The 70,895-nt window shown below is 41.0% G+C and overlaps 5 protein-coding genes across 6 annotated transcripts in view; 2 read left to right on the top strand and 3 right to left on the bottom strand.

The window, feature by feature from the left end:
• Positions 1-3,626, top strand: part of LOC143157350 (carbonic anhydrase 1-like) — a 7,676-nt gene extending 4,050 nt beyond the window's left edge. Inside the window, 3 exon segments of the mRNA XM_076332176.1 lie at positions 556-618; positions 1,598-1,753; positions 2,954-3,626. Of these exon segments, the coding sequence (XP_076188291.1) occupies positions 556-618; positions 1,598-1,753; positions 2,954-3,064 (330 nt within the window). The 3' untranslated portion in view covers positions 3,065-3,626.
• Positions 3,627-17,490: 13,864 nt separating this feature from the next.
• LOC143156266 (carbonic anhydrase 13-like) lies at positions 17,491-37,695 on the bottom strand. 2 transcript variants are annotated; one of them, XM_076329468.1, is made up of 7 exons: positions 37,604-37,695; positions 31,390-31,587; positions 27,813-27,931; positions 24,396-24,491; positions 23,202-23,264; positions 22,034-22,189; positions 17,491-19,702 (listed from the first exon to the last, which is right to left on the bottom strand). In XM_076329468.1, exons 1-7 carry the CDS (start codon positions 37,632-37,634, stop codon positions 19,589-19,591), a joined length of 777 nt encoding a protein of 258 aa, XP_076185583.1. In that variant the 5' UTR covers positions 37,635-37,695; the 3' UTR covers positions 17,491-19,588. The 2 variants fall into 2 exon arrangements, with proteins under 2 accessions (XP_076185583.1, XP_076185584.1); XM_076329469.1 differs by lacking the exon at positions 37,604-37,695 and adding an exon at positions 30,976-31,024 and having other exon boundaries at positions 31,390-31,501.
• Positions 37,696-38,591: 896 nt separating this feature from the next.
• RBIS (ribosomal biogenesis factor) lies at positions 38,592-43,637 on the top strand. The gene is made up of 3 exons (XM_076329472.1): positions 38,592-38,726; positions 41,816-41,932; positions 43,518-43,637. The coding sequence occupies exons 1-3, from the start codon at positions 38,607-38,609 to the stop codon at positions 43,584-43,586; spliced, it is 306 nt and encodes a 101-aa protein (XP_076185587.1). The 5' UTR covers positions 38,592-38,606; the 3' UTR covers positions 43,587-43,637.
• A 4-nt stretch (positions 43,638-43,641) lies between these two features.
• E2F5 (E2F transcription factor 5) lies at positions 43,642-58,977 on the bottom strand. The gene is made up of 9 exons (XM_076329471.1): positions 58,846-58,977; positions 52,638-52,747; positions 51,820-51,981; positions 50,529-50,572; positions 49,009-49,073; positions 47,109-47,373; positions 46,219-46,419; positions 45,741-45,785; positions 43,642-44,378 (listed from the first exon to the last, which is right to left on the bottom strand). Exons 1-9 carry the CDS (start codon positions 58,975-58,977, stop codon positions 44,269-44,271), a joined length of 1,134 nt encoding a protein of 377 aa, XP_076185586.1. The 3' UTR covers positions 43,642-44,268.
• A 3,415-nt stretch (positions 58,978-62,392) lies between these two features.
• The window catches only part of LRRCC1 (leucine rich repeat and coiled-coil centrosomal protein 1), a 21,219-nt gene continuing 12,716 nt past the window's right edge, over positions 62,393-70,895 (bottom strand). The window contains exons 12-19 of the mRNA XM_076329473.1: positions 70,215-70,416; positions 68,964-69,149; positions 67,535-67,709; positions 66,640-66,803; positions 65,520-65,728; positions 65,181-65,318; positions 63,311-63,446; positions 62,393-62,690 (exon numbers count right to left, since the gene is read on the bottom strand). Of these exons, the coding sequence (XP_076185588.1) occupies positions 62,568-62,690; positions 63,311-63,446; positions 65,181-65,318; positions 65,520-65,728; positions 66,640-66,803; positions 67,535-67,709; positions 68,964-69,149; positions 70,215-70,416 (1,333 nt within the window). The 3' untranslated portion in view covers positions 62,393-62,567. The remainder of the gene's footprint in view (positions 62,691-63,310; positions 63,447-65,180; positions 65,319-65,519; positions 65,729-66,639; positions 66,804-67,534; positions 67,710-68,963; positions 69,150-70,214; positions 70,417-70,895) is intronic.

The raw sequence follows: 70,895 nt of genomic DNA on the forward strand, positions 1-70,895 counted from the left end.
CTTTCACAGAAAGACCGTTTGAGTCACGTGTGCTATTAATGTCTATCAATCAGAAAAGAAAATTCTAAATCAGAACTCCAAGAAATCTTGAATCTATGCACGTGACATATTTAGCCTTTCAAAACCAACTGAGGCAGGAAAAAGAATTCCTTATTATTAAGGACTTTGTTATATTAAGGAAATATCATAAAATAATAATTTTATTATTATATACTGCTAAATTATAATTACTCATAGTTCACATTGCAAGAAAGATACCAGCAAAACCATCTTTCTGAATGCTTTCAAAGCTAATTTCAATGATAAGCACATATGATCAAAGCAATCACATACTTCTGAACCACAGAATATTTTTGCACTACTGTTTTCATTACTCTGCAAAGCAGAAGCAAGACTTCCTGTTATTTCCTCGGAAGTTCTAAATTTTCTCTCGTTCATAGTGGGTTTGCAAAGCTAAACTAATCAACATTTATAAAGCATCTTCTTATTCTTGATTCTGTTAGAATAAAACTATTGTTACATATTTAGGATTTTAAAGTATTTTTTTATTTACAGCTTGGCTTATGCAATGAAAACCTGAAGGGTGTCTTGAAGGCCTTGGATTCAATAAAGACTAAGGTAAACATCATCACAGCCTGATATAATATACAGAGTAGTTAAATTAAAATCTATGCAGTCTCTCATATGCCTTTTTGAGGACTTCAGAATAATGCAGGGGTTCAGCTGAAGGAGGCTGTTGAGACATAGGAGCTGAAAGCATGATCCTGGATGTGAGTTTATGGGATCCTGTAAGATATTTTGTATTGTTGAGGCTGCACCCTGTAGACAGCTATGGGCTCTTTGTGTAAGAGTAAGAGTACACAGTTCCTGATCCCTACCTAATCCTATGCTTCTGTCTGTCTATTTAAAATTACCCCTGGTGTCCACCACCAGCACTCACAATGACAAACTGAAGTTTTGCTCAGTTGAAAGAGGGGAAAAAAGGGAGAAGAAATAACACCAGAACTGCACTTTTCTTAAGCTGTTTTGTAAAGCAGTGACTATTCCCACTAAGCCTCTCATAAAGGCACAAGATAAGCAGAGATAGAATCTGAATATTTGAATTTTAGTGAAGCATGTTAAAAATACTATACAGCATCTCCCACAAGATTTTAAAAAGGAATGTGGACTTTGACCCTGAACATGCAAGCATTATCAACATGTATGAATACTCCCTTTAGCCTCAACAGACAGCTGAAAATTAATTATACACTGAAGTGTTTTGCTTGCTCAGGAGCAGAGTTCAGTATTTTGAAAAAAAAAACAAAACAAAACACAACCCTGTAGTCAGTGATGACTGAACTCTTTGGTATCTGGTACCATTTGGGGGGGAAGTTGTTTTTTGTTTGGTTTTTTGAGTAACACTGCTCATCGTCGGTGGTGACAGCCTAGATGTATCTCAGTGTCAAACTTACCACCAGGACAAGCAACTCACCTCTGATGCTATGAGGAAACACTAGTGTTTTGAAATGACCTTCTCTGATTTAGGAACACACTCCCTTGTAGCCTGAGATGTAAATCCTATCTTACTCATGGGTTTCATGAGCATCTTCCACAGGGTAAGCAAGCTCCCTTTTCTGATTTTGATCCTTCAAGCCTACTGCCTAAATCCATGGATTACTGGACCTACAATGGCTCTCTGACTCATCCTCTTCTCCGTAAGAGTGTCATCTGGATTATCCTTAAAGAGCCAATTACTATCAGCTCAGAGCAGGTACGGTATTACAAGGAACAAGACCCTTCTTGTCTTTTAGCTTTAGGGACATTATCACTTTACATTGTATTGCTGCATTTTATTAGGTTTATTTGTCTCATTTTTACTGTAAAATGAGTACTACCTTTACACCACATTATTGCTCTTAATAAACACTTATGATTCTGCCTCAGCCAGGTTAGGCTACTCACATCATACAAAGTCTTGTGGGCATTGAGATAAAATGACTTCAGATTGGTGGAGTTGCTTCCATTGCTCCAGGAAAGGCAGTTTGCTTACTTAAACTTCCTTGCAGTGCTGTGTCTCCCGAAGCAGAAGCCAGGCAGAAAGCTGAATTCTTCACATCTTCATTCCTACAAGACTCCCCAAAAGAAATTCATATTCTGACCAAATCTCAGCCAAAAACCTCCCTGAGCAGGAAGTTTTGCGACATGCCACATGATTAAATAGCCAGAGTATAGTTGTCCATTCAGTGCTATCACAGAGTGGTTGGGAGCTGTACCAATTGCTTTATTATTGCATTATTTCCTAATAATGCCTGTAGGACAAGCTAAATATCCCTCACTGGCCTTACCAAGGTAAGTATTCTTTCTGTTCTAAACTCTTATGAAACTGTCTTATGCAGTTAAATTATTGCCACCTGTCCTTCCAAAGGTGTTTGAATTAATATCTTTCCAGATAAGGCTAGTTAAGTACTTTGAATCTTTGAAAATAAAAAGCACACATGTAGAAATAAATGGAGTATTATGAAGATCCTTAATATTTGTTCAAGCTGTTATTAATTGAGATATTAAATGGATAGGGGACAGAAATTAAGTACAAATAGTTTGACATAAAAAGCAATGTCTAAAGCAAAGTTGAATTAGTTCTAAGGCATTGTTTTTTACTTTCACAATTGGTGATTATTTTTAATTTATCAAACCCCATTTTTTTTTACATAGGTGATAACACAGTGGTACCCATGTCTGAAAGTTTCTGTGACAGTTGGATATAGGGGTGAATAGGATATTCAAAGATGGTTGTCTGTGGCAGTACTTCTGGCGCAGCATAAATCCTGACTCACCACTGGATTAATTCAATATTATGAAGCTTGATTTTTTTAAAAATAGAAAGTTAGTTGGGAAGTATAACAATTTCTCACTGACGTGCAATATAAAAGTGAAAAGCTAAATATATCCCTTCCTTCCTCACCTCATTTAGCTGGCTCAATTCCGCACAATCCTGTCTTCTGCTGAAGGGGAAGCACCTTGTCCCACACTGAGCAATCACCAGCAACCCCAACTGCTGAAAGGCAGAGTGGTGAAAGGCTAATTCCAGACAACCAAAGCAAATCTGGAGAACAGTCTGCTCATCAAGAGCAACACATCCAAACAAAGACCACGGAAAAATCTACCACAGAAATGAGAATGTGCATGTGTTCTTAGTTGCAATATTCCTGTCCTGCCAGAAGCAGTTGTAATTCACTGTGGCATTCGGCTAGTGCTTTTACTGGAATTAATCTATATTCTTTTTGTGGTAGGCAACTAATCTGTTTTAATGCATGACTTTTAACAGTGAAATGTACTGTAAAATTTTTAATGAATCTTCACATTCCTTCTGATGTTCTAAGTAAACTGTGGTGATAAGAAGCAAAGTAATTGTTCAGAGTGAAATTAATCAGTACTCAGCTTCCCACAAAGACAGTTTATGCAACTGTATGAGATATCTGTTATTTTTTGCAATGAAATTGATACCGTTAATGTCAATTACTAATGGGTTATTGTTGATTTGGCTAATAAAAATGGTTTCTTTTTCTAGTTTAGCTGATATATGCCTGATTAAAATTAAATTAATAAAGAAAGCGCTTTAAAATGAAACAGTATTGTAACAGTGCTATGCTAACAGTGTTTTAAAAGAAATTATGTGACAATTGCTGTTTTATTTCACCTGCAGATCTACTAAAGGATTATTAGACATATGTCCATGGAAAAATAAAGCACCTTGGTCTGACTGTACATTTAAGTCAAACACTTACAGCACCAGTTTCACTATTTCTCAAGCAGAGCAGTACTCAGCTTTGCAAATGGCTCCAGCAGTGACAAATGAATTATTTAATAGCCAGCAGTGTCAAAGGTCTGAAGAAGATAAAGTCAGACTCTACAGGGAACAACATAAAGCATTAGAACAGAAATTAGGTTTCCAGTTGACCCCATTATGTAACTTAAATGTTATTTGACTGAAATGACAAAGTACCTTCATTAAATTACGTGACTATTATCTGTTGGGGTTTTGCAGCACATGTTGCTACAGATATAGTTTCTTCTTTACCATTTGCATGCTTTTGACTATACAGTAAAAGCAGTACTGTAAACATTTACAGTTCCTCACACTTCCTCTGTAAAGTACAGAAAATTTTCAAATCCATGTTCCCAACATATTCAAAAGCTGAATTGCTTTAAATGCAAAATACCACCTCTGCTGCAGTCAGCTGCATTCAGTGGGACATACTCCTAGGTCCACCTTTCCAGCTAACCAGTGTGTGTACCAAACAACTGGATCAATAAGGCCTTGGTCTGTGACTCGCCACCATAATCTAGTGGCAACAATTATCATACCAGAACATGTGAAATGAATAACTAATTACTTGCCCCAATCAAATTATCTTATACCTGGTTGGCGTGTGTACCCTTACTGCCTTGTGCCATTAGCCTGTTAAGCACAATGACAGAAGTCAAGACTCCAACTTAATTCAATGCAATGCATTTCTAAGAAACACAATAAAATCATACCAAGACCTATCTTTATTCTGTTCCAAAAAAGATGCCACATTTATGGCTAACTTTCCATATGAAATAGGTTTTGAGATATCACAAGCGATTTTCACCTGAAAAAAGGAGGTAATTTAGTCTTATTCTCCTAGCTTGGAAAGAAAAGAAAAATTAATTTAAAGTGCAGAAGAGTGAGCACAAACTGCAGACAAGCACACAGCAGCTAAAATGTAATACTTCAGCTTAGTCTTAGACCTCCACCTTTATGAACAAGAATCTCCCTTCTGTCAGAAAAGTTTCTTTTCCTAATAATATCAATCCCTGATGCAGAATCATGAACAAAATGGGAGCTCACCCATGAGCATGGGAATGATGAGCTCAGTATTCAAAAGCAGTCTCCACTTCTGTGCTAATTAAAAAGCACACAAATCAACATTCAGATATTCCTGCCATCCTCATCAGCAATACCTATTTCCTATTACCTTATTAAGCAAAGCTAGTAAAATGTCTCTTTCTGTCCACAAACTTACAAAAAGAATTACAAAGAGGCCAATAATTCCCTCAGGTAATTGATACCTTCTTAATGAGCGATCCTGAAACCACACCGCTGGTCTCTGCCTTAGTGCAACAACTGCATCATCCCTTTAACTGCCGTGAACAGGAAGATAATCATTTTCACTCCTCTCAGTTCTCCAGAAAAAAATCTGATGGTGCTTGTGGGAAAAGTGAGAACAGACACACAGCTGTTCAACTGAAAACAGTTCGACTGGTTTCAGAGGAGGCATCTTCCTTGTGATGGCAAAAAAATTAAACTTCACAAAGAGAACGCAACGGGCACACGTTTGAGAAATGGGAACAAATCTTGTTAGGCAGAACAACAGCTTCCTATACATTGCTGTTTCATTCAGAGTCTCTTTAAAAAGCTCTCTAACTAGTGTCCTGAGCTGTATCTTGTAATTTCTCAGATTTAGAGTGTGCCTGAGCTGCAGAGCTGTGGGTTCAATCAGTTGGAGACCTTTGCATGTGTGCACAAGGGTGACAGGAAGCGGGCAGCTGGATCTACTGGTTTGTCTCAAGTTCATCTCCAACATAAATGACTTCACCCTGCTTCTTTTTGTGTAACTTCTTTGGAAAATTACTTTAATAAAATACATGTTGAAAACATCAAGTAGGAACAACTGTGAAAATCAAATGGATCTGATTATGACAACCAAGAAATTGAATAAGCAATTCATAGTCTAGCAAATGGTAGGGCAAAGGAAATGTCCTTGACTTGATCAAGGAAAGCAAGCTCATTTCATAGTATCTCTAGACTTTGACTACCAGTGAAGGAGAGATCTCTTATCTTTATAGCAAAGAAAGAGAACAAAATACAAACAGGATTTTATTTTAGGACATAAAGCTATCACTATATTGACATCTAACGGTACTTGCTGGCAATATAAAAGAGATGGAAAGGAAAATTACCCAGTGCAGTAGTTTGAATGGGTGATTTCTCAATGCCAAAGACTTGAGGAAATTACACAGAAAAACATAAATATTTTAAATCTTATTTTAAGAATACCATTTCTGTCTCTTACCAGAATGAATCGTTTTCTCATTTGCTGCTCAATATTTTATCCATACATAAAAATAATGGTATCTGTGTGCTGTGCACCAATAGCCAAACCCCACAGTAAATCACCTTTAGTCCCAAATGACAGAGAAACACGCAAATGCAAGCTACCACAGACGCAACTCATCTAGAGAACTGCTAAGCTTCTCCTCATCTTGCAAAGTCTTTCAAAATACAGCAACTCTGCTAAAATAAAGTTCCCTTCTGTAGCTCCACAGCTGTGAAAAAGTAGTTAACGCTTAGCATTTAGCATCTGATCAGCAGAATGGGCTTCAGGTCAGGCTCCAGCAACCCCTTCCATCTTGACCTCTGCTGGGCACATTAACTAGGACTCCTTCATTGGGGTTATAGGACAAAATTGGGTTGGTTAATGTTCCACATTCATTTTTTCTTTAGAAAATCCTTCCTAATTCAACTTTTCCCTCATGTTGAAGGAAGAAGTGTACTGTTAGAACCACAAAGGTGTCAACTGATAAGTGTGCTTTGAGAATGCCCAGATAAAACCCTGTAGATGAGATAGCCTGAGGAGGCCTAGTTAATAGCTCCTGATACAGCTAAGGGATTTTACTGTAGGGTCTGTAGATCTTTTGGAAAAGGAAAGACCTTGTACAAGAAGTCTCACTTCCTTCACAGGACTTTCTGGGAATCCTCTGCATCTTTAATCCTATCTATAACAGGCGCAGCAATGCAGGGCTGCAGTGCTGAGCAAGCCCAGCGGCACAGGATGGGAAACACAGGGCTTGGAAGCAGCTAGCAACAACGCTGGGCAGTGGAAGAAACCACTTAAAACTGAAGTCAGTTGCAGTAGAACATTTAGAAAATGTCCAGATGTAATACTACATCTTGAACGTTTTAAAATTGTTTTTCAAGCAAAACTGCTTGTCAAAATCAACACATTCACTAGCTATTCTGAATTTCTTGAGTGCATTATTTATCAAAGAAAAGAAAAGAAAAAAATTGCTGAAAAAATCCCGCCAGGATTAATGGTGTACTGCTGCCTATGTTATGGCAATGCATTATAGCTTCCTTGCATGCTTTATTCAAATTTTTCTGCATTAGCACAGAGCTCAAATAAAATGCATTTATTTTCCGACTGCTTAAGCCATTAAGTCTTTGCTTATGCTAAGCAATGCTCTGAGGTAACCAAGATATCACACCATAAAAACTTTAAAATCAACAAACTAAATTGTGCCACAAGGTTCACCATAGTGTAGCTAGAGCCAAGTCAGCTTAAATAGTATATGTGTAGGAAAAATACACCTATGGGATTGTGTTCACGTCAGTACAGTATACTGTGACTAATTTCTTTAAGGGCTATCCCTTGCAGCACTAAGTCAGCCAAAGGTGTAAGGTTCCTCTCAGAAGGGTGCTAAAGGAGCCTGTGTGACAACGAGGCACCTGCTCCCCTGAGGGACCAAGTGCCCTTCATCCCCAAGGCGTCCCGCTGGCTTCCAGCAGACGAGCAAAGGGTGGTGCTGCCACAGGGCGCTGGCCTGCCGGGGTCCACGGAGCCCGAGTGGATGCAGGACCAAGCTGTGCCATTTTGGGAGCCGTGATAGCAGCAGCACTTTCTGTTCCTGCAGCCTGAAATGAGCACTTCCCTCATCGCCAAACTATCGCCACCTGATGATCCCCTTTTAGATATCCATTACATTCACTTCCTATTTTGTCTGTGGAGAGCTACTGCTCACATTTGGATAAAACTGTGAAATCAAGAGGCTGGAATATCTTATCCCTGATATTCACTGTATCGGGCAATGTGTAGCCTCTGCTTAATTTTCTCATAAATATACACACACACTCCAGGGTGGAAATTTAAGAGCGAGCTGGGGAAAGCCCCAAGCTTCCCTTTCTCTTCCCACCCCAGGGGGGAATCAGCTTAATTCCTTACATACCCTTTGAACAGCATTTACCCCTCCTCAGGACACCCGTGAGCTTAAATCCATCCCGCCCAAGCAAGAGAAACCTGAGGATGGTCGAGGGGCGACCGAGCATGTCGCATGCCCGGCAGCTCTTGGCGCATGTCGCTCAGCGGGACGATGGCTGCCGGAGCGACGCCTCAGTAACTGGATACAGCGGGGCAGGGGGGCAGTGTGAGTCCACCAAAACGCTGCCGCAGAGCATGGCCGGGGATGGGCCTGTGGGTCGGCTGTGCACGACCCACGCCAGGCCCCAGCTGCAGCCGCATCTTCACTGAATTCAGCCCCAGCTGAGCCCGCTGGCCGCCAGGCTCACCCCCGCTTAGATGAGCGCTGGCTTTGTCAGCGTTGGGTAAGACAGTTTCCTAAGCAGCATTTTTGACCTTTTGGTCACAAAAACATAAGACACGCACAGGAATCCTGGCGGCACGAGGATGTGCTTTTTTGAGACACCACAAATTTGATTTGTGGTGATGATTTGGCCTGCTCTTATTCTCACTGAAATCTTTAGCAAACTACCTGTTGACTGAAGTGGAACAGGACAAAGCAGTGAATGAGGCTGAAAGACTAAAAAAAAATAGTGTCTGGCGTGACAAAATCTAATGCAATAAAACCTCATCTCTACCTGGGACATTCAGTTACCAGAGCAATGTAATAACATCAATCAATATAAAAGACCAAGTCATGCACTACAATACTTTTATAAATGGTAACTTTGAACATACCCTCTCCTGCCCTGCTGTAAACTTGCTCCTTCAGATGGAGGGGTGTTAATCAGGAGAGAGCTGAGGACCGGGGCAATCTGGTCATCTGGGCCACCCCTTGAAACCAGTCTGCTTCCTCATGATAAAGAGACACTAGCCCTCGGCACACCAACAACATGCTGTCAGGAAACGTTTAGATTTACCCTTGAAAAATGTGTTAGGACAGATTTGGTAGTAGTGGCACAAAAAGTTGTCAGCAGCTGATGCAACAGGACCACCCCTGTCTTATCGGGACGTTCCCCATGAGGAAGAGCAAGGAGGGGGACATCCACAGCTGCTGCTGTGCAAGCGATTGGGCTTCCCTGCAGTCCTCTGGGGGAGGCCAGATCTGCACGTCCCCCTCCTTCCCTCACCAAACTGTGCGCTCTTCCATTGATTCGCACTGTTGTGAAGTGTGGTCTAATATCCTTTCACAGAACCTTATTTCTTAATTATCTCCATGGAACCATACAGGCCGTTTCTGCAATGGCAACATACTTTGGAGGCATGGTCCAGTAGAGCCATTGTGTCTTCTGTCTGTGAAAATGCTCAAATGCAAGAGGAGTGCCTGAAATGGTCACACTCCAACTATTCAGAGTGCTTTCAGCCCTTGAACAAGTCCTATAGGATTAACATTAGGCAGGATTTTACAAGGCTGCCAGATAAAGATGTTGCATTTTGCATTTCCATTACATTTCCCACATTACTTTCCCACAGCAAAGTTTGTAACATGGATTCTTTTATTATTGGGTCAAGGGAGAGAAAGGCTCCAGGGAAAGCCTCCAGACAGCTTTAGATAATTATTGCAAAGGAAAGCTCTGCCAAGACCTACAGAATTGTTTCCTATTTTACTCATTGTACCCTGCTTCTGGCCTCCTAGGTTTCCCTGGTATGAACATTGCTGACCTATCCTGTGATCCTTTAGCCTTCCTTCCAAGTATTTGTTGTATGCATATTTCTTTCTTCAAGTGACATTTTAACTCATTTTAGCATATCTGATTGATGAGAGGGAGGTGGAGAACAGATGTTTGGCTTAAGCAGTTGCAAGACCAGACACTTGTGTACAGGAGATCAAGCTCTAGACCTGTTTCTGAAATCTCATTTCTGTGATACTACAGCAAGTTGGGCCAGTTGTGAAAGGAGCATAGAGTGAATTCAAATAAATGATTCAACAGAACAATATTGTAAGTATAGAGGAGTATATATTAAAACCAAATTGTGTTCAAGGCTGTGACTTACACAGTGTTCATACTCGTGTTCTTCTGTGGATCTCCAAGCATAAAGGGATATAGTTATTCTAGTGGGAGGGTTAAACTAATACTAAGATTCAGCAACTACTCCTGAACGCTTGTTTCCAAAAGTTATGCTTTGAAATCTCTAAGTATCACAACAGAAGTGACCCAACTTGCCACAGGGCTGGAGCTGCCATTAACTAGGAGATCTCTCAGGTAGTCAGTACTTCAAGGAAATTAAAAGCTTCTTTTTAAATGGCTAATCAAGGGGTTAAGTACCAGTTTGAAAATACTGATGTGATGTGACTACTGCAAAACCACGAAGAAAAATGGTGAGAAGTTAGAAACAGAACAGGGTTTCTGCCCATGCTAGAGGTGGCTCGGCCCCCTAGAGCAGACCTACGATTAAAACACAGCTTTCCAAAAACACCTTCTACTGCTCTCCCTGAGACAGATACATGACCTGCCCCTGGCCTAAAGTCAACTCTTCCCACACACCCGTTTTTCCAGGTTGCAAACCAGAAAGCTCCTCTTTCCTCATAGAGAAAGAAGAGGCAGCCCAATTTCTAATTGCTCCCATCCTCCTTAATCTCACCCACATGCTCCTGGCTTTGACCGCAGGACCAGTTGGTTCTAGTTTGACCACATACCTAACAAAGATGGTGGTTGTTTCCATAGTTAAATCAGCATTCACTTATGTGCTGGCTTCTGTGACACAAAAATCTTAAATTTCTGCTGAAAGACAACAGACTTAGGAATGGAACAAGCATTGATACACCCATTTTGCAAATAAGGAGAAGCACAAGAAAGGCTTACAGTAGGATTCAGAAGATGCATTTTGGCACCTAAAATGAAACAGGATGAATGCCAGTGGCTAAATTCAGTAGAGAACTCTAGAAAGTGTATGCCAGCCTACCTCTCATTTATAAGACATCTAAATACCACTGTCATGCAGGAATGCCACATGCAGTGGTGCCCACGCAGAAGCCAGCTTATGGAGACTTAAGTGTCCAGACCGAGTGGGGACAAGGTGTCACACAGGCGCTCCAGTGGGATTCAGAAAGGAGAGAGGTGCTGGTGAAGCCCCAGGTCATACTGCTGCACATGGTACTCCTAGCACCCACCAGAAGTGTTAGCCATGCCTATAGTAGCAACTGGAGAGGGACAGTACTTGGCCATGGTCAAATGGAAGCTTCCCAGCGTGGTTTTGGCAAACGTCAGCTTGAGCTCTCTGCAAGAGGGCCCAGACAGGGTGAAGTGATTGTTTCAAATAGACCATATGGAGGAAGGTGCCCAGGTAAGTTCAGCTGTGCAGACTCAAGACATGTTCTTGAGTCTCATGGCCCTTGTTCCAGGATCAGAAAGTGGGCCTTGGCTTGCTTTATTTACCACGATAGGCACAGCTATTAAGTTCACTGCAAAGCACAGCAGATATGCTCTATTTCCCTCTGGAAAAGGAGGGGGTGTTGGTCGTTAATACACTCATTCAAGAACTAGGCGGCTTTTCCCTGCTCAGCCTGAGGGATCCCTGTTGCCTCTGCAAGTGCGCTAATGGGCAGGCTTCGCACCAGCCCTTCAGGAGGCATCTGCTACACTGGTTTTTAACATAAACTCTTCACTGCTGTTAACTCAATAGTACCTACATTGTAGGTGTGATATTATGCCTCTTTTAACTCAGAAAATAAAGTGATAGCAACAAGAACATGCAACTAAGTAATTTCTTTTTAATTATCTAGCCATTCATTTGGTTACTGGTTTTATACCTTGGCTGGGCAGCTTTTTCCCTGTCAAATGAGAAAGGTAACTCTTAGTGCCAGTAAGAAGCATTAGCTAATGTTTTTACAGTGCCTACTGTAAGCAAGAGCGCTAAGTACTAGAAGTGAAGCACATCTTAGCACTCAAAGACCTGCATGCTGAATAGTTGACCCAGTGCCCAGACTGGGACAACTACTGACTCTGAAGAGGCTGAATATAGCCTTAAGCTATAACAGAAAAGAAGTCCAGTACAGACATATGAGTAACAACATGTAAAGCACAACTAAACAGCAATACACACTTTTCAGAAAAAGAAATGGAGCTTTCTCTTTTTCGATACAAAGCAGTTCAGTCAGTCACATTTTCCTCTTGCATGAATTACTGGATGCAAGATGCAAGAGAAAATTCTTTAATCTTTTTTTTGCTCTCTTTTTTAATCTCAACCAATTTTAGCAGGAGCTAAGTGCAAGTGACTCTACAAACACGCCTGAACACACTGTCAGTCACTAGGGGAAAGTGAAGCACAATCATGAGACTTCTGTATTATTTAAGCAGTATCACACCTAGGTAGTGTGTATACCCGAGTGCTGTTCAGCTCCGATATCCTGGGTGTTCCCACTCCGCTATGAGATGGCCGCGCTGCAGGGCAAGACTACTAGATTACTTCCTGATTGCCATAACCCAGAGGTGGGGGCAGTGTAGGTTGTATATACCCTCTGTACACTGACACAGAGGGTGAAATCTAGATTGGTAAAAATGAGAGTTACCCACTAAATTAAAAAAAAAAAAAAGCACGCTGGAAAACATTTTAGTAATTCATTGTTGTGTCCACAATTACAACTCTCTCTGTAATCACACAGATCTATTTCCAGTTAATGAACATTTGCAGTGTGCTTGTGTGTACCAAGAAACCTGCCTTGGGTCCTAGCGGTGATATTTAGATATGTCATAACTGAGAGAGACAGGTAGGCAAACGCTTTCTGGAGCCTCACACTGAGAGTCGGGTGAAAGCAGTGCCATGGCCGAAGTGAGCACCACTGTTCATCTGAATCTGTCAGGAAACAAGCAGAAAGTGGTTTCAAATAACTGGTCAGATTTTCTATATGAATCTTTACTGTTCCCTTTGCAAAAAACCTGCTCGATGATCACCTATGCTCAGTTGTACTGCATGTGTGAATTTGTCCTTGCATGGAACTTGCTCCCAGAGATTCGGGCACCAGCAAAGTCTGATCTGCTGCCCATGCTCTGCCCAGCGGCTTTCCATGCGCTCAGGGAAGTCCAGCTAAGCCAGAACATGCTGGACCTACAGAGCCTGCTTGGTAGTGCTTATGTGGCCACGCACAGTCCATATGATCTTTTAAATCTGAATGTCTTTTGTTATGTATCTGAAAGTAATCATTTTTTTCATAATCCTTCTTTCACTTTTAAGAAAGGGAGTAAGTCACAATCAACAGCACATTCTTAGTACGTGAGTTGTATTACATATGCTTCTTCCACAGGCTGAGACTTCAGGACACTGTGCATGTTATTTGGGCTGCCGTGTCAGTGTGAAGGTGACACCCAGACCATTGCCTTATTTACAGTGACATCTACCGGCAAAAGCAATCTGCAAAGGGCCTCTTCTATCAGAAGGGGTTTTTTGGTGTTCATGCTCTTGCTCCCTATCTTTGGCATTTTTCTTCATTTTCTTCACTTCTCACCACTCAGTTGTTCACAGTCAGTTCAACGTTTTAGATTATGGAATATAGTTTAGTCTGTTACCATCTTTTCAAACCCAAAATCTCTGTCCTCAATCAGTCCGCCATCTATCTCCAAAGTATATGTCAAAACAGAACAAGATTTTGTATCATCAGTGCTGTTTGCCAGTGCATGTAAGAGTGCTGGGCATCCCCAATATGCAGGAGATGCAGCTTCTGCTGAGGTAGCACCATCTCAACATCATATATTTAGCATTGCCACATACCTACCTGTTGAATGTAGCTATCACTGACACCATCCACACACCAAAACTGAAGCCTTTCTGGGCACAGGACCTTGCCTGCAGACTTCAGGAGGCTGGTGGAGTCCTGTGTCAGCTCAACTCCATAGTACTCAACAGAATCTGCTGTGCTCTAGAGTCATCCTCCAGCTCTTCCTGTATATTCTACAGTGTATGTGTGTATATATACACATACTTAATATGTATCTGGTATATCATGCATCTAGTGAGAAACATATATACAGAGAGAATATATATAGATAGTATAGTTGCTAAACATTTTAGGAACAATTATGTAGGAACAGTAACTACATTAACACCATCAGACTGTGAGCACAGAAGAGAATATTTCAAGGATTTGCTCAGGATGCCTGCTGAAAATACTACGCACCATGTTACAGCTACTTAAATAATGTTAATTAATAAATAGTGGTTTGCTTTTATTTTGCCATATATAGTTATTGCTATGTATCAGCCAGTTCAAAACTAATTCAGTCAAACAGGTTTGCTGCAGTAGACATTCGTGAAGGGCTTTGTTCTGGGCTTTGCTTCTAGCTTTGTTCTTCTGATGAAGGTTCCGTGAACCAGTCATGAAAATGAGCTAAACTATTTTGAGAGATTCAAGGTTTCTTTTGGGCATTGGGCCAACAGGTTGGAAGTTCTTTGGCTAGTCTCTGCAGACATTTTTAACAGACTTCAAAATTAATGTTGTTGAATAGCACGGTACCATGACTCTTATATTCTTTAGTTTGATACAACAGTAAGATACTGCTCTTATTTATAACTGTATTTGCAATGAAATAGGTAACAAATACTATTTAAATAACCTTCAGCAATTTTTGGATTGCCGCTGCCATCTGCAGACCTGGAAACACATCAGTCTTTCAGCTGTTCTTACATAGGTTCCTATGCTTTCTACATAACCATGAGAATTTTAAAACAGTTCTGGAGTATAAGTTTGGATGCTGAGATCCTTAGTGATTTCCAGGTAAACTGTTTATTCATGAAATCGCAAACTACATAAGAAGCTGGTGTTTAAACAGGACAAAGGGAAAACAGAAATAAAGAACAGAATCTGAAAAACACCAAGGATGACTGGGTTCCTTTTTTCCCTCAAAAATGCCAAAGTGCTGTTTTTTTTTAAAAATTTATTTTTGAGCACATTTCTGTCTGGTGTTCATACAACTGTAGAAAAGAGAAGAATTGGAAGCAAAATGTTGACATTTAAATGACTGATGCTTTATTCAAAATATTTTCAAATGAGACAGAAAAAAAATTAAATCAGATCTTCATAAAAAATACATTTCATCTATCTGTTGCATGCAACCTGTACGATTTACATCTGAAAAATGAAACTGTCAGGAGCATCTAGAAATTATTCAAATTTATGTACCCAAGTATGTGGGTGAAATTTGATAAAATAGAAGTGACACAGGAATTGACTGTGCAGCACATCAGTTCTGTTAAGCGGAGACAGAGAATCTTTGTTTTCACAGGACAATCCAGTACTCTCCTGTCAGAGACATCCTCTGTCCCCAAACACTGCTGCACAACAGAAGCCAACACAGGTCACACATGTAAATGTTTCACCACAGTGAAAACTTGTAATTGGCATGAATGACGGAGAGGTTGAAAGAAATAGGAAACAAAACATTAATTTAAAAACATTTTTGTTTAAGCACTTCAGCATTATCTCCTGTCTCACAAAGACAGCAGACACCCAGAAAAGGCCATCTGTCCATAGAGTAAGCACTTCATGAATAAAGGGTATGGAAATAACAGTATCCAAGAAATTAAGTCATGGGCCAAATATCTATTAGCCTACATCTGTACAAACGAACAATAACAAGACTTAATATGAAAAACAAGCAACCTATCTATATGTGCAGAACATTGGTGGAAATATAATGCTACTGGATTTTTGTAGGAAGCTTTATAAGTCAAGGTTTTTATCCTAAGTCCTAAAGAGATGCCAGGGAAGAAGAATCAAAGAAAAATGAGCATAGGCAAGCAATGGTAATTAAAAACAAAAATGGAACAAACTCTCTACTCCATAGCTAAAACCACAAAGCAAGATCAGACTGTGGGGGGAACAACAAAATATAGTAATTAGGCCAGAAGTTAGATGTAGTCTATCTAGCAGCAGAGTGATAAAGGAGACTGTCACAATGCTTTCTTATACTAGTTAATAGATAATAAAAGAAAAAGACATCTCTAGAGCAGCATTCCTCTAGCATTTGTACCTTCATGCTGAGGCTGCAACCTGCAGGTGTTCTAAGGCATTGCAGGTGTTCTAAGGCTCTCAATTATTTGCAACTTTTAACATCTGAAGGCTAGGCAAGATTTATCTCTAGCAATCTGCTCCTTGCCTACCTAAAGCTACAAGAATCTAAATCCCAAGTTTCCTTTCCATGAAGTTTATAAAAAATGTATTACATATTTCTTTCTATTATGTCACTTTATTTATATGCCATAGTCCACTTTTTTCAGTAAAGTTATTTTAAAACTGAGTATTTGGAAGACTTGAGTTTTTTTCCTGGAATTGATTCCTTGAATTCTTTTAGGTCCCAGTTCATGTCTGGAAGGCCAGCAAAGTCCTGTTTGCTGAAGCAGGAGAGACAAATCTCTGCAGGGGCAGAGAAAGCACAGGTACATAGCAAGTGGGTGTATGGCAGCAAACAGATGTCTGCCTGATCTTCAGCCCACTGCACTCCAGAAGAAAAGACAGCTACTTCCCAGGCTTTTTCTTTGACATAAAGAAAATTCCCAGCTGATGTTAAACTCTCTCTTTGCAACATGAAAGACATCATGAGCATGACTGGCAAAGGCTATAGACACAGCAGAGCACACTGCTTCCCTCCTGTGCCAAAAACAGCAGAGCTGACCCCAAGGCTCTACTTCAGTTTATTTAGTTCTGAGAGTAAGTTTATGGGTGATCAACTATCCAGCCATATACAATTCTTGACAGCTACTATTTTCAGCAAATACCCTATATGTTTTTTGGTCACTGAGCATTTCATTCTTCATTCTTCACACAATGGCTCCAAGTGTGTCAGAGGGTAAAGAGTTGGTCAGAGACCTGCAGCTGGGGGGTGAGGACATATTTTAGCCTTGGCTGCTCCAGAGTCATCTTAGTACAGCACGGAGCCCACACTTGAGATTTAATTCCCTGGGAGCACGTTATGTAATCTGGTTGAGATTCAGTGCAGTTTAGGCCTACGGTAAGTTGATGACTGAGGATGCAACCACGTGCTCAGTGCCGAGACTGGATCCATTCTCTCACCTTACAGTCACAGCAGAGAGATAATCTGGGAAGCTGTTCTCAAAGGATTTCAGGCAACTGAGCATTTCTAGTCTTTTTCAGATGCCACCACCAGCTTTCAGCCCAGATGCAGTACCATGCTAGGTCAATCTAACGCGAACACAGCATCTCCACATTAGGAGAATTACTGTGAATGATGTCTTCTTCTAAAACTTATTTGCATAACTCTATAAAAACAGTCAATAGTTCAAAAAAGCGCTATCAGAATATTAATGTACAATTGATTGCATGTCTTACCACTGAACATTACCAAAAACATTTTACTTGGAACATAAAAAAGATACCTAATACTGTACTGCCCAAAGATAGACTTCAAATGAGGGGTGACTATTTTTTCCAAAACTAGAGCTGCAGGCGCTAGTTATAAAACTGCAGCATTCTCTGTAAAACTTGAATCTCTTCAATAGAAAATACAAGACACATTCATAAAATCCATTTTTTATTTTGATAAAATCCTTATAAATATCAAAGCACTGGATCAACTCCACTGTTTTCAATATATAAAAAACATGTAAAACTTTTGTTTCTGATACGAAGCAGTAGCCTTATTACTTTCTCTTCCCAGGCAAACAAACTTTAACCTTCATGCAATTTGTAAACATTTTGTTCATGTTCTGCAGCTACTCACGTGACAGGGAAACATATCAGATCCCACACTAAGTCTAAAAAAGGGTGTGAAAACACGCAACACACTCCTGCTCTCTCCATGCACACTTTCCAGACATCCTCATTCAGAAGGAACCAGCCTGAGGTCTTTTCAGCTGCATTCTTCACCCTATGCCAGAAAAGAAAAAGTGCCTGCAAGCTTTTCCCCTTTGGTTAATACTTGTACCTGCTGCCCCTGCCAAACGTCTTTTATTTCTTCCATGGTCTATTTGTGTTCTTTCCTTCAGAAAACTTTCAGAAGGCATTGAGAGGCCTTGCAGCAATAGTAGCTATATTCTGGGGAGGAGAAAACAAAAAAATCTACCTATCTTAAACTAAGCTAAAATATCTATGTCTCTATGTCTAATTTATTCAGTTGTAAGAAGGTATATAAAGTCAATCCTGTTTGTTATTTCCCTCGTATTTGTCCATCTTAGAACAAAAGATCTGTTGAGGCAAGAGGCACAGTCTCTAAAACCTATGAAAAAGCAAATTCATGGAGAGCAGTCGTGGGAGATGAGTTTGGTCAGAAGTACTAGAGAGATTGGTGGTAGTCACTGCCCATGAAACCTCTAGCTGCCTCTTTCAGGTATCACTGGCTTTCACTTGTAGTTCTCAGAGTCTGAGGGTAAATCTAATCCTATACTAAGCTACAGCCTGTGGCAAGTTCATTAAAAATAATAAATTTGGCATAAAACAAACAATTATATTCAGATAACAAAAGCTCTTGAGAGAAACACAGGCTCAAGTCAATTCATAAAGACAGACATTTCAACACATTGCTATTGAGGGCTGATCTTTTATTAGATATTGACTTGCTTCTGATTTCTTTGGCTTGCTCTAAATGCTATCTTTGGTCTTGGAATATAAGTGCAACCATCCAAGTTCAGCTCTGACAGCAGAACTTCAGCCAGTACCTAGGAGACATTACATTCCAGAGTAGTGCTGGGCTCCCCTGCAAGATGTGAGGTATGCAGCATGTCTCACACTGCAGCATGCCACGTGTCTAGCATGAAACAGCCTGGAGCAACACCTACCCCTGCCTCTTTATTTTAAGTGGTAGGAGTCTGATGCTACATGGATATAGTGTTACAGTCCCTTATTGTTCACCAAATGCAACAGACTGACTTTAGGCATGAACGAACAGTTCCCCCTATGCCCTTCCACCTTGCAGTTTTCAGGTTTCAGGACAATTTCATCAGTATACGTGGTGGAATTCAGGAATACCTAATCCACCTGACATGATCCCGCGATATACAAGATCCTTACTATTTGCTTTTTTAAAAAAATTCAGTCAGTACATCATTACTGCTATGAAGCAGTCAGAACAACAGGATGATATAAATATCTGTTTTACTTCAGTGCTGTTAGTCATTACTGCTTTTTGTAGGAAGGTAAGCATGGTATTGCAGAAGTCAGCAATGAAATTAATCAGCCTTGAAATATTTTTTTCTTGAGAATTACAGTGTGAAGTCTTATACAGAAGCTAAATGTTATGTTAGAGACCAGAAGAATAATCCCAGAAGATCCTTTACTGCCATTAATATCAGGAATCCTGTTCAGTAATTTAGTGGCAAATTCTGGACAACTCCTTCACCACATCTGACCCTTACGATTAGCACTGCCCTCTGTGCATGCAACGCTAATGCCTCAATGCTCCCAAACCAACGCACTCAAACACAGTCAGACCTGTTAACATCAATGAACCTGCAACAACTCAGGACATACTTGTCTGTGAGAAATGACTGCATAGTAACCAATAATAAAACAATACCTATTTGTTATAACAACTCACAAAAAAAAAAATCACGAAGTATATTAACTATTAAAATTAATTCAGCCTTTGGTTTCAGAGGGAGACTACTCTGGCTTTACTCCTTTAATTCCTTCTGACTTCTCGTCCCTTTAAAGGCTGGGGAGGCCGGTAGTTTCTCAGCAAGCAGCAGGCGACCTCATCCTCAGCAGTGCTCAGGAGGCTGCGGAATTTGGCTAGCTGCAATCAAAAGAGACATAAGGTTCAGCAGAAAACCCTCATGCTCATACTAATGAAAAAGCATGTAGTAAATATTAAAGATACTTGTCACCTTTTTTCATCCAGGAAGAATGGAACTGTATTTTTCTATGGCATGTGGAGAATGGCAATTCCACCATTTCTGTTCTTGCAAATTAAAAAATGATGACTACCAAGAAAATCTCCCAAAATACGTGTCAGAATGAAACTGCACATAAGGATTATTTGCTTCCTGTATTCACACTTTGTCTTCCACAACCTGATCTAAAACAGAGTTTTCTATATTCTTTAGTTTGATTTTATAGTTTGGAGACTTGGAATGTTTGGTGCCAAAAATTAAATTTCTTATGTGTACCTGTGCACATCTTGTTCGGAGTATATTCACAATTAAGCTGGAATAATAGCTGTGGTGCTGTAGAAAGCTTCTGTAATTAGCACTTTTGATATATTAAACATGTACTCAAACCAGGAGAGATTGAAAACTTTTCCCTTGTGGAGACATAGAACAGGCAGTTATTCATACCTCAGCATAAGCTTCTCTGCTTAAGCTGATCTCAGCAGAAACCCAGACCAGAGCTCCATGTCTAATCTCAGGAAATTGGAGTCTGAATTCTGACCTGAAGTTTAGTATTTTGTCTAATTTCTAATATTTCCAATATTTACTATTTCTACATACCACCTTACTTCCCTTCTTGATTACCAAGTGTAGGACAGTACAAAAATAATTCCATTATAACAGAGCATTTAGTTGTACAGAACATTGCATCTTGATTGCATTAAAAGCAAAAAAAGTCAATGATATCTTGTTCTACCCCATTCTAAAGCTAACATTTGTCATTAAGGCTGCCTGTGAGTTTCTAAAAATTTAAAATTTAATTTTAATTTCTTTCAACCTGAAAAATGCATCAAAAAGTAGGCAGTAAACTGTAAAGCCCCAAAGAAATACAAACTTGAGGAATGAAATTAAATGGCAAAACAGTATCAGTCATGGTGATGACTGATCAATCACAATAGTGGACATTACTAGAAACAAACACTTTTAACTAATGAGTGTTTATATTTATAAGAATATAGCACATGTATACTTTAATACATAAGATATAGCTACAGTCTATGAAAAATGACTAGTAAAGAATCACTGTACTTGACACTGTTTCCGACACTGCGTCCTCTGAACCTGTTACACATGGGTGTTTGCATACAGTATTTCACATTTTAGAATATATTAACTATAGATCAGCCCAAATAAGAACCTTTTAACCTGAACAATGGCTTATCTTTGGGAAGTTCATATCTTAATGCAAATTTTCAATCCTAGACCCATACGCATTGCAGCGAGTCTTACAAAGCCAGATTGAGGGGAGTGGGCAAGACAGATAGATGAGAAAAATGGACACACTGAGCAAATACATGACTTCAAATCAGTTACAAACAGAATTTGAGGTCTCCTGACTAACAAGCATCCCATTCAGTGAACTGTCTTAACGTTTTGCACAAAGACTGAAGTCACCATTTCTGCTGAGTATGTGACATAGGGTATTGAATTTTCTGAGGTGTTTGTAATATTGACCATGAATGAGACAAACGCTGTGGTACAAAAATATTAAGGTTTACAGTGTGCCCAGAATATTGATAACGTATTGCAGGTGGTGTACTTATCAACATCCCATATTAGAAGCTACGATCTGATATACTTCTGTGTCTCCAGTGAGAAAAACTCTTTATACTTAAGATGATCAGTCCACTGGGTGTCACTGTTGCAACATTAATAAATAGCATGAAGCTTAATTTAACAAGAAATGTAAGTAGACTCTTTTATGTGGTATCACACTTTTCCGCAGATAGCCTAACATAAAAAACAACTTATTACAATTGTATTTGCTTTTCATAATTCTAGTAAATTCACCAAGGCTTACACAACTGGAATGCAAGATGAAATTTACATTCATCTGCCAAATAAAAATGGCAGAGAAGAGATTTGAGCAGGATGTGCAAATAACCAAATCGAGTGGAATTCCAGGATTTCTTAGCATCATCAGAACCCTTTTTTCTATAAGTTCCTTGTGGGTTATTTTTGATTGTTAATTTTTAGATTATGCAGATTCTTTCAAAAAAATGGATAATAAATAGCTGTTACACAAAGAAAGGCAACAAGAAGTCATGATAAATTTGATAGACACATTTTTTGTCCTTTGAAAATTTGATAAGGTATGCAAAGTCAAGGTCTGCAAAAGAGTATGTTTTGGGGTGGTATTTACAATTTGAAGTCTTACAAAAGCAACATGTCTATAGCAGCGAAAAATTGAAAAATACCTGTTCAGAACAAACACTTATGGGCTCTCTCAGAACAATCCAGATGACACTTTCAAGAAGAGGTGGAACAGTGAGAGAGCCAAAGTAAGTCCAGTAGTCCAGGGACTTGGGAAGCAGACAGCTAGGATCGAAGTTTGTGAATAGTGCTCTTTTACCCTGGAAAATAAAAAAAAAAAAGCTGTGGTTCTAGATTAAATATATTTAGAAAATTATTTCTTACACAAAGTTAAAAAAAAAAAGAAAAAACAGGGCAATATTACTTAAAAGCAAGAGGCCAAGATAAATCACACCAAAGGAGGTAGAGCTTATTCCACTATGGGGTGGGCTGGCAGCATTCTGGATGATCACAGCAGGTGAGCCAGTGTCCTCATGAGGTCTTACCTCTGTGACAGCTTTGCTGCTGCTATCCTTGATGCTAGCGGAACACCATCAAAGGTGTCATGTTAGCATAGGCACCCCGTAGTTACAAATGACCATGGGATGGAGGTTGGAGGGAGAGGTGAGAAGACGTTAGACTTTCAACGTGGTCTCTATGGGGCTGGCGGAGTAACCCCACAGGTTACTGCCACCTGCTCCCTTTCCCATTCACTCCTCCCAGGCCCACGGCTTACTACTTAGAATCATAGAATCATAGAATCATTAAGGTTGGAAAAGACCTCTAAGATCATCGAGTCCAACCGTCAACCCAAAACCACCATGCCCACTAAACCATGTCCCTACTTCTCCCTGGCTACCAGGCCAGAGATGCCTGTATGAGACATGATGCTGAGTCTGGCTGATCGCTCTCACACATACAATAGCTTATTTCTCACCCTGTACCTCAGCAAAACAGGGGAGGAAACCTTTCCCTCATCTTTTTCACAGCTTTCCATAAAGTATGTTCTTCTCCTGTTAATATTCTCACAGCAACAGATTTGTCAGAGGTTAGGTTCTATGAGGAATTAGCTTTTTCCTCTGATCTCTTATTGTATAAAAATTATTCTTTGTCTGCTTAGTTTTTAACTTTTCTAACAAGAATGCTCCTAAACTGTCCCAAATCAGAGTTAGATATGGATAGCTATGAAACTAGGGAACATGAAGGTGAAGGAAGTAGCAGCCAGGTTACCAAAAAAACAAAACAACAAAAGCAACCACTAGCATTAGTATTCTTTTAGAAGCATTCGTTCACCTTGATTCTGATGGTGTCCAAGCGGTCAGTAATCTTCTTCAGCTGAGGGTTGCATTCACCAATCTATTAACACCGGAGAGAATAAAGAAATACTTGAGCTTTCAGAGAAAAATAGCAAAAATAAATGATCAAAAAGCAAATGCGTACTGAAACTATTTTATATAGCTTTACTTAAGTGACTGTGAGATCTGATGGTTTTTGTGAGTACAAGCCTGTGACTAGCTGGTCCTTAGAAATAGTACTGGTCGTAAAGAAGATCCACTCCCTTGCTGACAGTATTTATTCTGCCTACTCATAGTAATTATTTCAGCTACAAAAGACCCACAGACTTTACACTGCAGGGGAATAAAAGCAATTTATTTTTCATGTTTTGTATGCAGGATATTAAAAGTTTCAGGCTTACATCTGAAATTTAAATTGCTTGTAACAGTGAAAACATCATTTTTATGTATCCCAAGCAGAATTTGTGTGCTAAGAAATCCAGTGGAACTTTCCTTGAATCATTATAATGTAAACAGGAAAGACAGAATTACTGAAGCAGTTCTTTGCAACTGCTGCATGTAATAGCTCACTGACTGCACCAGCACCACCACTAGCTGTGCCCAGGAAGCAGCGGCAGCCAGGCAGAAACCACAGATTTGACCAAAGCCCTATCCTTTGTCATGGATTGTGTGAATTCTCCATCTGCTTCTTCATACAGAAGTCAATGAAGCTGTTGCAAGAGTTGAATTTCATCTTAGAATTGGTGCAGGAGGCAAAGAGGTATATAACAATTACAAGGAAATTCTCTAGATTCTGGGGTTTTCTTTTTCATTTTTCAGAAGAAACTATCAGCTCAGAACCAAACTGTTAAAGAAGCATTCGAAACAAATCAGATCGCCCTTAGTCAAGCATAAGTTATCGGGATACTTATAGAGGCAGCTGAATTAAGTTCCACATCTTCTGTTGTACAGGAGTGCAGACTAGGCAAACTGAAGAGCCTCACTGTCTTGAAAATCTATTAATCTGATATTTTTAACCTTCAAGCAAGCACAGCTTTCTATACTGGAAAGTAAACAGTATAAAGGAAACAGTATAATTTAATGCCCGCATAAAACAATTCTCTCTCTAGAAATAATTATACCAACTATCACCATTATTGCTTTGGGCTCATAATGCAGATTTATTAGGTGGGCTGAGACATTTTTTTCTTACCTTCAGAAATACAGCCATGACTGCTAATCCATCTGACTGACGAGCTGCCTCGACAAAACTGGAATACTTTTCTGAGTTCCAGTGGACCACATGAAGCTGAAAAGCAAGAGATACAGACAGCATCAACTCCCGCTGAACTCAAATAGTCACACATTAATACTACAACTTCACTGGTTTTGATACTCTACTTTGCTCTTTTGTATTCAGAGCCATTCAGTTTTCTAAATGCAATTATTTTTTGAAACTGGTAAATATATAGTTCACACAAATGGCAGAAAGCATTTCCAGTGGCTGGGATTATTCAAAATTTAGCAGCAATCAGCACACTACAGTGCCTGGAAAACTGCTGTTGGGCCTCCAGATTTTGAACAGAGAAGCTAAGACAAGATATCCCATGGTTATGTAACTAAAGCTTTTAAATCCGTTTTTAGTACAGCTGATTTTAAAAAGTGATTGAAAATCACTTTTCAAGAATGTTATTAGGTGCTCCTCTTTTTCCTTAATCAAGCTTTCAGTAACATTAATCAGCCACATAAATAGCTAGAAAACAGGCAGAGGAACACACGTTAAACTTGCACTGCCCCTTTTTCCCTTGTTTAGTTTAAGCCGAACATCAAAATTTCATTTTTGATACTTTCCAAATGTCATTTTCTATGATTACCAGTAGTTAGGCACTTACAAGCAGCTTGATTATCTCAGGTTTGAGCATTTCCAACATGCATTTTTCTGGAACTGTCCTGCGGTAGTTGCTTAAGCAGCTTAAAGACACCACCTAGCCAGGTGGGGAAAGGAAAAGCCCATGATGTCTACCCCCATACCACCTCAGTCCCTCCTGCTAAGCCACATTTTCTAAATCCTGGCCACACTCCACGGAGGGAGCTCCTGGTTCCCGGGAAGCGCCAGGACATCCCAGCCTTGAGCAACGGTCCGACTGCCAAACTGGAGAGAGCACAAACACTCACACAGCGCTTAAGACTAAGTACTTCACAAACATTAATTACTCTCGCAAGTCCTCGATAGATGAGTAAATCTTACTACCCATAGTTTTTAGATAAGGAACGAGAGGCTCAGGAGCAGGGCACGGGATTGGCTTTTCTAAAATTGATGACCATCTTTTCAGACTTTGAACTTTACTCTTTAGGAGTGCTGAAAAGCAGCTCCACTGAATGACTTAAGCTGGGATGAACCCTTGAAAACAAAGGCTTGCTTTTCGAATACAGCACTTCAAGACCTCTAAAGTAAGAGCAATTTAGGAAAGCTGGAACTTGCTTTAAAGGCTTTTTATGGCAAGCAACATAGCTGCGTGGTTGAAATAGGGATCTAGGAGTGTGAAGATTTTGACTCTAAATCTCAATCTTTGCCTAACCTCTATGAGTTTTAATTTTCCATATCTGTAAAACAGAGCTGTTACTCGGTGTTACAGGGTATAATTAATGTTTGTTAAGCACTTGGACTCTAAAGTGCTGAAACATGACTTCCAGCAAGTAAGGAATCCCACTGAAACCAATAATAATACATGTATGCTCACGATGAAACACATGCTGGCGCACAGCTTCAGAGATCCTTGAAGGAAAGTTGCTAAAAATATTATAAATTAAACCAGGAGGAGAACATAGTCCACTAAACCATTTTCAGGTGCATTAGTATCCTGGAGCTCATAGTGCCTGCACCACTCACTATTATAAGTTCACAAAAGCTACATTGAACAACTTTTAAACAATTGCATTTTTACATACACAAAAAGGAAACAGATACTCTCAGTCAGAATTGACTTTTATTGTGGATTTTAAAAATAGCAAAAAACCAACAAAGAACAAAAAGCAAAATTCCCGCAACTAAAGAAAGCCCACTCCCACTCCCTCATAGCTTTGCCAGAAAAACCCCAAAGCAACCCCCCTAAAAACCAAAACCCCCAAACAAACAGAGCTGTGAAACACTTTTGGGTACAGCCCCATTCTGAATGGCTTGTGACTTCTCTTTAAGGAATATATCCCGTCTTACCACCGCTCTGTCACTGCAGCTTGTGAAGAGACCTTGATCAGACCATACGTTGTCACAAAGAATGGAGCCATGGATCCCTTCTGCTTCCCGGTGGGCTTAGGGGGCTGAACCTTGCAGTCTTCTTTACCTGTACACTACTTCTTTCTTCGACTCGGTCGATGCTTTTTCTTGAAATCTTACACATCTTCCTTATGAAGGTGAGCACTGAAACCATCTTCATGTCTCCTGAGGTATTTTCTTTTGTGTGAACAGTGCTCAGAAGCCTTGATCTTAATTCTGGGTTTCTTATCCCAAAGCCAAAGTGACATCTAGAGAGCTTCTTGTGGAGGGTTACCCAACCAACGGGTAACGGAAAGGTTTTTAGACTGGCTAGAAATTCAGAGATATTTTCTCCTTCCATTTGGTTTCTTAGATGGGAAACATATATATATTTTCTCAGCTAGAAATTTGGTTTTGGTACTTAATGGTTTTAAAGCACCTCTATTAATTCTTTATATTCCATCTCACCTGGTTCCTGTGGAAAACATAAGCCTTTAAACACTGCAAATGTCACTTTTCCCCATTAGTGTTAGAAAACTGATTTTTTTTCTGACCACTATCTCTTATAGCATTTCCAGTAAAATCTGATCACACCACTGTGCATACATTTCATTTTTTTTCTTCTTTAGTATTATGTCTTTTATTTGTCCATTACCATTTATTTTTATACTTTTTACTTCTTTTTAACCCAAAAAAACTCTTCCACTGTCTGAACTATGTGTTGTTAAAGATCTCAGTCTCATCAAAATACTCCATGTTACTTCCATTTGCAAAGAGGAATCGGATACTGAATACTTTTTACTGTAGACTACTCAAACGCACCGAAGGAGACAGAGCAGGAGCGAACTCTCCATGCCAGAGCAGACGGTGCATTTCTCCCTGTGGCACGCTGCCTCCACTGAAACGCAGTACCTCCACAGACAGCAGGCACCCCACAGATATTAAGGTGCGGTTCTCAAAGTCATAACCATCCCATTGCTAAATGCACCACAAAATGCAACACTCCTAAGTTTTGCATAAACTTTACACTGCACAGGCCCCAGATCAAATAATTCTGTGGTTTGTAACTGAAGCTGACTTTGAAAATATTCTCCAAGGAAGAGACAGTGAAAGACAAAGTTTAAAATAACTCTTGAACATTAAATCTTGCTCTTATCAAGCTCTTGTCTTCTGTACTCCTTTTTTAATCCTCTCCAAAGCTTTCAAATAGGTTCTCCTTTGAGAAAGGACCAAACATGCAACACTTCAGGAAGACCGCTTGTCTTTCGATAAAATGGGGGGAAAATGAAAAGCGGGCAGAGGAGGGGCAATGTTATTCTTACAACAGAAAACTAGTCACAAGCTTAGAGGTACAGATGACTCCATGTAAAGCCTTACCTCTGCCGCGTACTTCATCCCATCCACCGCGTGCTCGGAGCCGGCTTCGTCATTGGACCCCCAATGGAAGTGAATCTGTCGCAGCCTGTAGGTCCCGCTGAGCGGCCCCCCGGTCAGCACTGGAAACCCAAGCAGAGGAAAACGCTTCACTGCAGGAACGGGAGCCACCACCCACATCCTCTAACCTCACACCAGACTTCAGTCTTCGGACAGTCCCCTACTCCTTCTCAAAAGCTGTCTCAGATGGCTTCCCCTTTCTTTGAACTACTACAGAAACCCTCACTTGTCCAGGATATGACTTTCAAAATCGCATTTATGTGTAGATTAGTGGGCTATGGCCCACTAAAGGGTATGTTGTTATCACCAGGTTTGTCTTGCTATGGGCTGGATATTTCTCAGAAGATGGGAAATTATTTCTATTTTGCAACTGGTTTCCTCTCTTTAATGTTTTTAAAAGAATCACTGAGAAATTAAGCTTAAAATATAGGTTTTATGAATAAAGGCGAGTATCAGAAAAGTATAATGTGAACAGAATTTCTTCTCCTCTTTGAAATTTGGAGGGAAGAAGGTGGAGCTTAAAAAAATTTTCAAGGCTCTCTCCTTCATTTGCAACTAGATCCAGTTACATCAGATTGAAGTCTGAGAAAAAGGAGCATATATTAACAAATAAAATGAAGCCAACACGACACATGCATTGTACAACTGCAATATTACTGACACTTAATCAGCCATTTATTTCAACTTAACAGGCATATGGATGGGCTTTTCATTGTTTTGCTTTTGCAAGTCCTCATCTTTCGCTAGTCAGAGTTGGAAGCAAAACATGTCTGCACAGAGACTTGAATGCGAATCACATTCAGAAAGATTCCTTATTCACTGCAAAACAAATCACCCCACTCTCCCGGCTCCATATCTCCTCTGAGGGTTTGGGAATTAGTCTGGGGTGGTTTACTGGCTCATTATAGAGATTTTAAGGGGAAAGGATGGGAGCTTTAACCAGATAGCTTTTAAATTAAGAGCACTGGGGAGGACAATAGTCATTTTTTCTCTCTTCTAGGTTTAGTCCAAAACCTAAACTTTGTTAGGAACAAAATACCACCAAATAAAGATAAAAGAAGAATTTCTTAGTTGCCTATCTGCTAACACAAGTAGCCTGGCTAATGAAAGGAACTGGAACTGTTTATCTGTGGGGAAAAATATTTGACCTCCTTAAAACTTCAACTCAAAAACATGCTTTTACAGAGCCTATAAACCTAGTGAACAAAGGGGATGGGGAAGTGGCACTCCTAAAACAAATTCCTTCTTTCAAGGACTGAAAACTTGGAGGCAAATGATCCTAGAAATGTGTAAAGATCAGTGTTCTAACTGGCTGAGGGAAAACAATTACCCAGAAATGCATCAGCATTCAATGAAATACCTCTGCTGAAAAATGTGGAAAATGGCCTGATGATGTATTTGTACTACATCATAACACTGACGGTAAACCCCTTCCCTTCCAACAGCAATTAAGGAAGAGGTTAGTCAGAAGCTATTTAAGGCAAATATCAGTATCTCAAAGTTTGAAAAGAGCTGGAAGAAGAGATCTTTGAAACATCAGTAGACGAATTTCAGAGAATGGAACTAATGTGGTACCAAAGAGGATAAACAGGATTACACAAACAGTTACAGACTTGACAGCCCGGTTTCAATGCTGGCCAAAGTGAAGAAATAGTTCATATGGAAGTCAGTTAATAATGTATTAAAAGATGCTAATGTATTTAGTACCAATTAATTATCTTTTTTGTTTTTTTCATAAAACCACCATATGGCAGGAGTGCTTACTTCACAGGGGTGCCCCAGAGGCCAAATTTTGGCCCTAGAAAATTCAGTATTTTTTGATCAATGACCTGAAAGAAAACAAAAACATTACTGATAAAGTTCGCCAGTGACAAATATTAGGGAAAATAGTGAATAACTCAGTTTATGGATACAGAAGGATTTGAATTCTTTGATAAGAAAGGCATGATAATGGCCAAAATGTAAAGCCATGTATGTGGACTGAAGAATCTAGCCCATACATAGAAGATACGGAGTCTCCTGAAGGAGACTGGGGATTACATTTGTTCATTATCTGATCAACATCTGTCAGTGCTTTGCCATGACATGAACTATATCCTTGGAGATATGGCCTGAGGAAAGCAGTAAGAAGGGGATCACATTACCACTGCTTTGGTACCATTGTAAGCCTACAGAAATACTATGTTCAGGCCCTGTCACTTCATGGATGGCGTTAGAAAGTGGAAGAGGTTCTTGGTGTATTCGTATTTGTTACTTTTTTTTAAAAAAAAGGAGTTTAAAGGCTGAGTTGATCTAACTCACACCAGAAATAAAATGTGATTTCGATTTTTTTAATTGTGAGGGTAATTAACAATTAGAACAACTTACCAAAGGCTGTGGTAGGTTCATCATCGCTGGAAATTTTGAAATCAAGATTGTATGTTTTTCTAAGAGATGTGCTTTAGTTCACCCACACCTACTAGGCTTGAAGCAGAGATTAATTCTGGGAAGTCCCGTGGCATCTGACACACACGAGGTCAGACCAGATCACTGACGGTCAGCTGATGGCTTTCAGGCAACATCCAATGTTGCTTGTATCGACAGGAAATTTAAGAATTAAACTAAGACTGTCCGGGAAAGCAAAGTATGATGTTGTCTCCATCTAGGTCTCTCCTTGTTGCCACTATAAGCCAATAGTTCCTCAGGACTAATGGACAGGGTGATCACAAACTAGTCCCCCTCTGGCTTTGACCCTTGTGAATGCACCATATGGGTTTGGATCCTCAGCTAAGCCTCACGCAACCACAAGAGGATCTTATTGCTCATAGAAACTGCACTCCTACAGTTTTGAGGGGAGGTGTGCTAGCTAGCCTACCACCCAAGAGAAGGTTTTAAAGATGAAGGCACTAATATTACAAAGACTATGCTAAACCAGAGAACTTCTAAATAAGAATTACTGCTTGCAAAAAGGGAAGCTACATACTCCTAGAAAAGACTGGGACAATAACACTTTTCAGAAAAGAAAAGGCATCACTTGGTATATATTTAATTTGTTCTGTATTGGCTCTTTCCTGACACAAGAAGTCCAAGTATGGATTGTAAAAGGGAAAAATATATATAACCAAACCTGCAGCTAAAGTCAGATAAGAGACTTGAGCGATTCGGTTGGAATGAACCTGTAATGAGACACAAAGGATTCATCTGCAGTGAGAGAGAGAGCAGCATTTCAAAAATTGTACACAACACTGTTCAAACAGGGAGGCTGACACTATCTAGCTGGTTGGGGTGGATCAAACCATCCCTGTGTAAAGGGAATCCTATCACTTTCTGAGAAATGCAACCTCGAACTCGTGTCCAAATATGTTCCCGCATTGTATCATGCTGAAAGACATGAAAGGGAAGGAAGGAATCTCTCACCCGGAGCAGCAAAGCCTTACTGTTTATGAAGAGTTCATACCAGGCAGTGAGACATGCTCAGGCTGTATGCACTCTATTCAGGAAACAGTGGAAGAAGACACAGTGCAACAGGAAAGAAACAAACCTGATTTGTTGACGGTGTCATCAAACTCAACACTGGTGGAGTGCCCGTTGTTGAGGATGATTTTAGCAGAAGCCGGATCGTAATTGGGATTTAGAGGACGGAGAGAGGGATCATACTTGGTTTCCTCAGTTTTGATGTCGATGGGTGACTGACGGTCTCCATTAGCGACAGGAAAAACCTCCTTCCAGTGGGCAGGCCCTGCAACGCATTGGAGGAGAAGTCTAAATTGATGGCAGCACCCTGCTTCATGTGAAAGAAGACTCTCCTTGAATTGTTCTTGTTTGCATCTTTTAAACTCAAAAAGGGCGCATCAGAAAAACACAGATCAAAATATTCAGCTACTTTTGCTGCACCACATTGCAGCTCTCAGGACCCCTTTATCTACCTTGCATGGTGTATCTAACTGTATTTGGCCTTTGAACAAAGCCACATGCAGCAGGTAGACATTTAATTATACACAGTTAAGACTCAACTATGCACAAGACATATCCAGCAAATGCTCATTCAAATCAAGCATCCTGTATCCAACAGGTACTGTGCCCCAATAAATATTTGACATGCCATTTTTGCCTAATATCATGTCTCATTATGTCTTTAAGGATTACCTCTTATCTATCCAAAATCCCTGCTTTAAGCATTTTTTTATACCTTAGTCATTGGCTGCAAAAGTCCTGAGAACACATTTTCTACTGACTACGCTGAATAAGATGGGGAGATGTCAAAGAAGATAAAAAGGCTGAGTGGTGCATGGCCTCTCCGGGGGCCTGATGGCAGTGCCTGTAACCTAAGCATCGCTGCACAACTGATCACCTCCTCCCAACCCATCGACCCTGCAAACCAGCTATCACAACACAAGAGTGTCACTCTCTAACCATGAAGTCTACACACACACACGCACACATACATACACACACTAGGATAGTGCTGACAAAATCAGCAAAGAACAGGAACACTCAGGACAGTGGTGCCTGCACAAGGTTTGGATTTCTACCACCTCCTGCTGATAAATGAGAGTAGACCTTCCAGAGACAGACTTGCACCACCATTCACCAGTTAGCTAGAAATTAAAACACTAAAGAAGCTGTTAATCAATAACCTTCCTCTCTCCATGCAAGGTAAGCCGAAAGTCAGCTGAAAAGCATTGTCTCTGTAAATCAACAATATGGATATGAGAAAAATGGCAAATGTCATTCTAAAATAGTAAGAAAAGCTTCACTGATGAGATGTGTGAGGTGTCTGTTCTTATCTACTAAACATCAGAGAGTGCTCATTAAGAATATATGTGCCATTGTTGAACCATATTTGAATAATAAACAATGCAGAAAGAGGCCATAGCAGAAAAACAGGAACAATAAGTTGCTTGGGGAATATGTTCTATAAGGTAAAGATAGCAAACAAGGTTTAGGATGGAAAAGCGGGTAAGGTAAGGGAAAAGGGAAAAGGGAAAAGGGAAAAGGGAAAAGGGAAAAGGGAAAAGGGAAAAGTCTGCCGGGCTAATGATCTTTCAGTATTATAAAGAGCATAGCACTTGTTTTTCCTCCAGGCTTATCATGGGTAAGAAGCATAATAAATTAACTATATATAAGAAAAACTTAAATATGAGCATCAGAACCTGATCTTGTAAAATCTGCATCACTGAAAATCTCGTAACTCCCTATACTGAAGGTAACTGATCTCGGCCTGTTGGTTTGGGTCTTTCTGGATGACTTAGCACTTAAATAAACATGATGACAAAAAAGGATTAAAATGTATTATGCTGTGATTAATAGTCTAACATCAAAAGTTGTCAGATAGTTTTCTCTCCTCAACTTCAATAGAAGTGAACATAGCTCAGAAACTCACAGGTGCTAAAATAACCCAAGCGCCCCAGCAGTAAATCAGGGAGGGAAGCGTCCCACGGCCCTGTGGGGAAGCAGCTTGCGCAGCCACCTGGGCAGAGCCTGACTCTCCTCTGAGCAGCCCCAAAAAATAGAAGAGGGAAGGAGTAACTTGTAAAGACCAGCCTAAGAATTAAACCTCAGGTAGAACAAAGGCAAGGACCTTCAGTCCTGAGTTTGTTAAAAAGTCCTTTTGTTAATGACTTCGTTAACTACACTCATTAAGCAAACCGCTTCTACGGCAGAAGGTAAAAACCCTACTGGTTTGAAATATAAAGCTGTTTTAACTTAATTCTTCTCACTTCACAAATGGTCATCAAAGCTATTCAATATTTTAATTATGTACAGTTTAGCATATGATACAATTTTAATTGTGTTTAGATCCCAGTACCTTGTAGTTAGAAATGCAATGCACAATTTTATTAATTGAAGAAGCACCACTCCATCATTTATACATAACTAACTGCTGTGATTTAGGATGCTTAGAAGAAGCTTATTGCTACTTAATTTTAATGCTTAGAATGTTCCTAAGCTGAGGAAAGGCAAAATATATTTATGTGCTTAACTACCTGGTCCTATTGCTCCATCTCAGCAATAACTATAGTTATTGTACAGTAAATAATATGAATGATTTGCATTCATAAATAATATGAATGTTCCAAAAAGAGGATCCAAGGCTGTGATTCTGGCATTAGCTAATTATTCAACAATAAACTTCAGTTCTAAAAAGACATTGTACCTGCTTTTGTACTTGTCCTTAGCGGATGACCAAAATCATTTGCTTTGGTGATTAAACATCTGTCATTAACACAAGACTGCCAGAAATCTGACCTTTCAAAATACACAGGAAAATATCAAGAAACTTCAGCTCATTTTGTACCACTTGGTTATATCAAGTGGTATTCCTTACTAGATTACCTACCAGCAATCTAATACAATTATCATACTCCTGCCACTCTGTGAAAACTGTGGCTCAATTCATTACTACGGACCCCATCCCAAAGCAAACTTTGTGTATGACTGTTGGAAAATAAGTCATTACACTCAGAAGAGATGCTCAAATGCATGCCAAACAATCAGATTCAAGCCAGTGGGATCTCCAGGGTGAAAATGTCTTCTGAATTTGCACCTGAATTATATGCCTCCGTCTCAACAAATGTACAGTTTAATTTTCTAGAGATGTACTCTAAGACATACCCATGAAAGTGTAACTCACCAATTCACCTCCCTTCATTCTCTAATTTGTTGAAGGAATGTGATTAAATATACCAATTTTTGAACTTATGAAATCCCCTCCTATTGATGGGAAAATGTTCTTTTGCTAGAGGAGATTACCTAGTAGCTCTTAACAATCAAAGCCATTGTGACCAAGATTTAGGACAAAAAACTGAACCATCTGCTCTCAAGATTGCCCGCCTTTATTTTGGACACGGAGTTACCAAATGCAATGCACACCTCTGTCACTTTTAGATTAGACTATTGCTACTTACGGTACCCACCAGCATTGGACACATTCAGTTCATGAACTAGATGTCCTAAGGCAGGCAGTTACGAGTTGTCAGGAAATGCAACTCGCTGTAGCACCTAACAGCGGTGCTCTTTTACCCAGCTGGAGTTAAAGGTGATGAGTTTCATCAAAAGGCTAGACCAACTTGAAACAAGCCTAGCGGAGACATCGCAGGATACGGTTCAGTTGCAGTGAGCCTCTATACTTGCATAAATAGAGTACGTACAGGTGAAAACATGGATTCTTTTTTTGGATGGTTTGCTATTATATGCAGAAAGTTTATTAGTTTAGTATGGTCTGACCTTTGCAGGATCATACCCGCATTTATTCCTAAAGAGAATCCATTGCCCAGTTTATCATACACAAAATGCTTAAATTTATAAAGTTAGGTTTGCAAGTAATTTAGCTGCGTATTAGGTTACAATAAGATTAGCTCTAATAAAAACAATTGGAAAATCATAACGGGTAAAATTAAGTGCTGTATAAGGAATTCATATCCCCTTTTATTTATAAAACACCTCAGTGTTATAGTTGTAACTAGACCAAGAGACATTTTTGCAGTAAAACACAATACATGTAAGTACTTTCCATATATTTTATTAAACAAATAGTAAACTGAAGGCAATTGATTCTCAATTTGTCTTTTAACTAAGGCAATTCCCCGGTTAACTAAGGGGACTGTTTCTGTGAAGGGGTGAGAACATTTCCCTCGTCACAGGAACCTTGAGCAGCTAAGAAAAGCATGCATGATGCCACACTGAAGCCAGTTTTCAAGATCTCAGTAATACGCCTCCATACATAAGCACCATCAAAACTGTGAGGCAAGAACAGTGGCGAGAAAGCAAAGGCCAAGGTTTGCGTAGAAATAAAACAATGCCTCTTCGCATTTCAGAAATACGTGCATCAGAGCAGGGGAGAACATTTAATTCTGTGTATACCAGTCAGACCATGTCCTTATACATAGATATACCATATACGCAGGCATGTATGTGCAATATTTGGCAGCTACTTTGTGCACATAATGATTTATGATGCAGTTGTTATTGCTAAAGGGCAAATGAATTTTTGCCTGGTTTAAAAAAAACAGTGCTTTTATCACTGCAAGTAACAAATGCAGAACTCAGAGTGAATGCCGATGTCTTTCCAACTCTTTATGAAATCAACTTTAATATATGACTGCACCAAATGTAATTAATTACACTTTGTTGCTACCTCCTTAGTTGCGAAAGCTAATCTTAGTCCCAGGGAAACTATTCAGGGCCATGCAGGGCAACAAAATTTTTCAAGAATTAGAGCAATCTCCTGCAGCTGCTATTCAGCAAAACAAGAAACAAGCAAAACCACTAAAATAAATGCACAAAAAGAGAAAAAGCTGAGAAATAAAACTGATGCTAGGGAAGAGCAGTGAAGTGTTGGACATCCACGCCTCTCACCATTAGTCGCCTGAGAGAGGCGGGGGGAAGGGGATGGACTGATGAGGAGCTACCCACCCCAGCTGCTGGGGGCTCCAAGAGAGGAGGGGGAGAAAGAGAAAGCCAAACTCCACCCCAAACATGTTATCAGCCAGTAAACAGAGTTTTATAGGAGAAATGGGGCCTCAAACAAGGTCCAGGTCCAGATAGAAATTCTGGTGCCCTCCCCTTCCTAGAAGTTGAGAATAGCAAAGGAGGAGGGATAGGATAAGGGAGGGAAAGTGGGCTTCTTATCTGGATGGTGCAGGTGAAGTCCACAGCACTCTTGGAAAACATATGGAGAAACAAATTTGAAAAACAAGACCCATTTACGTCTTCAGGGGAGGGGTAGAGTAGACTGCACAACCATAGATAACACACCTAATCATTGCAACATCGCTGCGATCCACCACCACCCAGTTTTTCAGGAAAAGTATATCCATCCAGAAAAGACTGAACAAAAGGACCAGGCAGGAAAGGTAGTACTTGCGCAAACAGTATGCCAAACTCCAAGTAATAATATAACCGAAGCATACTCCTATAGGCGTTAGTATATGCAAATATATAGCTCTCTCCTTTTACTATCATGGTGTTTTATTTCTCTGTGTATTATAACAGACAACGTAAGTTATTCCATTTACTTTATCAGACCTGACTTTCCAATTTACAAAAGCACTTTCATTTCTACTTGCATGACTTGGGAGCCGGTCTGCACAGAGGAGCCGCGTTTGCATGACTTAGAATGCAAAACAGAGAAAAGTCTTTAAGCCCGCTGATGAGCACATCCTGGGACTTCAAAGACCGACAAGATTAAGGAAACCATGAAACAACTGAAATCCAAAAGCATCTCCTCTCAGGTGCATAGTTATACATTCAAATGACCGACTGTAGTCCCTAGTATTACCCGCCGTGTAACAGAAGCAGAACACAGCCGGCGTCAGAAAGGCACCGCCGATAAAGCAGCTCTGATCAGTGTGACCGTCTAATAAATACTCGATATGTGCACGCAACTGATTAACTAGACAAGCAAACGAAATCCCTACAGGGAACGAGACAGACCAATTTTTCCAACTCAGAGCCAACCCCCGACCCGACTCCGGCAGGCGATGCCGCACGCATGAAACACCTCTCTCAGCAGCCAGCCTTGCATCATTTCGAGACAAAAATCTGCTCGGTCTCACGTTGCAAAGCCTCGACAGCATTTCAGCCCGTTCAGCTTTCTCGTGGGCTCGGGAGCTGCCGAAGTCAGCTGCGGGAGGTGCCCTCGGGGGTGCCTCCGCTGGCCGCGGCGGGAGCGGCCGCCCCGACGGCCCCGCAGGGAGCACGGCGGCCGCCCCCGACCCCCCGTCCTCCTCCCCCCGCCGCCGCCGCCGCCCTACCGTTGTGCTCGTCGTATCCCCAGTGCAGCATGGCTCAGGTCTCCTGCCGGGACGGGACGGGACGGGCTGGGACGGGAGAGGCGGCCGCGCCGTCACCGCCGCCCGCTTTGAAGGCGACGGGCGGCGACGCCCCGATGCTCGGGCGCCGATAAGGAGCCTGCAGCGCTCCGCGCCCGCGCAGCCCGGCCCCGGCCCCCCGGCCCATCCGTGCCGGTTCTCGCCCTCAGCTCTCCGCCGCCCAGCGTCCCCGCAGCGCAGCGCCGTCGGGGCGGCCCGGGGGCGGCGGCGGCCGGCTGGCGGCTGCGGTGCCGCCTCGCAAGGGACCGCTCCAACGGAGTAAAGCTGTTACCCCTCCGTCAGCCGCCTCCCCGCAAGTGCCATGAGTTGTGCGGCAAGGAAGGACGGGGAAATAAGTGTCTGTTCCTGGGGTTACGTCCCCCCTGCCCCGAAAGTAAAGCAAAGTGAGCATCGCTGCCCGGCCCCCGCTGCCCAGCCCTGCCGCGTCCCGCGGCGGGCCCCTGTGCTCCCCTCCCGCCTTGGTCCGAGGGGAGTGAAGCCAACTCCCTTTGGAGCTGGCCGTAGAAAGATCCACGCTTTGCAGGCGGGGCCCATAAAAGGCAGAAGGGTTTCCCACAACCCGCTCGAAATTTGGGTTGGTTGGTTTGTTTTTAAACCCTGTGTTTCAGGGACTGTCCGGCACGTGCTTTGGCACCGTGGCGTTTAACTCGGCGGCCAGCAGTGACACGCGCGGAAAGCTCAGCTTTCCCGTGCTGGAAGCTGGCTGGGGAGAACGGGGGCAGGTGGGGAGCACACGCCGGGACGGGGACGGGGACGGGGACGGGGACGTCGCCCCGCCGCGGGGCCGGGGCTGGGGGGGGCGCGGCGCCCCCTGCCGGCACCGCGCGGCCTCGCCGCCCCGTGGCAGTGCTGGGGGGGGATTGGAGGCTTCGCCGGCGCGCGGGTGTGACGTCAGCCGGCCGGGCGTCGGCGCGGTGCCGCCGCCATGGGGAAGAGCCGGTCGCGGGGGGCGAAGGCGGCGAGCGTCTTCCGCATCGCCCGCAGCGGCGCCGTCAAGGCCAAGGCCAAGGGCAAGGCGCGGCCCGTCACCTCCGGGCTGAAGCAGGTGAGTAGCGCGGGGGGCCGCCGGGCGGGAGGAGGCGTGCCCGGGGAGCGGCGTGGTAGCTTCCCAGCGGAGGGCCTCGGTCCCGCCGCGTCGCCCGTAGGCCCCACGCGGGACTTCGGGCGGGCGGCCGCGGCCGCTTCCGCGGGGTTGGCTCCGGGCCGGGCAGGTGCGGCCTTTCCTCCTCTTAGGCCTCTTCTGCGGGGCGGAGGAAGCGCTCGTGCCTGACTGAATAGAGCTGTTTTGTGGACAGTATTCTTCTGGGTACAAAATTGCAAAGTGCGCAATTTCCACCTGAAAATTTTGTCTTATGTTGATGTCATCATCTTCAGAAAGAGAAGCACGAAAAGTTTATTTGACTAATCTCCTGCAAGCATCCGCCACGTAAGACTTGAAGCTGTTCTGCTTGAGGGGGATCTGACAGCAAGCATCTCAGTATGTCCTGGGGAACGTGGTGCTAAAGACATCGGTTGTTCGATGAGCTTACATTTACTAGGCAACGCTTGCAGCATCGCTGGTGGTGTAATTCAGGGTACGGTTTCACAAAATGGCTTGATCCAAACCACCAGGCACAGATACTGCAAGGGGAAGTCCTGCTGCTTTCTGTCATGTTCCCGACTCCGGCCTCCCTTACCAGGCTCCGGGCTCTGTTCCCACAGCTCGCCTGGATGCTGGCTCGGGAACTCATCCCATACTAGGTGATTCAACTTGCTAAATCAGCAGCAAAAGCAATTAAAAATGCATTTTTCATTTTTCTCTGCTGGGTTGATGAGTTGAACAAACTTGACTATGAATGAGTGCAAAGAGAAACATTTTGGGGGGGAAGAACTAGAAAGGATGGAGCCTTTTGTGATCCAGAAGCTGTTTATTTGTCTCAGCTGTCAAGTAAAACCGTGTCTGAGATGCAGTGAACAGATTTAAGAGCACACACTGCCATATGTTTTACTCTTAATTCCTCTTTTCCCCCTTCTGACAGCTTACATGGGCTGGGATGCTCTGCAGATCCTTCTGTGAACAGATTTAACACACTAAAGCAATGGAAAAGTAAACAAGCAAAAATAATATTCTGCTGTTTTCATGTCTGGAGAGCACCACAGCCCAGAGGGGGGAGAGAGTGGGTTGTGTGGCTGGGAGCGATGCAGGGGAAGAGGGATGGGGGTGATCTTAGCAAGAGTTTTCCTCTTGGTAGCAGCAAGTCATTATATGGTATCTTCCTCTCAAACCCTGCCTCCAGCCTGAGCTGTGTGATCTGTCGAGAGTTCAGCTGGTCCCTCTAGAAGGGCATCTAATAATAAAAGCAGAAAGTTAGTGGCTTATTGTTCCCATTAGATTTAGTTGCAGTCTGCTGGGAAACGCTCTAAAAAAGGCCCTTTCAGATTTTCTCCTGGAAGCTAAAGCCACTTGACAAGTTAATCTGGTAGACAGACAGGAACGTAACAAACTCTGGAAATAAACAAGGAGCCCCAAAACAATTTCATATTGCTGGCATCACATCTCCACTTAGTCTAGAGGGTTCTGTATAATAAAGGGAGAAACAGGTTTAAAAACATATTCAAGAAAAGTCAGTAGCTTATTAGGAGTAAAATTTTATTCTGTGTGTTTGAAGCTGATTCTTTAATTCATTAAGCCTTTGGGGATTTACTTATCATTAAGCAGTGTAGGAAAATGCTCAGAAAAAATTGTTAAAATAGATTTATTCTTTAATAGGTAAAAGCCCATTATAACTATTTAAACAACTTTTGATATAGATACACATGCTAGCTACAGAGCCTCTTTCTACGGAGGAATCCTGCCAGAGTAGCTGAGGATATCAGGTGTTAAAACTGACTGGATCCTTTTAGCACCCCTGTGAAGCTGGAAAACGGTAACAAGCCCCGACGGGAAACCTAAACTCTTTGTAAATTGCATTGCCCACAGTTCCATCCACTCTGATTTGAGCTAGGAGCCGAGTCCATGTTTCTTGAGCCACCATCCAGGTTGTTATGAATTAAACTGCTAATCTGAATAGGCTTCTTTTATCAGCCTCTTGCCACTGCTTTCTTACTACTGGTTCTCTTAGTCACTCACTTAGAATAAATGGAATTATTGTTAATGTACACACGCTCTGAAATTATGGAAGCTTTGAAAGCAAAGTGAATACGTTTAACAGTTCACGGTTTGCTTCTGCCTATGTAAATTGCTGAGAGGCGAATTACAGGGGTAGCCCTTGGAACAGCAGTAGGTATCCTGAAATTTGGGGTTGCCTGAAGAAGTATGAGTGTCTTTCTGGAATGTTTGCAATGTAATAGGCCATTATCTGGCTACAATCCTGTTCCAGACTTGGTGCTTCAGAAAGCACCAAGTGCTAGGGCTGAGATCAGCTGAATTTTAGTTTGCTGCAGTGGTGAAAGTGTTGATGGCCCCATGCATCCACCCTGCTCCTCTATGACAGATTATTGTCCCCAGAGCACAGCACGCGTCCGTATCTTAGCTCTTCACCTTCAAAAGCAAGCATCTTTGCTGAAATAACTTACGAAGGCAGACTTGGGCTAGTAAGTGAGACTGAGGTGTCCAGGGACCAGACACACATCCTGGTCTGCTACAGCCACAGAAGTTTCTTTAAATACCCTAGCAAAAGCCAATAGACATTGTCGGCCAGACCTACAGTATGAACAAGCAGAAATGCAAGGTGTGATGCTCAAAGGCAAACTACTGGAAGAAACTGAAAATGATAAGATCATTTACAAAAGAAGGAAGGAGCCCTTCCTGGAATTCCACTCCAGCTAAGAGGAGCTGAGGGTGGCATAGCAGGGCCTGTCCACAGCCTGGCCTTTGTTTTCTCTGTGTTCTGCTTCTGGATCACTATGGGATCCCTTTTCAATAGAACAAGTTTAACTGCTTTCATAATTTTCAATTTATTACAACATTAGTAGTACATGACTAGATGATATAACTAACAGATAAACTCAAGTTTAAAAACATACCTACTAAAAAACAATTTTGGAAGACATGCATGTAACACTGGCTGTATAATAGTTGTACAAAAACGGTGCAATTTTACGTGCCAATGGCATTTCAGTTAAAAATACCAATGTATTTTTTTTCCCTCCCAGATAAACATTAGAAATGCTGAGAAAGTTAGCACAATAAATAAAGCATTTGCTGAAGTTCAGAAAGAAGTACAGCAGCTATCAAAAGGCACTGCAGCAGAACCTCAGAAGAGTCATCAGGTAATTTCCCTTTGTAAAAATCTAAGGAGGTAAATGAAAGGCAAGTGCGTGTTAAGAACATTATATTCTGGCTCTAAGACTGCAAGCAACTAATGCAGTTGCTTTAAAGCTATAAACCCAGCTTTATTGATTTCAGTTGTGTGGTAATGTTGAAATCTGGTTAGCATATTCAAGTGCTATATAACTACTAAAGTCAAGAGAGATGAGGGTGGGCAGCCAAGCTGGAGCATGCTTCCAAAATATATTTTTAAATTATGTTCTGGTTTTTAATTGATTTTTTTTAGAGTTAATTCCAGCTCCAGCCCCTTGATTTGAGGCTTACGCCTCAACATGAATAGACATAGAAAGTAAGGATGAACCTTGCTGTTCCCTACCTGAAGCACCTGATAGTGCTTTAAACCAAACAGCTCTGCCTCTGTTCTTGATTCCTAAGCCTTCATATTCCTTCATCAGAAGTACCAACGCCTGAAACAGCAATTTCTGTACTAGAGCTCTTGCCTGTAGCACTTAAGGTCCAAGACAGTGTTTCGCTCATCTTCCTTTGTCTACTCTATTAAATAAACAGGGCTACATGCAGTCTTGAGCAAGAAATAATTCACAGAATTTAATTGCAGACAAGCTCCTCTGTATAAACTCTTTATGCTGACTCTTCCTGATGTACTAGGCATGGTTTGGCGGAGAGAGAAAGCAGTGGATCAGCACGAAGTACAGATGAATCCATCCTGGCTGCTGGAGGAAGTAGAGGGAGTTGGGAGAAGTGGACATGAGTTGAGTTTTATTTACTGTGCCTGGGGTGATCAAGTTTCTGTATGGCTGGGAGCGACAGAACGAGTGTCAAATACCTTAAGGAGAGGCTGAGGGGAAAAGTGAAACATAGGTGACAGTGCCGCCAGCGCAGGATGAGGCCGAGCAAGGGTTTCAAGGCAATTGGTGCCAGTGGCCCTGTCCCTGCTGGTTTGCTATTGTACGCAGCCAGGAATTTGGACTATCCCACTGCTCACATGGTGGTAGGGCTGTACATGATGTAATGTTGAATTTGATCACTCAGGCTGTAATAGTATTTTCTCCAAAGCTGCAAAATTATGTTGTTGAGAGCATTTCCTGAACTAAAAGCTGAGCCTGTTTCCATTTGGCCATGTACGTTTTGTCATGATGCTTTGTCTTTTTCCTGCAGCATAAAGTATTGGCTGCTTATCTGTCAAGTTTAATGAATCCTATAATTCCCCCAAATTAGAATCATAGAATAGTTTGGGTTGGAAGGGACCTCTAAAGGTCATCTAGTCCAACCACCCTGCCATGGGCAGGGACATCTTCAACTAGATCAGGTTGCTCAGAGCCCCGTCCAACCTGACCTTGAATGCTTCCAGGGATGGGGCATCCACCACCTCTCTGAGAAACCTGTTCCAGTGTTTCACCCCCCTCAGCGTAAAAAATTTCTTCCTTATATCTAGGAAGCCTAAATTAGCCTAAATTAAATACATAAAGACAAACTAATCTTCTAGACAACAGGTATTTATTAGGTTTTTTTCAAGCAGAGTAAAAAGATACTGGTTTCTACTTTAAACTGTAACTCATTTTTTTTCAGGTTTCCACATATCTGGAAGAGGAACCAGCAAATGTGGATGCTGCCGCAAGCCTATTATCTCAGTTGTAATGCATAATGGACAATGAAAGGATTGCAAGAAATAAAGATCAAAAATACCGATGGCTTTGTTTGTACAATTTTATTAAAAAAATCTTGTTAATATACAAGCATTGGCACACTTTAATACAAACTACAAACAGACCTTTCCTATCATCTAGGAAAGTGGAATGTCAGAAGTCAGTGTGAGAAACTTAAAGTGCTAAAACAGAAGGCACTTCACAAAATTGGTTCACTGAAACAATTTAGCATAACTCAAGTTGATATCCTTCACTTTTCAGCTTGGCAGTGAAAGCTTCAAAATTGATTGAAAGGTTAAAAAAAAAATATAGAAAGCTTCTTGGCAGTAAAGCTTCAAAGAAAATGCTGTTAACTGTGAGCAAGAAGCCTAATCATTTTTTAAAAAATGATCAAAAGGCTATAAAGCATTTTCACTTTTCTTACTAAAGAAAACTCCAAATAATTGGATTACACAGAGGACACTCGTGAAAAAACGTGCCAGAATTTTTGATAAAAAGCCCTTTTTTCTGGTTTTTGAATTTGTTTTGTGAAGTAGTTAAAGGAAGCAAAAGGAAATATACTCCCAGAGTCAGTGAACTAAGAAGTTATACATTCATTATTCAAATACTTAGGTTATGAAGAAGTCTAGAATGTTATAGTTAGAGGTAGATAAGTAGTCTGGTTGACACAATATCTAATAATTTAGTATCTGCACATCAAAGAGATCACAGACTCCTTCATTATCATCCAGGTTAAAGTTGTAGTCATCTCCGGGAGTAGGAGAGAGTCGTAAGAGAGGAAAAACTGTAAAGCAGGAATAGTTTAGTTTAAATTAAAACACTTTTGGAATATCAGCCCTATCTCATAATTCAGTACGTTTGTCATCACCAGTATCAGGGTTAGTCTTAATAATTAAAATAGTCTTGATAATCTGACAAGCATGCTCGGGTACATACTGTGAATACCTGTATCGCCTTCAAACTAAGGCAGTAAGTGACATGTCTACATTTTTTGCTTAGTATTTTAAGTGAATTTGCTGGAATGGAGTGATGGCTGTGGAATATGGACTTAATTTCTCCTTCTGCAGCCAAGAAGCTCCTGAGCAGCTTTTGAAACTTTCATCAGAAAGCCATCATTTATATTTATATTCCTTTGCCTTGTTACAGTATTGCATGTATCAGCCTTCAAATATTATCATTTTAAGTAAGGAAGTTACCATTATCCCTATTTCACAGATGAAAAATGGAGGCTAGCAGTTTCTCTGTGCACTGCATTTCAAGCATGGACTTGAAGCCATCTTTGGGGAAGGAATGCAAGAAGAGAACCCTCAGCCCTCATGCTGCACCTCAGGAACACTAACCTAGTGCAGATGAGCTGGGCATGCTGTACCTGCTCTAAAAGCGGAGACTACTTCCATTTTAGCCACGTACTGGCACATTCACATAATCCCATCTTGCCCCTCAGATCTTACAATTACATGGTTCTTCCTGCATAAGCCCTGAGGTTGTCTGCTTGAAGGGCAGATATTAGCAGAGACTGCTCACAGCAGCGTATTTACAGAGCAAGAGGAACAATGCCAGCTGAGTTCACCTCTTTGCCTGGCACCTTAGCGAGATAGAGCAGAGAGGCAGGGAGCATGTGAACTTAGAGCTGTGGTTCAGTTGGGCACTCGTATGGCCACCAAGGTGCAAGAGCAGAAACAGGTGACATTTGTCTGTTCTGTTAGTGTACCACAGCTGGCCATGTATCAGTCTGCGTGCAGGCACGTAAATACGTTCTGAAACGTTTACTCAAAGCTCCTGCAGGAAGCCTAAAGCAGAACAGAATTAAACCAGATTTTTTTTTTTTTTTTTTAAAGGCAGCACTCTAGTCATCAGCCTGTTCTTTCTTTCTTCCTGAATTAAGGACTGGTGGGTTACTCATGCATGTAAGTGCTTGCTGGATTAAGGCTTTCATATTTTGATTGTTAAATAAAACTGTTGCAGGGAATGGAAAGGGGAGCAAAGACAAGAACGACAAAGATAGAGGAGGCAGTACAGGGAAAAGAAGTAGTTCCATATTGACTCTTGGCATCAGGTTTAACAGACACCTACCAAGAGTGCAGTTCACACAAAACCCATGCTGCTACCTGTGATTATTAGAAAAGTAAGGACAGTAAATACTTACCATCAGAAGACATGAGTTCATCAATAATATCCCCACTGATATTTCCTGTGAAAGACAGGAGTATGTGTTTATGGAAGTCAACACATGTTCTCTGCATTAGAACACTGAACTGCAAAGTACAGTATGGCTCATGTGTAGTGTAGGAGCTGTGGAGATAGCATGCCATGTATATGTAAGATACATTCATCTTTGTACCCCTCAGTTTTTCCCCAATACATTTCTCCCACTGATCCCTTATAACCCTAGAGCCATGTACAATATGAAGCTTATTTGGTAGCAGAGAAAGGTATTTTGCTCAAAATGAGTTTGCTACTCAGAGCTGGCTCAGTGACTTCATTAGGAGATGAACAAAGGCCTGTCATTTCCTCTGTTGGGGAAGTGCTCATCTTTCCCTCTGTGTAACTCATCGGTAGCTTGGTCACAAAGAAGGGCTCAGGAAACTAATAAAAACATTTAAACAGTAACTGCTTCTTCCTACCTGCGGGTTCCTCCATCTTTGCTATGTCGAATGAGTTTGGCTTGAGAATACAGTTGACATCCAGGGGCAGCAAGCCCTGGTAGTCATTTGAGCTAGCTGTAGCTTGGGCGACATCTCCTGAAAGGCTGGGGTACAACACCGACTCTGGAAGGCTGGAGTAAGTCGCTGCTGGGGTTGTACTGTTCTGCTGCACACTGCCATCTACAAAGACAAAAAGGCATGTTACAAAGTCTGTTACAGTAAAAAGGAACACAGAACACCTGCACCCGGCTTTGTCTTTTGAGGAGAACATGGCCAATGTTTGGGATGAGGTGAGAGGAGTCTCCCCCTTCCAAAGTCACAGGCACAATTTAATCAGGACCCCTCAGAAATGCAGTCTGTAACACTGACAGCATTTTCTTAAGTCTTTTCATATTACCCTACTATTATTACAAAAAAAATACCTGATATTCAGGCAGTCTCTCACTGTGGCTATGTGGAAGAAGGTAAGTGACCTTGTGGCACAAAAGCTGGAACTGGTGCCTGTATTATCTGTCTCATTAAAAGGTACATGTTCAAATGATATACTCCATCAGAGGTTGGCAATTTCGTTCCATACTGCATTCTGGAGAAGCACCTCAGAATAATTAACAGGATCACATCCAAAACCTGTTCGGTATAAGACGATAAGCTACAAGGGGAGAATCTGTTTCACCAGACAGAAGACAGAAGAGGAAGAGGCTTCTCTGTAACCTCCTGAGAGCTGTTAGTAAGCCCTTAACAAACATAGCTGCTATGCTATACAAATTCTTCATCTTTCCTTTATCTACCACTGTTTCTAAGAGTTTCTTCCTTCCCTCCAGTCCCTTTCCTCCCCCACCCATCTGAGGGAGGAAAAACCCTGGACCCACCTGATGGCGTGTCCGCAGCTGATGTTTGCGGTAACTCTCGTCCTTGGTTAGGACCTTGTTCTGGTGGATTTTGAGGAGCTGTAGCAGGTTTAAGGGGAGTTGCTGGAGCTGCCGGTTGAGATGGGGGCTGTGCAAGGTCATCGGGCGGAGGAACTGGAAACACCATGGGCTTGGAGGAGCTTGACTCTTTATTTATAAGCAGCACATGGATAGGTCCTGAACTACTTTTAAGATTGATCTGGTATTTCTTCTGCCCATTCTGTCCCTGTAGAGATGGTGTATTAAGAAAGTTACCATTCCTTGAGAACTTGGAACTTTACAAAATGTTAACAGTAACTGCATAGTTATTTCCCACAGAAAATAATGAAGATGTTCGAACAAAATTCTCAAACTGGTGCAGAAGATAAATACAGTGCTCTTCTAGTTAGATCAATAGGAAGAGCTGAGAATTGGCACAAACTTATCAAATCATACTCAGGGGAAAAAAAAAAAACAACTAATACATGTGATCTAATAAAAAAGAAAAAAACAAAACAGATTAGAAACCTGTAATGTATTTACCTGACCAGAACACAGTTACAGAAGACACATATACCTTGAATTCAAGTTACAGGAGACTTATAAGCAGGGCTATAGCTTATCAATAACAGCAATGATAAATAATGATTTCCGTACATTTAAATCTCTTAAACGGAGCTTCAGAATGATCCTGGTTGGGATCAAGCATTCTAAAACAGCCGAGTATCTCACCCAGACTGAGTGAACACAGGATCATGAGTCAGCTAGAAATCTTAGCTGATTTGCCAGGCCTCCTTTTGGCAAGCTATTTAAGCAATACAGCTACGACTACCTTCCTTTAGCACAGTCTCAATGAGACCGCTGACTGCGGAGTGGTTAATTCAGCAAACAGGTTTTCAGCAAGTATGTTCTAGAAAAAATGAGGATGAGAAAAGTGGGAAACGAGCCTCAGGGGAGGGGAACCAAAACAAAAACATCCAATTTGAAGTTGGTGATGAAGACTAAGATCAGCTGTTTTAGTCCTTGACAAAAAGCCACCCCACCCCCCCCAGCATCACAGCTGCTAACTTCGGTCCTACAGAGAACCTTACCATTGCCTGAACTGTTTTCAGCAGAGACGGACAAAGATAGTATCACTGGGATCGGCTTCATGGTTCTAGCTTTGGATGCTCTTATGATATTAGACTGTGCTTAGCCTCACTAAAAATACGTTGTGAAACTTCTCAGGTGAATTTCACCCTTCTACAAGCATAGTGGCTATCACGCTTCATACAATGCTCTCTCCCAACTATGTAAACCCTTATTTAAAACAGACCACTGCAACAAAAAAAAAAATTAAAGATGGACAGAGGTAAGTAATTTGGCCTCCTACTTTAATCCTGCCTGTTTAAGCCTTCTGGCTAAAGTGAGACAGCAGTCTATGTTTCTCTACCCAGTCTAGTACCATGTTACTAAACATAAACTAAACCTAAACTAATCCTACAACTAAATCTAAAAGGCTTTTTCACAAGAGATCTGATTTAGCAATACAATAGAGAAAAATTTGACAGATAAAAGTCGCTGCTAACAAGTTCTTAAGGGAATTCATGAAAATTAAGCTTCATTTGGAAAGTTGCAACATTTAAAAGCAAGAAAGAAGAGGGCAAAGAAACCCACTATTATATCTCATTTTTAATAGAAGACAGAGTTACCGTTAGTCTATCCAGGTATCCAAATACACCTTTTCCCACCTGTCCCCCTCCATTCTCAACCGACAGCATCTCAATTTTTAATTTTTTTTCCCCTCTCACACGTAGCTAGAGAGAAATCCTCCACACTAATGTAGCTCTTCTTTTCCACTGTGCCTCTAGAACACTTAAGTAAACAAGAAACCAGTACATACCATTTCGGGTATAGGTACTTCTAACTGTGTACCACAAGGTGCTTGAATTGCTAGAAGTGTGTCTCCTGGTTAAATAGCAATTTTAAAAAAAAGTGTTAAGTGTGCATATTTTTCTTAAGTCTTGCATGGTATCCACTCAAATGAGATATGGTAATTCTCTAAGGCCACTTAAAATACTGCGTAATTCTAACATAAACAAACTTGTGGTGGGGCTTGCATAGTCCCTGTAAGATCCAAGTGTACTGCATAATATAAATCACAGAATTCCAATACTTACACCACAGTTGCAAGAACCTTTTCTCATAGCAATGCAATATTCAGCACTTCCTTTACCTGTTTGTTACTGTCCCCAGATCTCCTAGTTGTATACATAACGTGAGGTGAAAGTATTTATTTAACTAGTCTCTTTTTCAGCTAAAACAGCTCTCTGGTCCAGCTCACTTTATGACTTTGAAAAATGGTGGTAATACAGAGCTATTTAACAGGAGAAGGAACAAAAGGTCTTCATGATCATCTTCAGTGCCAGCACTTCCCAACATTTAAGCTCACAGCTTCTGCAGCACATACAACTGGGATGTAACAGCTGACTACCAAACTCACCTGTGGCTTATTATGTGCACTAAAATGTATGGGTTAAAGTCAGGAGATCACAATTACATCAACAGCATTGGCACAACCTGCCTTACACTGCACGTCATTCACCTACCTGTGCATCATTTCCCCTTTGTCCATAACTTGGAATAATGCTTTTCTTTCTCTACTTCCTAAGAGACACTTACGTGAAGTACTATGTGACTGGCGTACCAGGTGCCTTAACTCTTTTTAGTAACAGCTCATTTTTGCTATACTCTGCAGTAGTTGTCTAATCTTGCACTTTTATTCAAAAACAAACACAACCTTCCTTGTGGCAAAGAAGAGATGGTTCTGAGCCTAGCCGGAGGCTGAACAACAATCTTCCCTTGGGTGCCCCAGGATCAGGAAAGGATGTCAAGGGAAGTAACTTGTGCCAGCAGTTCTCGGCAATTTCTTCAAACCTCCTGTACAGAAGGAATCCTTTTGATTTAGTACCAATGCCCCCCCCATCTTTGAACTTCAGCTGGCCCCATTTATATAGCATCATCAGGAGCTCCCTCTGGCTGCAGCTGCCACCAGAAAGTTTTAGGAAATTTGGACCTGCTGGGTCTTTCTGGTGGGTTGGACCAACGTGTCCTGCCCCTGGTTCTGTTAACAGCCTGACGCAAGCTGCTGCAAAGTATGAATACAGAAAGAGACATCCAAAACCAGTACTCTGAAAACAGCTGAGCTTCCGTTCCGTACACACAATCTGTGACTACAACTAGAAAATGCCAGAACTTCCTAGTCATGAACATTATGAGACATCTACTTACTACTGATCACTATTAAATACTTCTAAATTCAAAATACTTACAGGGAAAAAGCAGGTTAGTTAGCAAGCTAGTTTTCAAGAAGGAGATCAGGAAATCCCTCACTTTAAGAAATACAGCCTAGCAGCAACTTACCATTGAAGCAGTTGCAGATATCTTCATGGGTGACATATGAAAACGTAATTTATGTCAAGGAACATTTTTCTTAAAGCAACATGAAAGTGGTATTTGTTGCCCTTTAAAAGAAGTTTGTCCAAACTAAGCCTAAACTATGGACCTGTTGCTGTTACTCAGAGGTGTAATCAAGGCATGATTTTTGGCTTTCAGAATGGCTAGTTAAAAATAGCAGAGTTTTGCCTTTTAAAGAAAAAAAACACCAAACTGTATCTGTGAAGAAAATACAAAAAGAAAAAAGTCGCGTAGCTTGAATGAGAAGAGACTCTCCTAAAAAATGAGAACATCTAAAATCTTGTTTTGAAGAATACAATTTACCTCACTAACCGGACACTATAGAATTCAAGTACGTATCAGAACTTCCCAGAATCACACAAAAGTACTGCCAGAGGGGGGACTTGAGAGTTCATCTGCCATCCCATTCCCCTGCCTGAAGGCAGGATCAACTGTTAAAAGACATTCCAGCCAGACATTTGCCTCCCCTCTTCTGGAAAACCTCCAGTGATGGATATTCCACCACCTCCCTGGGGGGTCAATTCCAGTGCTAGCTCTCCCAAAGGAAAGTTTCTCCTAATGCCTAACTTCAATCTCCTTTCTACAAAATGCATTTTACAGGAACACTTTCTGTAGAGCAACTGCAAGCAATTTTTAAGTACTTATCACTGGTACTATAGACAACAAGGGCACTTTTCTGCTCCAAATCTCAGGTGTCTATTTTGCTCAGTATCTTGCAAGACAGCTAAACACATGGTTACAAGCAATGTAGCTGGAACTCTCTCTGTTCATGGGGTATTTACACACAGGATATTTTTCCAGTTCCAAACCCAACAAGCTTCAGGACTTTGTCAACTCAATTTATCTTTGGGTGATAGCTTAATCTTTTCAAGAGAAGGAAGCAACACAAAAAGAGATTCATGTAAAGCACTGCTAAGAAAGTATAAATTCAAGCGCCGGAAAGCAATACCATTCATTTAAAACAGGACATCAGGATTATACCATGGACTTAAAAATTACTGACATATATATATATGCTAAATTATTTTCAGGTTACCAATCATACAGTCACAGAGGTTAAAAAGTCATGTAAATAAGATTTATATTGTCTTTCTTTTTGAACCAAAACCAGAAAAAAATATTTGCCTTTCCTTGCTTCTGGATAAAATGGACTACATTATGCTTCACCCATTACCTACACTTTAACTGTTGCTTTAATTCTAGTTCCAAGATGCACACAATTCATTTAAAAGGATATTGGTGGTTTGTAGAATCATCCATGACATTCTTGATACTCTGCTGAAGCCACAGTTTCTGCTGATCCAATTCTTTTTCTTTTAGCTCTAGATCTTCAATTTCAGCTTCCAGATACCTCAGCCTGTCTATGACTTCTTTTGTATTGCAGCCAGCACCTACTCCTCTTAAAAAGGCATAAGGGTTCATGAAACCACAAGAAGTGAAAATCTGAAGCAAACACGCAAAGATAATTTCTTAAGACTACTTTTGACATTTTGAAAATTTCAATATGAAGGAAATGAGTGTTTACCCTCCAAGCAGTGTTTTAACAGAAAAATGAAAATTCTTAACTTCAAATCAAATTTAAAATTCCCCTTTACCTATTTTCTTTCTGAACGTACCTTTTTCTGCATTGGAGCTGGTTTACAGGCCCTTTCTCCTTCCCCTCTAATCTTAACTTGAGCTTTCACCTTCAGTGACCCAAGAGAAAATAGGTATGGGCTACAGGCAGGTAGGTGGAGACACTGTGTCCCAATACCCTTCCCAGATTCATCCAGAGTAAATTTTTCAACTACAAGTGCTAGTTATAAAGTAGCAATACAAGTTTTCTTGAGTTTCCCTCCTGTATGCTTTAAACTTGATTTTATGTATCAAAGATGCAAGTTAAAGGGAAGACAAATAAAGCTCGTTTGCAACTTTACTGTGATTCTAAAATGTCATATTGCTCATTGATCAGTGTAACATTAATTTTACGCTGTCATATCTAGTCAGGAGAAGTGGAAAGAGGCAATTTTTGTTGCTCCTGAGCACGTGAAAATTTGCAGAATTGACACGGCTTACTTCCACTGAATGCTGTTTTTTGACTTCTTCTCAATGAGGTCAATCCCCTCCAAAACGTTGGTGATATCATAGATCCTTCTCTTCTGCCTCACAGCAAGGGTATCAGCAGCCTGTCAAGAGAAGAGCAATGAGTATCAGCAAACTTGCATGCTGAGGGCAAAAGACAGTTAAGCTATTCCCCTGGAAAAATGCCAAATAATGTCATTCTGAAGAGAGAATGTTCAGCTCTTCAAGAGCCAGATGCTCAATCATGAATTCAAAAGTTCAGCATCTGCATGTAGTGCTACAAAGCATGCCGAGCAGAGTCACCGCTTTGAAGGCCAGCAGGCCTACCCTCGTCAGAGAGGAGAGTTCACATGGGTTGCAAAGACCGTGTTCGGTATTTGCAGCATGTGCTATTCAACTGCACAGAGGAGCTTGCAACGCTCTTTTTGGAAGGTAGGAAAGAGTAGGGAAGGCAGACAGCAACGCCCTGCAGTGCAGCAAGCCTCTGAAGCCAACAACATAATACGTTTATCATCCCTTCCGCTGACACTTGAGGTATCGCAGTTTTTGTTTGGATTAAACTGTGCCGGGATACAAAACGACAGGGCTGTAATTTCACAAAGTGGCTGAAGGAGAGCTGCAATACTTCCAGCCAGCATCGTCCTCTAACATTTCACTGCACGAATCCACCTCGCGGCGTACCTGGGCTCGCTCGATCCATCACACTGAGTACCAAGAGCCGTTTCACAGCCACCACGACCCTGGTACAGCTCATAGGAATGCTTGCCGCTGTCACACTATCACTCTTACGTTACAGCTAGCTAAGCCGTGTGTCCGTGTACTGTCACAGCTCATCACTCAAAGCAAAGCAGAGTGTCAGGCAGAGGAAACAGTCTGCTTCATGCCGTAATTCTCTCCGTGGTGACTTTTATGTACCTGATGCAAAGACTTAAGATAAAATAAGCAAACTTGAGCTAGTTGTGCCTTCCACACCCTCATCTCTTTGATGCTGTAAAGCAGCTCAAGTTCAAAGAATATTAGCCAAAAGGAGAGAAAGCAAAGAGGAGTCTGACTCTGTAATTACTCAGGACACTCAGACACAATGATTACAAGGGATTATATGTATTAAACAGATTAAAGAAGAAAAATAAAGAGAAGGATAGCTGGCAAAGACTTCTGCATCCCAAATTTGAACTAACGCGTAAAGCCAACTAATTTCCACTATAGGGACATAATGATTTATTTCAGTTTGTCCAACAATCTATTAAATTAATGTTTTTAGTAAAGCAGCCTGTATGAAGAGTACAACCTGAGACAACCACCAATAGGAAGGAAAAGCAAATCCATTTTATAGCAAAGTTCATATAACTCCTTTTACAGTATTTTCTGAACCATAAACAAACTCACTAATCTTCCAAAGAAATGACACTTTCCTATTAGAACGTTAATTACTAGGACTTAGTAGTCCAATTTATACTGGTGAGTGTTTTGCTAGTGAAGTAAAATTAAATGAAAAAATGAAAGAATGGAGATTAAAAAAAAATGCTCTTATAGCCATGAAGTATAAACACTGCTCTTTCTCCTTGACAGTGATGTACCTACTAAACAGTGTTTCTACTGATACTGTTATCAACATTTATCTTTTGTATGGTCTTCCATAACAAAACAAAATACATACAAATACACATAAAGCACACACTGTAGGTCTCTCCAAGGAAACAGGCTCTTCAATCACTTGTATCAGCAGGTACGCACCTGCTATCTTAACCTGCTATTTTTGCTGCATGCATACACACTGCTTACAACGATTGCAAGAGAAGCCTTCAAAATCTAGGAAGTGACAAAATTGATGCTGCCTGCGCAACGTTTAATCAACACCCTGTATATCTCACAGTCTTCAGAGGCACAATTTCTACAAGCTCTCTACATTATTCAGTGCAAGGAATGGACAGCACACACTTAATCAGCTGCTATTCTGATTAATTACTTTCTGCTTTCTTCCCATTGCTCAACACATGGACCTAGGACTTAGTCTACTGCTCACGGTTTGAATGACAAAGAAACTGCTCTGGAGACAGATTTCATTACCTCATGAGATTTTCCAAAATGCCCATCTGTACAATATATAAATGCTTTACTAATCTTAATGTATTTTCAAACCGAAGTTTAAGACTAAAAAAAAAAAAAAAATTCACTAATTTTGAGTGCCCAACTTCAGATGTTTCAAAGTTGGAGTGGTCTCAGTACTCTAAATTCTATTGCATTTCGTATGCCCAAAGGAGAGCTCCCATTAACACCAGCAGTGGAGATTCACTACTGCTGCAAAACAGGCTTCAGAACCCCAGGTTAGGGACTGAGAAAATGAAGGACGCAGTTACATACGTATTTGGCTAGCACTGTATATAATTCAATCACAGCTACAAAGTCCAACTACTTACAACAAGAATTCCAACAATGAAATCAAACTGGGGCCAGCCTGGAAAGTTTAATCCAGACATTCGCTAACTTTCTGGTACTGGTCTTATAACCTAATTATCTTCTCAAAATTTTACGGGATGTTTCATAGATATTTTAAAAAACAATTGAAAAGTTACTCCCCAACACTCTAGCAGTTACCAACGTAACACCTTCTGGTAGGCACATGGCTCAGAAATTAAGTTCAGGCATTCAGTTCCTCCACACAAACCATGCACTAATGACTTCAATAATTAAAAGAGCCTCCTGAGACTTTTAAACAAATCTCCTGTTGTCAAAAACACTTTTAAAACTCCTCATTTCTCAGCCTATGTCAAATGGTTGAAGCAGATCCAGGCAGCACAAGAAAGGGACATCTACCACAATGGCCCTGTTAAGATGGTTGGACGTAGCTTCCACATTCCTTCCTCCAAATCATTTGTATTTGGAGTTCCTTCATAAAATCTTTTTAATGTAAAGCTGCTGCACTCTAGTCATTCCTTCTAGTATCTCCTCATACTTTGAATATGTATGTATTCAAGACAAGCACGATATGAGTGTCTCATAGACAGGTTCTGAACTGGAAGAAAAATATCTAAGCACAGTGCTTTGGTTCTGTGTTGCATTCAGATTGTGCAACTTCTGGAATACAGAAAACGTGCTGTTCAGCACAGTTTCAGTTGCAGGTATGCACACACACACACACACAAAGCCCTGCCCAGAAATAAAAAAAACCCACAACCAGAAAAAGGCTAATCGAGAGTTCAGGTGCACTCTCGCACAACTTCTTTGCTCCCTGGGAGCTGACAAAAGGCAGTGGGAATTATCAGCTGCACATTCACTGCGGTAGCACTGAAGAGCAGAGGAATTCGCTAGAGCACCATGGCAGAGTCATTACTGAGAAGCTTAACAAAGCAGAAGGGCCAGCAACACCTGCTTGCTCTCCATGTGTCAACGGAAAAAGGTCCTGTATCTTCCAGCCTGTCCCCGTAGCAGATGACAACATCTCCCCAAGAGGACTGTCAACGGTTTGGTGGGAGTTTTAAACTGAACGGCGTGCTTGGCAACCTGTACGTAAAAGTACCGAGTATCGCTGCACGCAAAAAGGTTAAGCAAATGTAAAATTTAACAGAAGGGCTTCTTCTTCTTCTGTGGAATAGAGCAAGTGTAAGGCAGCCGTTATTTGCTCCTGATCAATAAATTTCTAAAGATAGTATCAAACAAGTAGATTTTAGAGTACCTGATGTTTTGCACTGATGATCAGAAACACTACTTAACTGCCCGTACAGCAGGGACGGCATTCTGCTATAAACCAAGCCCATTTAAGAAATCAAGGCAAAAGCAATTGTATGCTACTGAAGAGAAAGAATACACTATGTTTTGGGAGCCATTTCAGGTGGCTTATCCCTTATTCATTCATCTTGCTCTTTTTCTCTCTTCCCTGCAATTCGTGGGTTGCTGCGTATAGGAACTTTGTTTTCTTTCCCATCCATCTCATCCCTTAATGTTTTAGGCTTATTTCCATAACTAGATTTGTTTATACAGGGTTATTCAGGGACAGTTATACAATTATTGGAGAATAGCAGCTTGATTTTAAAGTAAGCACTGTAGAATTCAAATTCCAAGTAAAGAAAATCCTCACTTCCACTCCCACGAGTTGTCAGATGTTAGCAGAGAAGCATCCAGCGGTAAAACATTTCCAAAAACAGTTCAGCATACAGAATTTGCAGGGTTCCCTGCTCTTAAAGCGAGGAACGGTACCCACACATAGGACGACACATCACTACTGCTTCATGATGGGTCAGCACACATGTCCCAAAGTATCCTCTTACAGACCACTTAACTATAACTATAGATGTATCAAAAAGTCACCAGGAAATGTCCTATAGAACAGCTTTTCACTCTCAATTGCCAAATCACAAAGCCAGAAGTACACTTCATGTTTCCAAATTGTATTTTCTTCATAGTGCACTGCTGGTTTTGCTACCGAAATACTAATCAGCAGCACGTCATCAGACGGTCAATACCTGCCAGTAGGGAGACATCTGAAGATGTTCACTGCGTGAATCATTTCTTGCAACGCTGTTCCATTTCAAGACCATCCTGGTTCTTCAGTTCCCTGAGCACACCGACATAACACGCATGCTGGTTTTCATTTTTCCTTAGATATGTGGCTTACTTATGAGAAATACAGGTTACAGAAATGTGCGTTCTGACTCATTGTTTATGAAAGTACCAACGATTTACTAACTTCAGTTAGTATTTACTTCCAACAAACGGTATCCTGTAATTCAGAAACCAGTCTCCAATAAAGGTCTTGAGCAGAAATGTCTATGGCTTGTTGCAATGCCCACTTACTTTTCCCTGGCTATCAACCCTTCCATTCCCTCTGGGTGGACACCTTCCTCACAAAAGGGAATGAAAAAAGTCATCCCATCCCTATACACAGCCCAAATTTATTGTTCAAATCCATCCTCTTTGACTCTTTAAGCTAAGCTTTTTGGCCCGATGTCTTACAAATGGAGTACGCTTTGCTTCTCAAACTGACCTGGAACACCTCGCAGCACACGACAGATAATAAAGTAAGCTGCACAACAATCCCCGAGATGTGGACAGCTTAGCTCCGTTTTACTAAAGAAAGAGGCAGTTAAATACTAAGAAGTTAATCAACTTGTCCGGACCACAGCATAACTAAAGGAGGAATATAAAACCTATCAGCGTCCCTCCCCGTTCACCCTGAAGTTTCACTAACCACAGTATCATCACTGAAGCGCTTGCTCTCTGAACAGGGATGCACAAAAAAGCTCCGAGAACACCATTCACCCCCTGGAGCCCATTAACAATAACCAACAAATAAGGTGGGTTTTCCAGAACGGACTTCAAGTAACCAAAGCGCCAAGCCGGCCTCTTACTGCACTTTGCTTAACTCCTCAGCAGTTCGCTGAGGACCTTAACCAGCCAGGCGAAACACGCTTTTGCCTCGACACACTGTGCACCCCGACAGCCAAGCCCCAGCCCCTCGGCCAGCGCGGCAGCACGCTCCAGGGAACCGGCGAGCGGGACACCGTGCCAAAGGTCCCTCCTGCAAGAGGGCGACCTCCCGGCACGAGGACCTGGCGCAAGGCGGGCTCGTCCCAGGGCCTCACCGGGGAAGTCCTCCCGCTGCCGCGGTCCAACGCCTTCACGGCTCAGAGGCGGCAGGCTGCAGAAGTGGGCGACGATGATTCACCACCCACCCCGCCGATTAAGCATCTTTTATATATATTTAAAAAGTACTAAAAAGGCGATCGTCTGTTTTTCAACATCATCTTCCCTTGCTAAAAGGACATCGAGGAAGACAGGTGAGAAAGTTTTAAATAACGGCCCGTACACGGAGTCAGTGCAGAGAGCAACGCAGGAGAGTAAAAAATAAATAGAAAAAACCCCCCACTGAGCTACATTTTATGCGCGGTAACCATTTTAACCTCTTAAAAAAAGAGTCGGAACGCGTATTTCAGTCGGCCGCGGCGGCTGTCAGCCATCACCGGGCAGCCGCAGCCCGTCAGCGGCCGAGGCACCCCCCGCCGCCCGGGCAGGGAGGGAGGGAGGCAGGGAGGGAGGGAAGGAAGGAGCGGGCGGGCGGCCCGGCCCGGCCCCCGCGCTGCGCCGCCCTCCCGGCAGCGCGGCGGGGCTGTGCGCGCCGGCGAGGCCCGGCGGTGCCGCGGGCGCCGTCCCCCCCGCCGCGGGCAGGCCGCCGCCATGGCACCGCCGCCCCGCCCCGCCCTCGCACCGCTTTGAGGTCCAGCACGCCGTCCTTGGCCTCCTGCAGCAGCGAGACGAACTTGGTGGTCAGCAGGCCCAGGCTCTTCTCGTGGCGGCTGCTGCTGCTGCCGCCGCCCGCCGCCTCGGCCGCCGCGGCCATGCCGCCAGCGGGGCCGCCCCGCCGCGCCACGTGTCGCGACCGCTGCAACGGCCCGAGCCCAGAACGGAGCCCCGGCCCGAGGGCTGCGGCGGGAGGGGCGGCGCCGCAGGAAGTGACGCCGCCGCCGTTGCCTGGACACCGGCATGTTTCGGCCGCGGGGGGCGAGGGGCTGCCCGTGGGGAATGGGCCGTGCCCGCCCCTCGGGGCCGCGGCCGCGGGACAGGTGACGGGTCCGGTCCAGGCCCCGTCCCCCCGGGGAGGCCGGCCGGGCGGCGCTCCTCCGCCCTGCGGCCTCCAGACGGGGGCAGGACGGGCAACCCCGCGGCATGCGGGAGAAGCATTACGGCTTGGCTGGCGCGGGCCGGGCCAGGCTTTCGCCCGGGCTTCCCCAGGGCGGGTGGCGCAGGCCAGGAGTCCGCCTCAGGAAGGGAGGACCGACCCGAGTGCCCGACGTGCCCCCGCAAGCCTGCCTTTCCCTTACCCGATAGCTCCTTGTCACTCATTTCACCGTTTGCATTTGATATAAACCCACTTAGATTAAGTATAAAACACGTTCTCGCAGCTCCTGAGGCCAGACACAGGACACGCTGACGGTCTGGCGAGAGGTACTGAGAATTTCGTCCCTTGCACGGGTGTCCAAATATACTCGGCCTTAACCTTCATTGAGGTACGCCTCCTTCCTTCAGCTACCATCAGATAAAAGTAGAGAAGCTTTAAGGTCCACATAGCGTAAAAATTCAAGAGATGCACTTCAAGAAAGAAACGCTGTTGGGAAAAGACCCTCAGATCCCCCATCACACAAGGCAAGGGAGCACATTATGAAGGGACGTTACACTGAATGTGCCATGTCACATAGGAGCTGTACCTTCATAGATAATAGCATGTTCAGGGCAATATACATAGGTATAGGAGCAAGCGGGTATGCACGCTCTCTGGACCCTGAATCACATTCCTCCTGGTCTCGGGTAACAGGAATTTCCTGACTGATTGCACATTCAATATTGATTTAAATAGATCCATTATCTTGTCTGGAAGTGAAAACAAACCAGAATCTAATACCGGAATCAGTTTTAAATTGTTGTGATTAATGCAGGAGAACATGCATTGCATCGCATCTGACAAGGTCAGAGTTCATTTATATTTTTATTTATTTATTCATTTATTTTATACCTTTCAGTAACGTCAGGCTGAAATTTATCCTTGTGAATAGGTAAATTTGGTACAGCTTTGACCTACACCATATTTTTATTATTTTATCATTTTGAAGGTAGAAAGCACTTAAATATCTATTAAAAAGCTCCAAAGAAGCCATGCAAGCATAAAGAGGGAAACGATGCCAAAGGTAGAATTAGCCGCAAGAAGAACAAACAATCCAAACACTACTAACGCGTGCACACACCCAAGTACTGTAGTATGAGATTTCTGAGCCAAGAGCAAGGAATAAAAAGAATTTATGTTAAAAAGAGTAACAACTCCCTGTGATGAAATCAGAAAATAGTTTCAGAATAAAAAATTTGGAGGAAAAACCTTGAGCTGGTATTAATAAATCGAATCGGGGTAAAAATAAGTTATCTTACCTTCCTGGTGCATTCCAGGTATTCAGTTACTTCACCCAAGTGTAGCTTGGTCAAATAATAAGCAAAGAAAAAAGAAGTACCCAAGGAAACACTTGATAATCATGACAGAAAAGCACTCTGAAGTGGTGCAACCTTTCTGCGCCAGTGATATCCATTTAAATACCTGGAAAGCTGTTCTACAGTATTTCCTCACGTAACGTTGCTTCTTCAGAAGCAGGAGTGTGTAGAGCACAAGGTAAGAATAAGAAGTCATTTTCTTCTGCATTTAGATAACATTGATATATTTGTATCAGGGAATCAAGAAGAGATCACTGGGATGCCAGTAGACTAATAAATTAGGCTAATTTTAAACTTCACAGCAAAATCTACTAGACTGACATTCATACCCAATTGTGCTAAGAGTCGGTTCTTACACCTTGCTAACCATTACCACTATGTGTTAATTTTTACATATTATCAACTGTTAGCACGGATTCAAAGCAGTCAGTCCTTAACAGCTATATCCCGCCTTAGCTGGGAGTATACAGTACCACAGAGCGGATGCCTCCTCGTTAGCGCTGACAGCTCCGGTCCTCGGTGGTCTCAGGGGCCAGCTGCAGGATGCAGTGAGCCAAAGCTGAGGCAGCTTTCTGCTTTCTGGTCCCTCCCACAAATTTGGGATCTTACCCTTTTATAAGGCCGTGCAATCTCTGGGCCATTCCCAGCCCTCCACCTCTACCCTTGGACAATGTTACTGGGCGAAGCGGGGCAGGGGTGTTGTTTTCCCAGGCCACTGCAGGTGCCTTATTCAGTTGTTGGACTGATGTTTTTGATTTTTTTGTTTTGCTTCACTGCTGCTTCCTCTCTTAAAGCAAAATCAGTCTGTTCCCAGCTCTCAAGGTCATGCTTTTTCTAAGACCAGTCACTGACCGTCAGCGAGTTGTTTTTGGTGCCATGGCCTCTGCTTTCAACTTGTGCTCAAGGCCTTTGTTACATCCCACACATAAGCAGCACCTTGTAACAAGAGGCAGCTGGTATCAAGCTCTGGTTCACACAGCAAGTTCTCATAACAAGTTGATAACAAGCCCAACAGGCCTTGCACAGTTAGCCAAAGGCCAGGAGCCTTTTACTAGCACTAGTACTTTTACAGGGCTGCTGGGCACAGAAATGCATATACAGTTATACCCTATCAATGTGCTTATGCCTGGGTTCTGAACAAGCTGATGGTAAAGTCGGCTTAGTGGCTTCTCTCATCCTTGGAGCAACAGGACTCTGCTTTAGCTACTGCATGGGGCAAGGTGGGAAGAAATAGCTCCACCTGGTGTAACAACAAGTAACTGATTTTACTACTTACTACTGCAGCATTAAACACTTCAGAGTCTGCTGCAGTACAGTAACAATTTAGGATCTTCTGAGAACAAGCAAATGAAATAAATGCCTGAGTACAGTGGAGATGGTAAAGTCTCCATCATGAAAGAAGTATAACAATCATTAACATAAGGCTTATGATCGGCTTCCATAAGAAGCTGTTTATTATCGCCTATTTTTCAAAAGCCTGGTAGGAAGCCTATTGCTGTAGAGAACCAAAATATGCTGCCAAAAAAGCCACTCTAAGTTGCAGGAGTCATGCATTCTTCATCAACAGTGGTAGATTAAACGTATTTTCAGGTAAATTCTTGGATCTCTCATTACAAGAATTTTTACCCCAGTGAAGGAAACCTTTGAGCCCGTTTCTTTGGGCCTTTGCTTCTACCTTCTTTTCTCTCATTAAACACACTAATTCCTAATTTCATATGATGCTTTTCATCTATATATGTGTTTTGACCCATTTTGACGAAACAGTTAAAAATAACCAAGGGTTAGAAATAACTATTTATTATGTAAATATTGTACAAATATTTATGTCTGATTCCTGAACCATCAAAATATATCACAAAGAATTTATTCTCTAGAAAACAAGGAAAAGTGCATTGTAGTGTATGTATTTGCTTAAGTTTGTGTATTAATACATACACTAAAAACTTGTATTACTCTTCAAAGATCTTGTTGAATATCATTCAGTGCGTGTGTAAGTCGTCTTATTTTATTTTCCATGGCTTTTTTATTGTTTGCTGTTTCCTGCAGAAGCTGCCTCATTTCTTCTTCAACACAGTAAACCTAAAAGAGCACACAGAGATCAAATAGAATTCTTGCTTTTCCTTAATATACCTAACACACCCATATAATCTTGGCAACTTTTAACACTGATAAGCAATGCAAGAGTTACATGCTTATGTTTAAATAAGCAATGCACTACTTTTGCCACAGGATGCAGTAGCAGAATTTTGCTTTAAAAAAAAATATTAATTTGCTAGGAGATAGCGAGTAATGTATCAAAACCAAAATGCCTACTACGCAGAAAAAGCACCCGTTGTCACACTAAGGAAGAATGCAGTGTATGACAGGAACAGTAACTGTTAACACTGGCATAGGTGAGTTAAATGGATTATCTGGCATAATCTTCATTATTCTTGCCTGTATAGATAAGGAAATGTTTAGCTATCAACTCGTAGCAGCTACATAGCATGCAACTTTACTTCGCTTGAATACAGAACCTCATGATCGTACAGTTCTAGAGCTTTTCTTGCTGTTCAAAGATTGAGTACTAAACCAGGGCTGTTTCCATCCAGAGATCAGCCAGATAGATACAAACAGGTGACTTCCAAGCGCCACTGTTGTAGCAGCTGTAGAATAAAAATACAAATACAGTAAACATATAAATTTAGTATTAAAATTACTTTTTCATTTGCTGCTTCAATTTGTTTTTCCTTTTCATTTGCAAGCTGCAGTAGTTCTTCATGATGAGCTGCCAACATTGACTCAAGTTGTTTTCTAAAAGCACCATCCATTTCATGAAGCTTTTCCACAGCAATCCTAAAAAAGATTAAAAAAAAAAAATCACACTCCTGCAAACAACAGAAGTATTTTGCTTTGCCCAATTCTGCCTTCGATAAGGTTTTAATAACATGGGCACAAAGACAATTATTTCAATATCTAGCATCAGAAGATGTCCTGTTTTCTCAAGTGCGTGTTCTAGTTTTACACACCATGTTTAGGGCTTCCAGCATTCCTCTTAGCAGGAGCATTTAATCACTAGCAAATAATACAAAAATTCAGGCTTGCTACTGTCAACATGGATAAGAACTCCACCTGTTTTCAAACCTCGACTTACTATGCTTTTGCTTCCTGAGAAGTCAATGACTGAACTATGCGATCCTGTAAACGGCCTGTAAGCCTGTGTCTCACAGAAATAGACAAGTGTCTGCTTCACAGTACTGAAGCATTTCCTTGACTCCAAGCAAATTCTGCTTTTAGAGGATAATTCTAAAATATGTAGCAACAGAAAGCAAGGCAAATTATTCCACTATACAATTAATTTACACCAAAATTTTGAAACGAAATGGAATTACGTGGGACAAAATTTCACTACTGATCTTCCAACAATTCCAAAACCTAGTAATAGCGAAAGCGTAATTAATCAAAGTGTTTAATTTAAAAATGTAAAGCAAAAAAACCTTAGTCATACTAGCTTATTCCTTCAGTAACTGTGTGGTTATCACTGCTAGATAAATACGCAGTCTTATTAACTAGCTAATCTTTTCTTAAGAATAATTGGGAGGAAGGAAGAAGAATAAGAGAAAGGGGCCAAAGAATAAAGTAAAAATCATACTAACAATCTAAGCTCACCTCAGGCAGCAGTCTACCATAATTCTCCATAATGCCAGAAGCATTTGAAATAACTGAGCATTATCTAAGTCCCTGACTATTTTCTGGGTTATGAGTATTTGTTTCTGTATCACCTCCTATTTACTATTACCTGCTCAAAAAAATTGACAGTACAAGAGGAATAATAAATTAAAAATCTATTACTACTTGTATGGGAAGAGAATGACAGGTAACTTATAAACAGTCTGTTTGTCACAGACCGAAATATTTATTAGTATTACTGTGGTAAGTATTGAGGATCTGTCCTCGATTTCCTGCACAGCACACAAGGTATTTTCATTGTCCCACACAGACGTTAGTGAAGCACTGTGGCCTCTCTCATAAGCCCAAATGCCAGCCACAACTGCTTGGCTTGACCTGTGATTTGCAACCAATTTGTCCCGTGCATCCTGGTCACAAGCTAGAAGGCTGACAGGCTCATGCTCAAAGAAACCCCACTACAGACTGTGAGACTGTGCCTCACGTGCACAAGCACCTTCACTGCATGGCTCCAGCCAGCATGTGTGATGACTGCGTAAGAGTCCCTATCATGTGAGCGTGACATGGGAGTTTCCTCACAGAGGTAAACCAAAAGTATTGTGGTGGAATAGGCGTGCTAGGGAGGAATGAGTGTAGGCTCCAATTATTTTCAAAGAAAATGGGAACATAGCTAAGGAGATTAGAGGACAAATGCTGTAACTGACTGCTAGTGTCATGAAGTAAGTCACCTTCTGTATAGCAAGAATTACTTCTACGCACACCAAGTTTGCAGCAACTGGGCTCACCAAGTACTTAAAAAGGTATTACGCATTCTTTCATCACATAATCAAACGTTTTTGTATACTTAACAGTGCAACTCTATACTAACTGAACAGTCACAACATAAGTTATTAAGGTGTTCACCTCTGAGTTTGAAGACTTTTATTTCTCTCTTCGATCAGCTTCTTCTCTTTGATATCGAAACTCTCCTTCATTTGTTTAACCTGCACCTCCAGCTGGCTTAATAGCTCTCCTTTACCTTGCCACTTCTTTTTCAGTGCACTGAAAATAAAATGCACATATTTACAATGAATGTAGATACCACTTCTTAGGAGGGCAGGGAAAAAAAAAGTTTTCCATGCCTCCATTTTTCCACATTTCTGGGGGTTTTAATAGCAAGTACTCTCTGAACATAGAATAACTTCAAGGAAGTGTTGCATACTATTATGATCCCAAAGAATTATTGCCACTTGTATGTATCACCTGTGTGCATTCTTAATGTCATCAAGCTCTACTTCTTTTTCTTCTAGCAGTTGCTTTAATTCCTCTTTTCTTTCATTTTGCCTTTCTATTTTTTCCATTAGCTCTTCAAATTCAGCAGCTTTTTCATCCAACCGTACTTGAAAAAATTTCTGAGCTTCCAAATTTTCTTCACGCTGTTTTCTGATTTGTTTATCTTTTTCTTGTAAGCCCTTTAGAAGATAAATATTTTAGAACACAGAAACTCCCTTCAATTTAACTTTATTTTTACCCGTTAAGAGTATCTGTTTAGCCTATGCTGGAATAAAGCAGAGATGGACACGTGAAAGTTTACTCTTCTAAATGGTATTATTATATGAAAAATACTTAGTAAAGTGATAGCCAGTTAAATAATCTTCATTTGAAAGAAGTCAGAATTAAAAAAAAAAAGTCATCAAAACATAAATCTGAAATTGAAAGCAAGTTAAGAAAAAAGTTATTTAGAACTCTAATACAACAGCTTATTCTACATACACAAATCACTGAGCTGACCTTGTTACGTGGCTATATAGTTTAATGAGTAACACATCTAACTGCAACTGATGTAACATGCTATAAAACTATGCTCTGATTAATAAGCTGAAGTCTTAAGTCTCTAAATGAGATGAATGGAATTAATAGAACAAAACATAGTAGCTCTGCTGTTAGAATATTGATTTACAAGAACAGAATAAAGAAAAAAATATTTACATTGTAAAATAAACCTGAAGCAAACTTTATATTTTTTTTTCCCTTTTCTTTTAAACACACAGGAAGAATTATGCTACCCTAGTTTTCGCTCTCTCAAAACCATTATCAGGAATGGATATTATATAATGGAATTATCAGGAAGCAAGGCAAAGAGAAGAAAGTCTTTACATAAATATGGTTCACTGAGAGATTCAAAGTAACATCTCTGTACATCAAGTTAATACAAGGCCCTCTACTGCTCTCAGCGAAATCAATTGCCACTAACAGCCTGGTTGCGCTTTCTGAGTTGGTAGACTAGGCATGCAGAGCCAGCTTTCATTACAGTCTTTACAGTAACTTTCACTGCAAGTCTTAATTTTAGCTAAGCACACAAATTGTCAGGCATGGCACTTACTTCTTTTAATCTCCTAATTGTTTCTGTCTGATCATCCACTATTTTGTTTTTAATTCTTATAGTATCACTGTCCTGTTCCTTTTGCTTTTTTAACATCTCAATCTCATTCGTTAAAACTTCAATTTTTGCCTCCAGTTTTCCCCGATCTTGAGCAAGATGAGCTCCTAGATAAAACAGGATATTCACACTACGGAAGTCATCTGTAAAATGAGTGCTAAGATGTATAATGTCAGGGGAGGGGGGGAAGCGAAGGTAAGAACCACCTTAAAAACCAAACATGACCATTTTGCCCGCTGGAAATGATGTAGGGCTTTGATCTGTAGGTAGGCAACACTTAAGAGGAAATGTAAAACTGAACGTCTGTATTTTATCCTTTGAAAAGTTCTCTGTTAAGAATTACTGTTTACTTTTACAGACCCAGCCAATCTCAAAGAACCCACAAGGTGGTGCTGAGTTGCATGAATCAGGGAAAAATGAAAAAAGCCCAAGCTTTTTTTCACCCAGTATTTAACTTTTTTTTTTAAAGATATATATTGAAATTTTCATGTTAGACTTATCTGATAGATGAGTAGCATTACATAACACTATTTACAAATCCTTGTTTTCCTAGTTTCATATGTAAAAGTTCTTCGTATAGCATGGTATTTTGACATTTTGGGGAAATAGATAAGTTGTATTCGCAGCCAACTCACACAACTGCTGTTATAGCTCCTATAATGGCCTGCGTACTACAGAAGATCTATTTTTGCACATCATCTTTACAATTGGGTAAGATCAACAAGACATCCAGAGACCCTGTCATGATTACAACTATATTGGAGCATTTATTTGAAAGGTATGATATTGAACACCCACCATTTTTTCTGCAAAAGAAAAAAACAATATATTATTTTACCCTGTTGTGCCAACTCTTGCCCCCATATTTTTCTTTCCATTTTTAACCCATCGATCACAGATTCCTGGGCTGTCAGCTGAGAAATAAGTTTTCCATTTTCCTTTTTCAGAAGTTCAACTTGAACAGCCTTCTGTTTGTCCTCCTCAATCACAGTTTCAAGTTCTCCAGTGCGACACTGTATGAATGAACGTTGGAAAAAGACAGTAAGATCCTTTAAACCAAGTATTCAAAAATTTCAAATCAATACTAAGTGGCTAGGAAAGTAATACTTATATACAGCAAATTAAGTTAACTGAGGAATATTCTGTTTGCATACGGGGTTCTATCTGCATCTCTTCCCAGTAATGAAACACAAATGTTTGCTTCAAATAGACATGCTTCGGTCCCAGAAAACTCTAAAGCTGATTTTTAAACAGCCTCCTTAAATTATCAGTGCCATTATAAAAACCTGTTTAGAATTATAAATGCACAAGTCAAAAAAAGAGAAACAGAAAGTCAAGGTAAGATATTAAAAACCAAATCAAAAGAAAACAGACAGAAGCTGGGATGAACTTCCACTTCCCATGATAAAGATTTATCTTCAGTTATGCAGGCTACTTTTTGTTTTACAGATTACAGCTGTTTAATATAGCTATTTTTTAATTTTGTTTTTAGCAGCATCACTGACTGGCAGAATCCTATTCTGTATAGCAACACAATGTTTGGACACCCCAACAGCAACATGCAGGGAGATCAGAAACATCTGTGCAGGGGTTGTACCACACAGAAGTTTTAACATAAAGATGGACTGGATACATACAGGGACTGGATCACACAACAGTTTAAAAGTTAGGTTTCTAAGATGTTTAAGAGTTATTTATACAGACAACGTAGTACTATAATATGTTAGCATACAGCAATCAGTAGTGTAAGATAAAGCAACTGTGCCCACAGTATTTAACATTAAAATTAGACAATTAGTAGATAATGACTAATACTGCTAATTTTATGCAACTCTCGGAGATATTAAGCTGCTAATAACTACACTTGATTATTTGTTCAGTTTCATTTTTACTTCACATATAGTGACCACTGCAGAACCATGTTCCATTACTTCGAATTTACAAAGGGTCAGGGCTATTAATGCAGGCTTTTTAAATCTCAGTTTAGAGTGATGCAGTTGATTATATACAAACTGCTAGCGCTCATAAGGCAAGGAGTGCACTTCTGAAGACATGACTGAGTCTAGATTTTGCTATATGGAGAGCAGTGTTTGTGAGAAATAGAAGTGCAAGATGCAAGAATAAAGGCTGATGTGGAGTACTAGGTTTTAGTGCAACAGGAAACACGCATCTTTCAGTCAATCTACCCTGTATGGAATTGTTACTTTTATACATAAAATATTACCAAAAAAATCATATATGTAGTTCAAATGTTTTGAAACAAGTACCTTTAGGTTTGCTGTAGCTTCTCCATTTGATTTTGTTAATTCTGCAATCTTTTCTTTCTGTTCTTTCACTATACTTGTCAGGTCTTGGATCAGACTTGCCATCTCTTTTTCCTTTTGTTCAAACTCAAAGAGGGCTCGTTTATGTTCAACTAGATCAGCAGCAACATTTTCAAAATGCTCTTTTACCTAAAGTTTTATAAGATAAGACTTGAAAAATGCTAACATTTGGAAAAAGTGTGTATGCATACACACAACTGACATTTGAATTTCAAATAAAGGAAGAAATAGAAGTTCATCAACAGTATGCGAAATTAGTGAATATCTGAAGCTGGTTTTCTACCAGTTTGTTGGTGATACTTCAACTCAAAAAACTGGTTCTGCTCAGCTACAGATTTGTAAAAAACCAAAAAAACCCAAACCAAAACAAAAAACCTGGAAAAAAAAAAAATCATGGGTGGATGGGAAGCAGAGCAGAAAAACCATAGCTTGGGAAATGAAAACAATGCCTTGACTTAATCTCATTGTTAAGATTAATACTAAAATCTGGAAAGAAGAACTTAAAATTAATTCTATTTTTTTTCCTTGCAAGAGAAAGATTTAAATGGTGAAAAACCAGTCTTTTCTTTCCCCTCTTCTCCCATGTATCCAACTGATTTAAAAATGAAGAAAACCAAGTTTAAGTGGAGGTGAAGCATTTAAAATTTTATTTCACTTAACTTATTTCTATGGTTAGTGTTCACATTATTTTGTATGTTATCTAAGGAATTTAGTAAGCAAGTTTTGAATTTGAATTTCAAAATGCATATCCAAAATTCAATTTTGAAAAGTTAAACAATAGGGAACTTTATTATTAAATACACTAGTATATATGTAACCATAACCTTATCAAAACACCACAAGAGTTTACAATAATTGAATATATTCTAATAGAAGGTCAACATCTTTTAAAAGAAATTAATACCACCAGATAGAAATTTTTCTTATTTCTTTTGATTAACTTTTACTTATGAACAAAAATACTGGGTTTTTCAAGTGCTGACTTGGCATTTGGTGTCTATGTTCTAATCATTGATATTTCAAAGCTTACTACCAGTATTTTTAGATGAATCCTTGAGGCAAAGACCTTAAGGATCAAAAAAACCCCAACAACAAAAAACCCAACAAAAAACCAAAATACCCTCACCCCCCAAAACCAACACATTTAAAGAGAACTACAACTCCACCTAGTTTGAAATGTTCTCTTAGTCTTACCTCTTTAAACCTTTTTGCTTCAATAGTTAAAGCTAAACGAAATTCATCTTCTAACTCTTTGTACTTCTGGTTTAACATACTAATTTTCTCCTGAAATTCTTTAACACGCTGTTCATGCCTCTGCTCCTCTTTAGCCACTTCTTTTGACACAGCATCTTGAAATTCAGGTCCATTTAAAGCAACTCGGGTTTCAAGTTCTTTCCTGAAGTTACCAAACATACTTGAGACAAGAACTGCAGCATCTCACAATGCTGTTTCAATTAATTTCCTTAGTATTTCTTAAAAAGGATAATAAGTTACATAATAAATGGGACAGATGCCTTAATTTCACAGGCAGATTTCAGTCTTCTATGACAATGGCCCTGGGATGAGGAAAAGTGTGTTGACTACTGTTAAAACACCCAAAGGAATAACCTTACTTTTTAATTCAAACTTTTGTAGAAATTATTTAATTGCTCTTTTGCTGTTAGTTAGCATTTGTTTGTTTTGCTGTTAACAAAGATCTGGAAAAGACATTGGAATCGGGGAAAAGCACTGTACAGCTAGATACCCTCTTTTGCAGTCATTCTCTTCACCCTCACCCAACAACTGCTGCTTCTCACTCAGACCCAAAAACCTGAAAAGCAGCAGCAATGGAGACCTAAAGGGTTCCAGGATAAGCCTCCTTCCTGTCTGGAAGCA

The sequence above is a fragment of the Aptenodytes patagonicus genome, chromosome 2 (assembly GCF_965638725.1).
Source record: "Aptenodytes patagonicus chromosome 2, bAptPat1.pri.cur, whole genome shotgun sequence".
Taxonomy (NCBI): domain Eukaryota; kingdom Metazoa; phylum Chordata; class Aves; order Sphenisciformes; family Spheniscidae; genus Aptenodytes; species Aptenodytes patagonicus.

Coding starts and splice junctions, on each gene's coding strand:
- RBIS (XM_076329472.1), top strand. CDS start 38,607: ATGGGGAAGAGCCGGTCGCGGGGGGCGAAGGCGGCGAGCGTCTTCCGC. Junction 38,727..41,815: donor TCACCTCCGGGCTGAAGCAG/GTGAGTAGCGCG, acceptor TTTCCCTCCCAG/ATAAACATTAGAAATGCTGA. Junction 41,933..43,517: donor AACCTCAGAAGAGTCATCAG/GTAATTTCCCTT, acceptor ATTTTTTTTCAG/GTTTCCACATATCTGGAAGA.
- LOC143156266 (XM_076329468.1), bottom strand. CDS start 37,634: ATGCTGCACTGGGGATACGACGAGCACAACG. Junction 24,492..27,812: donor GGATGAAGTACGCGGCAGAG/GTAAGGCTTTAC, acceptor CTTGCTTTTCAG/CTTCATGTGGTCCACTGGAA. Junction 19,703..22,033: donor TAAGTGTTTGTTCTGAACAG/GTATTTTTCAAT, acceptor TTTTGATTGCAG/CTAGCCAAATTCCGCAGCCT.
- E2F5 (XM_076329471.1), bottom strand. CDS start 58,977: ATGGCCGCGGCGGCCGAGGCGGCGGGCGGCGGCAGCAGCAGCAGCCGC. Junction 49,074..50,528: donor TATCTGCAACTGCTTCAATG/GTAAGTTGCTGC, acceptor CTATTTAACCAG/GAGACACACTTCTAGCAATT. Junction 47,374..49,008: donor AAGTACCTATACCCGAAATG/GTATGTACTGGT, acceptor CCATCTCTACAG/GGACAGAATGGGCAGAAGAA.